Genomic DNA, 72,089 nt, shown 5'->3' with positions numbered 1-72,089 from the left:
ATACCTTAATTCCTAATCCTAAAAGGGCAGAAGAGTACACACTAAGGGCCTCATTACGACCCTGGCGTTAAGGGTTTAACCCTACTTTAACGCCTGCTTTCAGCAGGCGTTAAAGTAGGGTACCACAAAGGGACCTTGGTGCTAAGTACGGTGCCGCAATTTGCGGCACCGTAATTAGCGCCTTCCCCATTCCCATTGAGCCCTATGGGGCAAAAATGGGAATGGGGAAGGGCCCATGGTAAATGGGGAATTACCGCCCCGCCAACCTTGGAATGGGGCGGTAATTCCGCCATTCACCATGGCGGACCCCAGCATGGATCATGGTGCTAATAGCACCATGGTTTAGCACCGGGGTCGTAATGAGGCCCTAAGTTATTTAAAATTCCTGAGGCAAGGCCTGCAGAAGAGTGCATATCAAACTCCAGAACAGAGTGAAATGGAGACAGGATACATTTACTAAGATAGTAAAGGAAGGCGTATGCATTAAACACATTTATTAAAGCGCACATATGAGGGGTTATAAAACTGTTAAAATAAATCTGTTGTGCCTAGAGTGAATATGAAATGATAGTAAAAAATGTATATTGGTGAACATTTTGACCAAGAAATTGTCGTCAATCAGGAAGGGAGAATTCAAAGGAAAATAATATATAAGTAACGAGGAGACTCTTAACATACTAATAATACAAGAACGATATAGAAAAGATTAGTAGAAAGTGTAAACGAACCAGGAAACAAAATATCATTGCATACATTTTTAAAATAAAGTGAGCAGTTAAAACATCTGTAGATTGAGATATCAACAGTGATGTGTGGTGCCTATGCTAATTGATCGGCGTGTTATATTTGATAAAATAAAGAATCAAACAAAACAACAGGTAAGTATCGATGATCGAAACACCACTTTTACATTTATGTAGGACACTAACTAGATACAATGCAAAAATAAGGAAACATCATTCAGAATAGGTTCGAGGCAGGACCAATACGACAGTCATGCTGTGACCTCAAGAGGTTTGTTGTCAAAAGACGTATTACGGCATATGATGACATATTTGCATGCCACATATAAGGGGAAAAGTTGTAGAAGAGGTTGGCCAGTTTAGAACTTTGGAAGACGTATCAGAGTGCGAAAGAACATCCATCTTATAGGGAGTGGATGTGCAATCGGCATAAAGGCCAGGAGGAAATGCCTTAGGCTCCCCTTCACCCTCCTGAACAGACAAGGACAGATACAGAGGAGAAGGGATTGTATCCCTTAAAGGAATTAAATGCAGGCGTGAGGTATGTTAAGCCAACATATGCACCCCCACTTATAGTAGTGAGGATAATGAGGAAGAGAGTAAGAGCAGAGAACGCAAGGATATAGCAGCATGTGATGAAAGTAAACAGCATGATAAGAGGAGGGACAGACAAGATAGACGAATAGAGATAGAGTAAGAAGCAGGAAGCAGAAAGAAATAAAAGTCAAAGCTAAGGAAATAATGATAGTACAGAATTAATGGATGGGAGGACAAATATTGATTAAACTAGATGATTAGGGTATTGATGGGGTTCGAGAAAGAAAGGAGAGAGAAGAGCAGGAAAAGAAAGAGAAAGAAGAAGAAAGAGCGTACAAGGAAGAGAGGGATAAAGAGTGCAAGCAAAGGGAAGAACAGAGGAGGGATGAGGCAAGAAAAGGAGAGACGAGAAGAGAACAAACGAAAAGAGATAGAAGCCCAAAGAATGAAAGTAGGTTGCAACGAAGGCGAGAGGAAGATGAATTGAGGAAGATGAGAAGAAGAAATGAATAAGTGTAGGGGATTAAATGATGATGACTATTTATGCCATTGGAGCATAGTACCGATTGAGGTGCAAGAACGACTGGCGGTAGAGAGAGGGTCACAACAGCCCTGAAGGGAGCTGCAGAGAATGCTGCGATTAGCATGGGCTGGTGGGCAGGATACAGAAAACATCGAGCCAAGGCTTGGGACTCTATATGGACAGCATAAGGTATGAAACCCAAGAGAATGCTGAAAGTTCCCTATTTAAAGGAACTGAAGGTAGATCAGGGGACGTCATAAAAGGTGAGTATGAAACATTGTCTTTGAATAGGTTAGAGCACGATGAGGTGGAAGAGGACAATAGTCACACAAGTTGGGGTATAATGATGTCAGATGAAGGAAGGGAGGAGAATGAGAGGGTGCAGAGAGAGGACACATGCAGGTTTTCAAAAGAATCAAATGTAGACAAAGGGGTAAAATGGTCAAATCTAGAGGACCCTAAAGAGAGGACACCAATACCAATGCCATATACTGAACGACCACCAGCAGGATTGCGCAGTACAGGGGACATATCCCTGCCATATGTAAGTAAGTTAAGACCGATACCAGGAAGGAAACAAATGGGCGAGGTCAGCTCTGCTGTGAATACAAGGAGTGTGGGTAAATATGATTTTCGAATTAGGGTTTTTACAATTCTCATTATTGGCGAAGGGGGATGATAGTCACAATATATACTATGGCCGCAGATGCATAGGGATAATTTAAGGTGTAAATTACTGAGTTTACCTTCGGGTGCACAGAAATGGATTTATGAATTAGAGAGGATGTCATTGGAAATTACCTCAGCTATAGGTGACATAAAAGGGCGGCTAGCTGGCATTCAAGGGGAGAGAGCTGGCGACATTGGGAAATGAGCAGGATGCGCAGGTGTGACTGCACAAAATGACACGCACTGAAGCGCCATTTAATAATTTTAGAGCAGACGTATGGCAATCTCTCAGAGTGCAATATCCCGATACATCAGACGTGGTTGCGATCATGACTAGGAAGATGGAAGAGGATGAGGATCCTATTGTTTATATCCAAGATATTCAAGACAGATGGAGGCAGGAGACATGAGAACCATGGGATAAAATGGTAGCATTATTTTACCCCATATTGTGTGAAGGTCTGCCCCAGCCACTGCAACAGCAATTGAAAAAACAGGTGGGAATGGAAGTGAAGCCATGGCCAGAGATACAATTGACAATCATGCATCACTGCCAATGAATGTAGGAGAAGAATAAGAAGCAAGCTGAGAACAGAAAGCAGGAGGAAGCAAAGTTAGTTCAGAAGAAGTTGTCTAAAATAGTCATTGAAGGAGAGGTATTGACACGTAATGAAGGAGGGGTGACACAGCCAGGGCAGGAGAAAACACAGGAAATCTCGCATCTCAGAGTGGGTACAATTTTTGGCCTAGAAGAGGGAATGGGCCTAGAGGAGGAGGATGCGGTGGATTTCAAACTTCGAAGGAAGGGGTGGATTTACTGGTGGACAGCCACAACAATGTTGGAATTGCGGGAGATTATGTCACATAGCTAGGACATGTAGAAGCAGAGGAGGCATGCAATAGAATTTGCAAGCTCCAAGAGGGAGGATGAGTTATGCTCCACAATATAATGCATAACCACAGGAATATTATGCCCAAGATCACACGTATATGCAGACATATGTGCAGACATATGCACCGCAACCTCAACAAGTATTATTTGTAACGAAATAGCTCCCTTAAAACCAAAGTCCAAGAAGATCTCTCAACCTTGGTTTTCAGCTGATCTACAACATTTATGCAAAGTAACCGATAGGTCCAATCAGATCTGGCTCAAGAGGCCAACCCCGGAGAATAAAATTCTGGCCAAAAATGCTTTGTCAAAATATAAGATGGCCATTTTATTGGCCAAGAAAGACTTCCTGGGAAAAAAATTACAATCTGCTAATAACCAATCGAGAGAACTATTTTCTATTATATCTAATTTTTGTAATCCTATTTGTAAAAACGCAGTGTCTGATTCTTCTGCAGCACGAGCTTATCTTTTTAACTCTTTCTTTATAGATAAGATTGAGCGAATAAGGTCAGAAATCGAGCTAACAGCTCCTGCAAATTCATCAGCACATGCTAAACCACAAGTGGATGAAGTAAACATCTTATCAAATCAGATCTCACCATCTGTTTTTGATTTTCACCCAGACACCGAAGAAGACATTTTCCCAATCATTAGTGCCCTTAAACCTACAATTGATTCTCGCTCTCCTCTACCAGCTTATGCAGCAAAGAAGTTGGCACATGATCTTACCCCATTCATTGCCACCTTTGTTAATAAGTCATTACAGGAAGGGATCGTTCCAGAGAGTTTGAAATTATCAATTGTCTCACCTCTACTGAAGAAACCATCTTTGGATGTCGAGGTGCTGCAAAACTATCGTCCTATTGCAGGCTTACCATGGCCAGCTAAGGTACTTGAAAAAGTTGTTACCAACCAGCTTCAGAAATTTGTCGAACACAAATTATTGTTGGACAAATTTCAGTCTGGTTTTCGTCCAAAATATGGAACTGAGACTGCCTTGTTGGTAGTACAGGACGAACTGTTAAAGGCTGCGGACCAAGAGGAGCTTACCCTCCTGGTCATGCTGGATCTGTCCGCGGCCTTTGATACAGTGAATCATGAAATTCTTCTGGACTGCCTGCAGGAGGTTGGAAGAGTATCTGATTTAGCACTGAGGTGGTTTAGGTCTTTTTTGACCAACCGTCAACAGCGGGTGAGAGTGGGGGAGTTTCTGTCAGACCTTATTTGCTTGAGCTGTGGGGTCCCGCAGGGATCCTCCCTGTCACCACTGTTGTTTATTCTGTATATTCGGCCACTACTTGAGATTCTGAGACGCTATGGGTTGAATTTTCACTCATATGCTGATGACACCCAGATCTTCATACGAATTGGCAACTTTCAGGAAGCTTTTAACAAACTGAGGCTTTGCCTGGAGGAAATAGGCAGCTGGATGTCCAAGAATTACTTGCAACTTAATGCTGCTAAAACTGAATTGATTCTATGTGGACCAAAAAATCAGTTGTTGGCAGCTAAGAAGTTGCCTATTCCATCACTTCTGGGCAAGAGTTTAAAATTTGTATCAAAAGTAAAAAATGTGGGTTGTATGTGGCAAGAAGACCTGGGCTGTGAAGCCCAGGTCGGAGCTAAGACAAAAGCAGTACATTTCATTCTTCGAATGCTACTTCAAGCACTCCCCTACCTACCAACCAAAGATCATGCTTCTGTGGTAGGAGCTCTTACCAGTGCCCACTTGGACTATTGTAATAGTCAATTGTTGGGCATTCCTACTAAACAGCTTCAGCAGCTTCAGAGGGCACAAAATGCGGCCATCAGACTGATATTTAGACTGAAGAAAACTGATCATGTCTCACCTTTTCGCCAAAAGTTGCATTGGCTACCAGTCGAAGATCGCATTAAATTTAAGACAGCCTGTATTGTCTATAAATGTGTCAATGGCCTGGCTCCCCTGTATTTACAAGAGCTAATACAGCCATACCAACCCATGAGACAACTGCGATCTTGTGATAGACATCTTTTAACCATTCCTTACTCGACTTTTAGAACCAGAGGTGACAGAAGATTCTCTGTCTTTGGTCCCAGGCTGTGGAATTCGTTGCCGCAATCCCTAAGAACCACGAGCTCACTTCTTCAATTTCGCCAGGCACTGAAGACTTTCCTTTTTAGGTAGTTGTCCCTATTTCATCTGGGATCCTTTTCAACTTTGTTGCTACCTTTAGCTGTGTCATCTGCGCCGATATACGGTTTATTTCGTCTGGTGCACTTTACAAATGTAAAAAATCAAATCAAATCAAAATCAAATCAAATGCAGCCAGCACAGCTGCAAGTGCAATCGCCGCAAGAGCAACCACAGCAGGCACCCATGCAAACACAACAAGCACAACCGCAGCAAGTACAGACACAGCAGGCACCCATGCAAACACAACAAGCACAACCGCAGCAAGTACAGACACAGCAGGCACCCATGCAAACACAACAAGCACAACCGCAGCAAGTACAGACACAGCAGGCACCCATGCAAACACAACAAGCACAACCGCAGCAAGTACAGACACAGCAGGCACCCATGCAAACACAACAAGCACAACCGCAGCAAGTACAGACACAGCAGGCACCCATGCAAACACAACAAGCACAACCGCAGCAAGTACAGACACAGCAGGCACCCATGCAAACACAACAAGCACAACCGCAGCAAGTACAGACACAGCAGGCACCCATGCAAACACAACAAGCACAACCGCAGCAAGTACAGACACAGCAGGCACCCATGCAAACACAACAAGCACAACCGCAGCAAGTACAGACACAGCAGGCACCCATGCAAACACAACAAGCACAACCGCAGCAAGTACAGACACAGCAGGCACCCATGCAAACACAACAAGCACAACCAAAGCAAGTACAGACACAGCAGGCACCCATGCAAACACAACAAGCACAACCAAAGCAAGTACAGACACAGCAGGCACCCATGCAAACACAACAAGCACAACCAAAGCAAGTACAGACACAGCAGGCACCCATGCAAACACAACAAGCACAACTGCAGCAAGTATAGACACAGCAGGCACCCATGCAAACACAACAAGCACAACCGCAGCAAGTACAGACACAGCAGGCACCCATGCAAACACAACAAGCACAACTGCAGCAAGTATAGACACAGCAGGCACCCATGCAAACACAACAAGCACAACCGCAGCAAGTACAGACACAGCAGGCACCCATGCAAACACAACAAGCACAGCTGCAAGTGCAATCGCCGCAAGAGCAACCACAGCAGGCACCCATGCAAACACAACAAGCACAACCGCAGCAAGTATAGACACAGCAGGCTATGGTTCCACAATGAAGCATGACTTCAGGAACACAACAGGCACCTGCACCCAAAAAGGGGAGTGTGACCGTGTTAGGAGGAAATCCTTTCACAGGTAAAGGGATGAATTTATATCCACAATAGAACAGCCCACAGAGTGACCTGATGTGTTCAGCACTACCAGTGACACGAGACCCCAAGAGGAACCAAAGGTCAAGGTGACGATAGGAGGCAAGACATTTTTCATTTCTTGTAGACACTGGAGCCACTCGTTCCTGTGTCCATGAGGGAAAATACCCAATGTCAGGTACTGCCATGAATGCTCAAGGGTTCTCTGGGGTGACGCATTTAGTTCCTTTTACAGCCAAATTACCAATTTCTATAGGAGAACATGACATGTCAATGCCATTATTCTACTCATACTCTAGGCAAACACCATTTAATATATTGGGACGTGACTTAATGATGAAACTTAACATTACGATGGACCTTATTACAAGGTTGGAGGTAGCATTTCCAAACTTGCAAGAAAGTTCAGCACCCGCGATAGGGCTCAATGGGAATGGGGATGCTTGTAGCACCGGCACGGTTCATAACGGTGCCTGTACTACAGGCATGCTGTGCTTGCGGGTGCCTTTCATTCTGCCAGGTCAGAGCTGGTGGAAAGAAAGGCACCTGCGAGCACAACTCCGAGTTTGCCGGTCCGGATACAATGATACCGGCTGTAATGCTGGAAATGCATTGGAGGGACAGGGCCTCCAGGTCCTTGTCCTGTAGTCCTTTTTCATTTGTGTTATGTATTGTTTTCTGCCCAGGAGTCCATGTGGGACTGCTGGCTGTGCAACTCTTCCTGTTTTTGGTTTGGTGTACGGACCCATGGGATACCCTGATGACACCCATGGGTGGGGTGCAACCCTGTGCCCCTAGTGTATGTTTTTGGGCACCTGTGTGTGGCCGACATAGCAGGGTATGGGCTGGTGGCAGCTCCATGCTGAATTTGACAGGTGCTCTGAGTATCCTCCATTTTGGGATACCCAGGCCCTGCCATTGGAATCAGTTGATTCCTGATAGGGAACAAGATGGCCCCTGTGGCCTCTTGCTTTCTATTGCCTGTTACCTTGTTTTCCTAAAGTCCTGGGAAGCCCTGGCTCTGTCCCTTCCCCATGACTGGCTGTTGGGAGGAAGTTCCATATATGGTGTTGTTGGCAAGTCCAGGCCAGACTGGCTGGAGCCTTCCCAGTGACTGTATGTTGTGGGCACACCTTGTGGGTGGGACCTGGGTGAATGGAGTGTGTGACGAATATGAATTTCTTGTTGTGGATATCTGGTTTCTGGTATGAGAGACAAAGACTGAGACAGCCCTGCCAAAAATTGGTATTAATGCAGTGTGTAGTGTTGAATGGCTGGGTACTTGTCCAATACACATTCCTTGTTGTGAGTGTCTGAAAGGGAGGAGTATGGCCTGAATGCAGTGCATGACTGATTGGCTGACTGACTGCATGAATGCCCTTCTGCATGATTTGCTGCTGAGTGTGACCCAGCAGTGTGGGTGAGAGGCAGAATAGTATATCTGGGGACCTCTCACCACTGGAAATTGTTCAGAAGCTGAGTTAACACTTGAAGAGTAACTGGAACTGGTTACCCTTGACACCCAGCTGGAAGAAGAACTGCTGCTGCATTTGCTTGGACCCAATCCAAAATCTGTCGAGTTTGTCGAGGACTGATCCGAGAGAGGACCTGACTAAGCGCCCTCTTCCCATGCTTCGAGGGACCATCGAGCACTGCCAACCTTCGCCGAAGCTCCCTGGAAGTCAGACCCTTGAAAGGCTGCCGACCGGAGACGGGGCGTGCCGAGGAGAACGAAGTGAAGCACCCGGACATTGACGCCGTCGAAGTCCATTGCCATCGACCAGGGTTCGGAGTATTGCCATAACCACTGGAGGCCTGTCGAAGCTGTGTTGCCCAGAAGAGGGGACCACTTGACGCCGTGCCGCTGACGACCGGAGTGGCCCACTCCTTTGCCTAAGACTGTTGAATCGAAGGACTCCCTTGTCTGCACCATCGACCGCTTTATCCCGCCGGAGAAAGCCGATGATGCAAACGCGCCGAGGAGTTTCCCCCTTGGGTTTTCCCGCCACCCAAAGACCACAAAGTCTTCAACGACTCAACAGCCTTGTTGTTCACAAGTTCTTCAGAAACTCTTCGCGGTCCTGAACTATCCAACGCTGAGGTGCCCGCACACCTCCTCCTCGCAGGACATTGTCGACGAGCACCGCCTGGATCGACGCCATGGTCTCGGCACCCTCAAACTTTTCATTGATGCCGTCGATGCCAAGTTCACCTTCTTCGACGCCTCTAAACGATCTGTGGCTCCTGCTTAAAAGGGAGTCACTCAAGAATGATCCCTCAACGCCTCTTCGAAGATTTCTGCTCTATCAGGTACATTGGGGGGGTAGAAACATTATAGAAGGAAATAAGACTTGTAGAACAATATACAGACTGACTTGTTATAGCTCTTTATTTTACAGGTTGCCCAGGTCGGGGGATCTCCACACAGAACTGTGTTTATTGATAGAGGCCAGTATTCTGCCAATCGTTCTAACCAACTGCTTTCCCTCCTATGTCTATTGTTGGTTCCCTTTATTAATTGATTTGTGTGACATTCTAACCAGAGTACAGTTGATGCACTTTAATGAAATGTGATAATAATTGTGGGACCACTTAGAACTGTATATATTTGCCATTATAGATTTTATGAGCACAAAGTAAGTTATTGTAATAGTGTACATAACCTTGAATATTAATTATATAAAGACTGTGTTTTCAGTAATACAGTGAGTGGACATTCCTTTGTGGGGGCTTAGGGACTACGCTATACTTAAGAACCAGCCTGCATCACCTCCTGAGAAGCTAGGCTTTGATTGCTCAACTACATTACCAATAATAGATAATCTTGGCTGGGGTCCTCTGTGCCTCTCCTCTACCATATAGAGAGCAGGAGTACAGACACCCCTCTCCAGTCTTTACACCGGCAAGCTTAACTGTACTGTTGTATCCGGACCGACAAGCTCGTAATGAGGCCCAATACCTTTTACTGAAGAAGGGATAGTGTGCTCTACTCCAGGGATACACTATATGAATGTGGGAGAGTTTATACTAGCCTTTACAGGTCAGCAGGCATTACGAGCAGTATTTCTGTATGGAGTGACCTTTCTGGTTATCTTGGTTACCAAGGTTGAAATTTAAATATTGAGAATACCTGATGAATTTTTGTTCAGATCAGAAATTCCCATGGACAATGAGGAAGGGCAGATCACTCCCTTAGAGTTGGAAGCAACAGTGGTCAGAGAAGAAAGGGTGATGCTGCATGGAACAGACAATGAGGGAAGGGAATGGAGAACAGTGAAAGCCCTCAGTGAAGGGTACAGTTTGACAGATTTAAGAGACAAAGAACTTTTTAGAGATTACTATTCTGACGATGAACTGGTGTTTTCTATACCTATTACTTATTGGATTAAAGGGAAGATTATAGAAATACAGCAGAGAATGGCATTGGTAAAAAGAAAACTGCAATTCTTTCAGCAATACTTATAGAAAGTGCCAGAGATGTTATGGACTAAAAGCCCATATGCTGTGGGGCTACTAAAAGGGATAGGTGCAGTCAAAATTAAAATTAAAACCAAAGTACCACCTGCCCAGAGAGACAGATTAAGGCATATTTGAGACTGTCTACGCAATAATGAAGCAAAGCATATTAGTGCCATCAGCCTCAACATTAAACACGGCTGCGTACACTGTCAAAAAATCAGAGGAGGGGTCATGAAGAATTATCCAGGACCTTCGCCCTCTAGACAATATACTAGAAGCTGAGTTTCCTTTGGTTCCAAACCCTGCAATGATATTGTGTAATATCCCCTCCATGGCCAAATATTTCATTTCACAATTGTCTGTTTAAAAAATGCCTTTTTATCAAATTCCCCTTCATGAAGACTCATAGGATTTGACTTGCTTTTTCACATAGAAATACTCGTCTGAAACATATTAGGCTGCCTCCAGGGCACTGTGAGTCCCCTTCAATATTTAACAGAGTCCTCCAGGTGGACTTGGGTAATGTCCAACTTGAAAGTGCAATAATTCAGTATGTGGGTGACATTTTGGTGTGCAGTAAGACAGAGGAAAGGTGCAGAGAAGTCTCAGTTAAACTCATGACCATCCCCTCAGAGAAAGGATGTAAGGTAGACAAGGAGAAACTACAATATTGTCAGGAAGAAGTCTTATATATGGGACAGTTGATCCCTCACGAGGGGAAAAAAGTGGCACCTGAAAGAGTAGAGGTGATCATGAAGACTGTAACACCAAAGACAGTGAGGGAAATACAGCAGTTTCTAGGTTTATGCAATTATTGCAGGTCCTGGGTTTTTGATCACTGCAGATATATTCTACCACTTTTAAAAGGGCTTAAAGAAGCACGTGTAGATAAAAGCACAATAACATGGACAGAAGAGATGACTGAAGGGTTTGAAGAATTGAAAAGAGCAATTAGTACAGCCCCTGTGTTGGGAATTCCAGATCACAATGAGAAGTTTAATTTATTCTCCCATTCAAATGGAGAAGTCATGACAGCAGTTCTTACACAGAAGACGACGTTAGGACATGGACATAAACCATTAGCATGTTACAGTGGAATCTGTAATGAATGGACACTATCCCTGTAGGCAATCTTTATCTGCTGCTGCATTTGTAATTGAAAAAGCTTCAAGTATAATGATTGGGTGCCCACTAACGTTATTTGTAGAGCATGCACTATTTACAATTTTAGAGAAGCCTTAAAGTACATTGACAACACAAAGAGCATCGGGGTGCAGCACGTTTATAGCAGACCAAGTAGGAGAGGATAACTATGTGCATGATTGCACAACGTATGTTGATAATTATAATGAAATCCCCCAAGTTAGAGAGAATGCCATTGGGAGGGGGGAAGTTGCTTTTATTGATGGTGCTTCAAGAATTGATCAGACAACTGGAGAAAGACATATGGGATTAGCAGTAGTAAAACTGAATAGAGAAAGTGAATTTGAGATTGTAACAAGCATGAGCTTGCCTTCGAATTATTCAGCACAGGCTGCAGAGTTTGTGGCTCTCATTGAAGCGCTGCAAAGCTTTGATGATGACGAAGTGATGGTGTATCCACACTCCGCCTATGTGATGTCAACTGTGCATGCAGGTTTGTCACGCTGGAAAACGAAGGGATTCCTCCATACAGATGGCACTCCAATGCAACATGTAGCCCTATTGCACAGGCTTATAGAAGCATTGAGTCTCCCATTAACCCTAGCAGACATAAAATGCTCAGCACATTCAAACGAAGCGGAAATGGGGCAGCAGACATAGAGGCCAAAAAAGCAACCTAATACCCATTCATATTCATTTTAGAGAAAGAAGATTTTAAACAGATGACTTGACGATGCATGTTGGTAAAGGAGGGCTGTAACATGTTGTCTGTTGTCCAGTTAATTGAAATACAAGGACAGGCTCCACAAGAAGAACAGGATTTATTGAGAAAGCGGGGGTGTTCTTTATCCCCCAATGAGGTGATTTAGAGGCAGGAAAGCACTGTAAAAGTCAGTTATGCCTCTAGCATTTATTTATTTATTTATTGTGCATTTGTAAGGCGCTTATACCTCAAGTGAATTGTGTTTGAAAGTGCCCACAGGGCAACAGGGAGGCAACATGGGAATGAAAGGCAAATATACTAATGAAAGAGACGTCCTACTAGGCCTTGTGAACATTCAGAATGTGTAAGTGCAGGGAGAGAGAGGGATGAGGGGCAGGAGGGTAAGTGCTAGGAGTAACATAGAAGGAAGTGCTAGGGAGTAAGTTACAAGCAACTGTAAGTGACTGGCAGAGATCACTTGGTAAGAGTGGTTAACTGCCCATAAATAAGTTCAGGTCTGTGATCGCACTGGCCAGTGGGCACCAAAGGAAGTGCTGGGAAGCTGTCGGTGATAGGAGGTGGGAGGCTAGGACCCAGGTGGACACATAAGGGCCCTGGTCACCAATCGAGGTGACTGTGGGGTTTTAGCAAAGGAGGGAGGGGGGAAGGAGGCGGTGAAGAGGAAATTCTTGAAGGGCTTCCGGGGATTTGAGGAGATTTGGCTCAAGATGAAGAGGAAGGGGGAGGCTGTTCCATAGGCGGGAGCCAGCTGAGAAAGAGGTCAGCCACCAGCTTGCTGTTTGGTGAATCGTTCTCACGCATAGAGTTGGAGCCAGAGGAACGTAAATATCTGGAGGGAGTGTATTTAGTGAGAGCCAGTTGTACATGGCATGGCCCCAGTCCCAGAATGCCTTATGGATGATGTAGAGTGACCTGAACTTGATCCTTGAAGCAACCAAGAGCCAGTGGAGAGGTTTTAGTGCTGGAGAGATGCTGTCCCTGGGCTTGAGTCCAAGGATAAGTCTTGCAGCCCTATTCTGGATTAGATGGAGGATACATAGAGAGGGAGAAGGCAGATTAAGGAAGAGGCTGCTGCAGTAGTCAAGCCTAGACAGTACCAGGGCTCTAGAGGAAATGGGCTTCTGGGGGAAATTGGGGAAAGGAAGGATTTCTTTGGGGAGGTGCAGTTGAAAGTCGGCTTTCTTGGCAAGGTCCTGGATGTGAGGGAGAAAGGAAAGAGAGGAGTCAAAGATGAATCCAAGGTTTTTGGCTTCAGTTGAAGGAGAAGGGGGGTCCCCACAGAGGGTGGCCAGAGTGAGGGGAAGAAGGAGGGAGCATGAGTCCCAATGGGAAGGATCTCTGTCTTTCTGGCATTGAGGCAGAGATCATGGGAGGCACACTAGTGTTGGATGGCAGATAGGCTGTCGGGTACGATGGAGGAAGTATGGAGAGGACCAGAGGGAAGTTTGAAGAAGAGGTGTGTGTCATCTGCATAACACTGGAAGTAAGGGGAGTAGGTGGAAATGATATGTCCAAGTGTAGCAAGATATATGTTAAAGAGCCAGGGAGAAGGGTTTGAGCCGTAGGGGATGCCACAGGTGGAGATAGAGGTGTGAGAGGAGAAAGATCCCAGGAGAACCTGGGGGGACAGTCATTGAGGTAGGGGGTCAGCCAGTCCAGTTCCAGTTCCGAGATGCCCAGGGTATTGTAGAGCTGTATTATGAGGATAGAGTGGTTGACCATGTCAAATGTGGATGAGGGATCAAGTAGAATGAGAATGGCAGGAGAGCTAGAATCAAGAGATGCAAGCAGTTCTTCACAGGTGTTCAGAAGAGCAGATTCCGGGGCTACGGAGGCCCAGAATCCAGATTGATGGTCAGGAAGGCAACCAACAAGCTCAGTATGCGGGGTCAGACCAGCTTTTCCAAGAGTTTTCCAAGGAAGGGGGTGCTAGAGATGGGGCGGTGTTTAGTCAGACAAGATGGGACGGCAGAAGGTTTTTTCAGGAGGGGCCACACAAGAGAGTGCTTGAGGGAAGAGGGGAAAAACCTAGTAGCAAAAGAGTGATTGCAGAAATCAGCAAGTGCAGGTGCAAGAGAGCTAACATTGTCCTTATCAGTTCTAGAAGAACACGGGGAGACCTGTTCAGAGGAGACCTTCATAGAGCGGAGAACTCTAGTGACCTCATCAGATGTAATGGGAGAGAAGGAGGAGAGAAAGGCAGAGGGGGGATGGAATGCCATAGGTGGCAGGGGTGTTGGAGAAGGGGAAGAGGAAAGAGAAGCAAGGGTGCTCAGGATGTCCTGAGTTTTTGCAGTTAAGTGTGTGGCCAGTGCATTGCAGAGGGCCTGGGAGGGAAGAGATGAGGTGGAGACTGAGGAAGGGTTGTCTAGTTCCTTGCAGATTTTAAAGAATTTAGCATTGTTGTTGGATGCACCAGAGACGCAAGCCTGGATGTGGGCTCTTTTCTTGGTGCGAATGGAGAGTGGGTATTACATTTGGTGCAGGCAACAGGCCAGTTTGTCACAGGGTGAGCCTGAGGTCTGCTACTTCCATTCCACAGCTCTGCACTTGTGTTTCAGGGCTGCAAGTTCAGAATCGTACCTGGTGTTACACTTTGAGGCATGTTTCAGGCCAATCCTCATGACTGGGGCAAGAATGTCAAGATTATTAGTGATGGCAAGATGGAGGTTGCTGAGAGTGGAGTCAGAGGTAGGGTCTTCAGTGGGGGAGAGTGGGGATGAAGGAAGAGGCAGAGGCAGCAGCTGACCCTCGTTTCATTGGATGGATGTTTGTGAACGAGGTTGGCAGGATTGGGGGAGTTGTGGTCGGACGGCAGAGAGGGCCCAGGTGAGAGGAGAGATGAACATGGTTTGACCAGGAGAGTGGGGATGAAGGTAGATGCAGAGGAAGCATCTGACCCTCGTTTCATCGGATGGATGTTCGTGAACAAGGTTGGCAGGGTTGGGGGAGGTGTGGTCAGGCGGCAGAGAGGACCCAGGTGAGAGCAGAGAGGAACATGGTCTGACCAGGAGAGTGGGGTAGTGAGTGGGGAGGAGAGAAAAAGATCAGTGTGGAAAATGGAATCAAGAGTGTTTCCAGCTGAGAGGGTAGGACCAGAGGGGAGAATGGAGAGGCAGAGTGAGGTGCAGAGGTCACAGAAAAGAGTGGATGCCATGACCGAGGAGTCAAGGTGGATGCTGAAGTTGCCCAGGAAAAGGAGTTTAGAGGTGATGTGAAAAGAGAGGAGGAGAAATCGGCCCATTCAGAGAGGAACAGGGTGATGGAGCCAGCTGGCCTGTAGATAGTGGCAATGGTTAAGGAGGAAGTGGGAGAGATGATCAGGTTGCAAACCAGGCTTTCAAATGAAGAGTAGGGCTGGGTGGGTATGAGCGAAGAAGGTACCCACTCAGGGAAGATCAGGGCAACCCTGCCACCACCACGGTTAGGGCGAGGCGCAGAGATGATCTTATAACCATCGGGGTGTCAAAAGCAGTGACTGAGCTGGCATTGAACGACGTCTCGGTAAGAGCAAGGATGTCGAGGTCAAGGTCTTTAAGTAGGAGGCAGATGTTATCAGAGTATTTTATAGCCGAACAAGCATTAAGGTTGGCTAGATGCAACTGGTCACTGCCTTTTGAAGGTCATGGCGAGAGAGAGAGGAAGAAGTAGTAGTAGGCGAGGGAAGGAAGTTGATGAGGGATGGCAAGTGCCGGTAAAAGAGGAGGAGGTTGGGTTGAGGACCCTGAGTCATGATAGTGCCATTGTGATAGACATTAATGATACACCAGTATGATGAGAAGCCTGCCAAGCGATCTTCCCATCTAATGCTACCATTAATGGGAGAAGATGTGCGAGGAGAGAGAGTAGAGATAAGGTGAGGAGTCCATAGATCTGGAGAGAGGACAGAAAAGAGCATATCAGTGAAAATCTGTCTGGATGTTGCACTAACATAGGCGTTTGCAAAGGTTAGGCCAAGGTTAGAGGCAAGGATGTCTTTTCTAAGCTTTTTTCTTCTAGACTTCATGAGAGAGGGAGGATATGGGATAGTATAGCAGTCATAATAGATAGGGGAGATGGTGAGTACCATATGGGTGGCGAAGGATAGGATGGAAGATATAAGGTGGGACTGCACAGTCTGAGTACAAACTCACCAGGCAGCCTAGCAGCCAAGAGGAGCATACTGAGAGTAGCGCTGGAAGAGCTTCACTACCCAGCACACATGACTCGAGAGAGAGTCTAGATGCCACAATTGCAGAAGAGTGGTACTTACCCAATAGGCTGGAACATGTGGCACAGTTCATTGTGAATTGCATAGTGCGCCAGAAGATTGCTGCAGGACACACTTTGTGAACAGTAAGAGGGAAATTCCATAATAGGCCATTTCAGCATCTACATGTATATTATGTAGATAAGCTACAGATAAGCAAAGACTACAGATATATGCTCGCCATAGTATGTCCTTTTTCTATACGGATCGAGGCTGGTCCATGCACACACCCTGATGCATCATGCACTGCCAAGTTCCTGGTACACTCGGTATTCCCCAGGTGTGGGTTGTGTGAAGTATTGCAGTCTGACAATGGACTTCACTTTGTAAATGAACTTTTTGAACAAATGGCACTTTTATTGGGTATAAAACACACATTTCCATCTGCTTATCATCCAAAGGCCAATGGTATCTGTGATAGACTAAACAGACTTCTTAAAGATAGAATAGCCAAACTTAAGATCACTGTAAATGAGGGGGGGGGGCTGCATTGTCTGCCCCTTGCTTGTTTGTACTAAGAAACCAACCTGGCTCAGATCACCACCTAACTCCTCATGAGTTGGTGACTGGACGTTGTATTAGAACCCCATTGCCAACAGTGTAAGAGGGGCATTAGGTGATGATATACATGGTTGTTTAAGAACAATTATTGCAAGTGTTTATTTCATGTCTCAACAGATCACAAACCGAAAGGAGCGGTCAAAAATAAGCAACTAAGACAATCAATCTCATGAAACGGAAGATCTGCTCAAACCTCTAAAACTGTTTCCAGGAGACCAGGTGTTAGTATGTAAATTCATACACACCTGGAGCACACCCCGTTTTGAGGATCCCCATGAGGTTGAGCAAGCTAGCCCGTCTGCATTGAAATTGAAGGGGCAAAGATCATGGCTACATCTACATGACGTCAAACCATATAAAGGTGAAACAACGGCCCCTCCCGAAAACATCCCAAGAGAAGAAAGAGAAGTAGTTCTGCATGTGCTGATCCACCCAAATGAAGCAAGAGAAGTAGTTCCATGCATGCAGACCCGCCAAATGGCTAGGAACGAGAACAAGGAGAATGTAGTGCAGATAAGCACTATAGATAAGGATTTAGTATCTTTTTGAGTCAATTAAAGATATCTGGTTCTAAAAATTTTATAAGAAGAAAATATGCTTGCAGTGACTTTGAAACACTCCTTTTAAGCACGTTTCAAGGAACAATGAGAGAAGAGCGCGACGTTGAAGAAGAAAGAAAATTGTGAATCATCGTTTATGATACCCATAATCATACGAGCATGCACATTCTTATTTGTTCTTTTTTCGTACATTTTGCAGACTTTTCTAGACTTAATATGAAGAGGAATACATATCACCTTTTTGGAGGACCCTAAAAATAATGTATTGTCTGGAGAGTGATAATTGCAATAATACTGCATTTTTCGATATAGAAGTGGTTAAAAAGGAGCTACCAAGTCTACAAATTAAAGTAAATGTAAAATGGAGAGACCACAACATTTTAGAAACTGTGGCCTGCTGATGAGAGATGATGCACTAATTGGGAAAATGGCGAGTAGTCTGATGGGATTCAAACACCTAAGTTTCGTTTCACGTACATGCTGCTAAGGAGCCAAAGGTCCTAGCTTGGGATAGTATGCCAACCAATCAGTGGGATTGTGGGCCAACCTAACACACAATGTTGCAAGGGACAATCCCCTGATGTTTTGTCCACTATAATCAGCATTGAGAGATAGTTCAAGACGTGCCCTACAGACAAGGGGTAGCCAATGAAGCACTGACCGTTATATATTTTATTAGTAGATATGTTCCCTTAACCAATCTCTCCCCTCGATAGGTTTTGTATTTTGCCACATAGCATGACATCATAGATGATGTACATTGGGGTATAAGACCTCTTCGTCATCAAACCTAGGTGTGAGTCTGCATGCATCAGCCCGATGTGTGGCAGGTCTCCCTGCTTTATTAAACTGAGAATAAAGTAGTATTTTGTCATATTCCTTTAGTCTGCCCGGTTTTGGGATTTTTTTACCATTATTGTAATTCCATCTAGCTCAAGATACGCTCCAGGGTGCTACAGCACACTCCCAGTGGGGCCATTGTTGAAAACTCACCTGTATGAAAAGGTGGCTGCAGTTCCTCACAGCTTTCTGCGTTTTTGTGTGGCCTCTGGAACATGAAAAAGAGTGTGCAATCCCTTTCCCTTGCGCATCATTCAACACTCCCAGGCTCACAACGGCATCCTTTGTTGGTGACGGTTGAAACCTGACCGTTCCTGACCCAAGCACATACATCATATGGCCGCTCTCTCCGTGATGCCTCTGCCGAATACACACTGCATAGCAGACGCAGGGTGTATTACCTCTATAGGTGGGCCTGCATGGCTATACTTTGATAGCCGCTCCCAGGGAATGGGCCAGGCTATCTCATTGTGGACTAAAGGCAAGTCTAGCTGACAGGACACTGAACACACTATTAATAATAAGCTCTTTGACTTTAAGTTCCAGATTTGTTCAATCAAACCATATTAGTTTGATCTCTTCATTCCTCTACCTTCTGTTAACGCTCTTGGCTCAGGCTTGGCAGTCACAGAATTAACATTCGGGAGTTTCCCCCCCAGGTGCAATGTATGGAGATGGCCGGGCAAATAAACCACCAAACTTCAAGGATTGCTCGAGCTCCAGCCCCTCATGCTTCCAACATTACCATTTGAACTTCCTTTTAATCCTCCAAATCTGACTTTAAAACAACCCAATTATCAAAGCCTCTGAGGACACGCCCTCCTCCTGTGTTTTGTAGGAGCATAGTCCACATAATAGGAACGGCACACACGCCGGCTCTCACAAAATATTCTTCTCCCTCTGCGTCCTTCCCTCCACACCTTCCCATCCTCTTATCTTGCCCTCACTCCTTTTCTTAACTCCAGCAGACCCGCTTTCCTCTGGTGGGGGCTACAATGTGTCACTCCAACGACAAACCTAGGCACTCTGGTCCTACCCGGTTGGTGATTTGGTGCAGTATAAAAGCCTATTACAGTCACATGACCTAATTCTGTGTAAACTGTGAACGGCCCCTGAAAAGTAGGGACCACTCCTTTAATCTTCCACCTGACCTCATTCTTCCCAATTGGACTATTTCTTTTGCTGTCTTGTCTTCCTATACAAGGAACATTTTCATCAGCTCTGCTGCCAATCACAAATGTCCAAATGTCCTGATGGCGTCGCTAATCTCGCCTTCCAATGCTTTAGAACATCAGAAATGAAATGCACAAAAATATGGGAAGGACCTCGCCTACCCCAGGAGAAGGGGCCACCTCACCAGTGCTCCAGATGCCAGCCCCAGAAGGAGGCTATGAGTGTGGGGCAGTGCTAGGCTTATCTCACCAGCGCTGAAGGGACCACATGGTGTGGGGTCTGGCTCTACTCCTGTGCCCCCAGCAAACTCTAAAAAGAGAGGGAGACATTTTAATCAAAAGAACACTGCTAGGTTGGCACACCTCCTTCCTCACTGGAGGAACCAAAGCAACTATCATGGCCCCCTGAAAACCCGAACCTCGCCTTCTGACCCTCGACGATATCACCTCTTCTTTTCAACATCTACATGACACCCCAACTGGCCCTCAGCAACCAAGCTGGCATCTTCTGCTACAACTAAGCAGATTATACACAAATAACATACAACAGTCAGAACAATGCATTAACAAACCCATGAGACATCACAATATGCCTTGCACAACAGGACGCATTTATGACATCAAACAGACTCCAACTCAACCCTACGAAAACCCCACTGGTGATTCGCAAATACATAGACTTCTCACACTACCTAAGTCCCACGGCCAGATGACATGGGCCCATGCCCAGTACCGTCCTCTATGTTCAGCAGTCCCGGAAGCACGATCCCGCTGTCACACTTGAGCCACAGCTGAAAGCTCTATGATGCATCTTCCACCACTTAACATTCTCCCCCAGGACCATGGCTGTGACATCACTAGTTCTATCAAGACTGGACTCTGCAAACAGCCTCTCTGTCGGACTTGCAGAACACTGCATGACAAAGCTGCAAAAAGTCCAAAAGGCATCAGCTAGACTCCTACGCAGGATGACGTATTCATTGGCTTCCCGTCAAGGAAAGGAAACCTTTCCTTTCAAAACCCTTTGCCTCGTCCACTGCTCCTACCATGGAAGGTCCGCCAGGCCTTTCAGAAAGAATATTCCAAAATTACAAGCCCTCCCAGGGCACTGAGGTCCAGTAATGCTGCACTAGTCTCAGACCGAACTTCAACAGGAAATGAAATGGCAGACCCTCATTCTCCCTACTGGCCCAGAAACTCTGGAACACCCGACTGAAACATCTCTGCGTGCAAGAAAACCACCAGACAGTTCAAGACATGGCTCTTCAACTATCTGAACCGGGGAAACAGAAATGAACCAGGAGCCACACAACAAGTAACACCTCCTATCCCTCCACCCATACCTCAACACACCTACAGTGCATGCAACCAAATAGACGTCTCAACTTTGCAAACGCTGCTCGTGTGCTTCTCCTCTCACCCAAGAGGTTTATGGTTGTCACATCTCAGAAACGAATCTCATATAAATACCCTCTTCAATCCTCAAATTAAAATCCTACTCAAAATTCGATTCCTACAAGTCACGGAAACAGGAAGAAATCCACACATAAGACATTCACTGAATTGTGAGTCGCCCTGCTGCGCGGCACTGGCGCAGACCAACATTGCGCCACCCAAGGAACAATTCTACAGCCAAGGCATAGGAAGTGACCTAAGTCTAACCGCACCATCTCTCACCCCCTCCTAACTCCTCTCGTCACTCACTTCCCATCAGATGGCCCTTGAGGGCCAGAGACCTAATCATACCCCTTCCCTATGCACGTTTGGTCAAAACCGCAAAACAAACACTGCACGCTCAGGGCTGCATCTGAGGCTACCTTCCCCAGTACAGGCCCCCAGCCCTCAAGAACACAGAGATACTACATCGGCAGTGGGTACTTCCGACCTGCACTCATCAACATGGCACACGGGTAACGGGAACTTCCGACCTGCACTCATCAACATGGCACACGGGTAACGGGTACTTCTGACCTGCCCTCATCAACAAGGCACACAGGTAACGGGTACCTCCAACCTGCACTCATCAACATGGCACACAGGTAACGTGTACTTCCGACCTGCACTCATCAACATGGCACACAGGTAACGGGTACTTCTGACCTGCACTCATCAACACGGCACATAGGTTAACGGGTACTTCTGACCTGTACTCATCAACACGGCACACAGGTTAATGGTTACTTCTGACTTGCACTCATCAACATGACACACAGGTAACGTGTACTTCCGACCTGCACTCATCAGCATGGCACACAGGTAACGGGTACTTCTGACCTGCACTCATCAACACAGCACACAGGTTAATGGGTACTTCTGACCTGCACTCATCAACACGTCACACAGGTTAACGTGTACTTCCGACCTGCACTCATCAGCATGGCACACAGGTAACGGGTACTTCTGACCTGCACTCATCAACACAGCACACAGGTTAACGGGTACTTCCGACCTGCACTCATCAACACGGCACACAGGTTAACGGGTACTTCCGACCTGTACTCATCAACGCAGCACACAGTTTAACGGGTACTTCCGACCTGCACTCATCAACACGGCACACAGGTTAACGGGTACTTCCGACCTGTACTCATCAACACAGCACACAGGTTAACGGGTACTTCCGACCTGCACTCATCAACACGGCACACAGGTTAACGGGTACTTCCGACCTGTACTCATCAACACATCACACAGGTAACAGGTACTTCCGACCTGCACTCATCAACACAGCACACGGGTTAAAGGGTACTTCCGACCTGTACTTATCAACACATCACACAAGTAACAGGTACTTCCGTCCTGCACTCATCAACATGGCACACGGGTTAAAGGGTACTTCCAACGTGCACTCATCAACACCACAGGTTTTCTGCATTTGCTTTTTGGTCAAACCTGGTTTCAGGGGACTTTTCCTTACTTCTCCATGAACAGTAAGTAAAGAATCATACTTCTGATTCTACATAACCTCTCAGGGGTGTTCCATACAGAAGTGTGCCAACTCACGAGGAATGACATTTCCTGGGTTGCACGATATCACTGTACAAAGAACATTCATAGACAAAGAAAACAGACACCTTTCTTTGTCATTGGCTTTTCTTCCTTAAAGTGGCAATGAGTAAAATACGGAATTTCACCTCATCCCTTAAGGACAATGATAGGTGTTGCGTAGTAATACGCGGTTCTGCGCATGCGCGGCCCATAACGAGGCTTGTGCATGCGCGCATTAATAAAGACGGTCCCGGTCGGCAGTTCGCGCCGTAGACCAGGGCAGCAACACGTCTCCGGCGTGTCTCTTGGTGCGAGTGTTGTGTGCGTGCGTGTGTGCCTGCAGGTGGGGCCTGCCATCGCCCCACACCATCACACTGGCGACGAGGACGGCGCAGGAGCAGTCCTCTGCTCCCGTAGCGTCCAGAGAGGAGAGGAGAACGCTGCTCCGTGTTGGCACGGGCCCACACGTGTGGCCGGCGGCCATCTTGGATTGAGCGCAGAACGCATTGTGGCATTCTGTCAAACATAACAGAAAAAAGAAGAAGAGTGTGGCACTGGAGAAGATATTGCGCCAAGGGTGATCCGGGGCCCTGTCTTCAAAGCAGTTCAACGTATTTCTGTGAGTACCACGCAGGGAAATGGGGGAGGAAGAAGAACAGGATGGCGCTCCTGCCCCATCCCTCGCAGGGTGAACAGCACACTAGCCCCCATGTCCGAATTTGATACCACGGGCCCACCTTCCAAGTTGGGGCCTAAATGGCTCCTGTGGGTGAAGAGGTTGGAGATGTTCCTCACGGCCTCGGGGATCACGGAGGACGAAGAAAGAATTGCAATCATGGTGTACTCGGCGGGGCCGAGGTGCACAAGATATATGACTCTCTGAACATTCCGGTTGCAACATATGCTGCAGTGAAGCAGGCGCTCTGAGATCATTTTCTGCCAATGGCGAATGTAGACTTTGATAGGTTCGTCATGAGTGCGGAAAGACAACGAGAGGAAGAGTCATTGGATCAATTTTGTGCACGACTCAGAGTTCTAGCAAGCTCCTGTAGATTGGGAAATGAAGAGGAGATGGTTCGGAACCAGTTGTTGCAGGGCTGCAGCTCTGGTAAACGGAGGAGGCAGGTATTGAGGGAACCTGGTTTGACCCTACAAAAGATTCTGGACACAGGAAGGGCCTATGAGCTGGCTGACGCGATGGGTGCGAAAATGGATGCAGCCACGCATGGGAGGAACGAAGGTGAGGCTTTTGCAATTGGCCGCACTAACCCAGGAAAGTCAAGGTGGACGTCAAGAGGAGGTGATAGCCCAGGGGGGCATAGCAACGCTCCCTCGTGCCAATATTGTGGGTACGACCTGCCACATATAGGTGACTGTCCAGCCAAATCGAGAACCTGTGGCCAGTTCAACACCCCAGGACATTATGCTAGGGTGTGCAGGGCATCAGCACCTGTCGCCGTGTCGAGAGGGCCCGAAAGGGTTGCCAGAGGCAGCACTCGGAGAGTGAGGGGTGTATCATCCATTGAACAAAGCGTACAGGACCTGAACATCGCCAAGGAGGAGGAGGAGGAAGATGAAATCTTCTTCATCTCGAGCATAGCTGAAGGCCCAGGCAGGAGACGACAACCCAAGTGCACAGTTAACATTGGGGAAACACCCACACCGGTCTTGATAGACACTGGGGCGTCCGTCTGTGTGCTGGCAACGGAAAACTACAACGCACTCCCTGGTCCACCAGGCCTAGCAGAGTCCACAGCACGGATATACGCTTTCGGAGGACACGCACCGCTACCCATCCAAGGAGTATTCGTGGCCCCAGTCATTCACGGACAAAATAGAATAAGGGCAAGATTCTTTGTCACAGATGTGAGCCCACATTCCCTTCTGAGTTGTGCTGCGGCTGAGGCATTGGACATTGTACACTTCTCATTTGCGGTCTATCACACTGACTTGGAAAATCTGTTTAGTCGTTTTGAAACAATATTCCGAGGGATAGGGAAACTAAAGACTGACCTAATACGCCTCCACATCGATGGGTCTGTGAGACCAACGGCTCTCAAACACCGCTGCGTCCCTTTCCATCTGAGGACACAGGTGGAACGCGAGCTGCAATCCCTGATAGACAAGGACATCATTGAGAAGGTAGAGGGCACCACCCCATGGGTCTCCCCGATCGTGGTAGCCCCAAAGCCCAAAGAACCGGGTGCGGTACGCATCTGTGTGGACATGAGGCTTCCCAACCTAGCGATCAAAAGAGAGTGCCACATAACACCCGCCCTGGACGACATCATTGGGGAGCTTCAAGGGGCGAAAGTGTTCTCAAAACTGGATTTGAGGTCCGGGTACCATCAGTTAGAGCTCCACCCCGAGTCAAGATACATCACGACATTTACGACTCACGAGGGGTTATACCAATATAAAAGACTCAGTTTTGGAATCTCTTCCGCGGCAGAGGTCTTCCAGAATACCATCAGGGGAGCCCTGTCCCGACTCAAGGGAGTGATAAACATGTCGGATGACATTCTGGCCTTTGCCCGTTCCGAGGCTGAACACCTAAAGCGCCTGGAAAACACACTGGCGAGGCTGCGCGACCTAGGGTTGACACTGCACAAAGAGAAGTGTGAGTTCCTGAGAGACAGGCTGGAATTTTTCGGGTTCGTCTTCCACGCGGGGGGCATATCACCTGATCCTGAAAAAGTGAAGGATATCCAGGAAGCTACCCCGCCAACCTCACCATCTGAAATCAGAAGCTTCCTGGGTATGGTGACATATTGTGGTGGTTTCATCCGCGATCTAGCCTCCCTGTCGGAACCCCTGAGAGCGTAACCAGAAATGACATTGCCTGGAACTGGGGGGAGAAAGAACAGAGGGCTTTCGATAACATCAACAATGCCCTAGTGAAACAAGAAATGATGGCATACTTCAATCCGGATCGGGAGTCCGAAATTGTAGTTGATGCCAGCCCCGTAGGACTGGGTGCTGTCCTCATGCAGGCCGACAATCAAGGAACCATGAGGCCCATCGCATATGCCAGCAAAGCGCTAACAGAGACAGAGAGACGGTACTCTCAGATCGAGCGGGAAGCTCTGGCCATCCTATGGGGTGCAAGCACTTCCGGATATATATTTTGGGAAAACCGGTTGTGGTGGTAACCGACCAAAAGCCTCTCATCCCGATCTTGTCCGGAACATCATCCAAACCACTGCCTAGAATAGAGAGATGGATGCTGTCGTTCATGGAGTACGGGGTCAAACTGCTGTATCGACCAGGCCCTGACAACCCGGCAGACTACCTGTCCCGCCATCCAGGTGCAGGGAGGCCAAAAGACACAGTGGAAGTGGCAGAGGGTGTTGAAGCGATACATCTCGCGGTCGAATCGGCGCTGCCCGTTGCCCTATCCCGCCAGGAGATCGCCGAAGACTCCAACATGGACGAGACATTCACAAGGATCAAGCTTGCTATGGCAAATGGAGAATGGTGAGAGGTCCTCCAGGACAACTCCGAAGGAACGCAGGGGCTCAGAAAGACCTGCAGGCCCTCTGGAAAGCGCGCCATGAGCTCTCGGTAGCCGAGGATGGCCTCCTGCTAAGGGGTCACCAGATTGTCATCCCGAGAACACTGGTTGACAAGGTTCTGCAGCTCGCACACAATGGGCACCAAGGGATGGCCAAGATGAAAGCAAGACTGAGACTCAAGGTCTGGTTCCCCGACCTGGAAAGTAGAGTGGAAGATTTTGTGAGAAGGTGCATCCCCTGCCAAGCAGCCCACCCGGTGGAGAGGGCCCCGCCGATCCAAACCATGGAGAGAATTGACCAGCCATGGGGGACAGTCCATGCCGACTTCGGATCCACCGGCCGAGGGCTCTACTTTCTAGTGGCGACAGACCAATGGTCCCGCTATCCGGAGGTTGAACTGGTGGAGTCGACGGCGAATGACCACACCATCATGGCGCTGGAGAAAATGTTCGCCACGCATGGATTTCCGGTGGAGATATGCTCAGACAATGGGGCACCCTTTCGGGGGCAACGTTTTGCTCAGTACTGTGAGGAGAGGGGAATACGCCATAGGAAAATTCACACCGCTCTGGAAGAAAGTGTTCCGCATATCAGCAGATGGAGGCGCAGACCTCCGACGCAACTTAGTGGACTTCCTTTGAGAGTATTGCTTGACCCCCCATCAGTCAACGGGGTCGCCCCTGCCGAAGCACTCTTTAAGCGTGTACCAAGAGGGCTCCTGCCCGAAATGGAAGGCCGCCAGCCGGGGGAGATTGAAAAGGATCACGTGCGAACGGAGAGGGCGGTGCGGAATGAAAAGGAGATGATCAGGAGGAAGCTCTCGGAGAGGCCGATTGCGGTGGGGGATACCGTATTGGTGCGAAACAGTAGAGCAGAAGGAAAGTTATTGTTAACCTATGAAACCCAGCCCCTGGGGGTGACGTATGTAAAGGGCTCGATGATCACAGCGGCCAACGCACGTGGAACTGTCACCAGGAATGTCTTGTTTTTCAAGCGCGTGGGATCTGCCGAAACGGATGAAGTTGACCCTGCGGCACCTGAGCCAAGCGATGAACCGCCACCGAGACCCGATGGACTGGCCGAGACTCAAGGGACACAAGAGGTGCCTCAGGCCGAGGCACGCAGGTACCCGAGCCGGGCGGGGCGTAAGCCGCCGCAGAGGTTCCAAGACTTTATTATGGACCCTGCCTAGGCATCTAGGTCGTGTTGGAACATTTATGTTTGAAGAATATGTTGTTAAGTTATACTGTTGATCAATGTTCATTGTTTGGGGAAAAAGGAGGGATGTTGCATAGTAATACGCGGTTCTGCGCATGCACGGCCCATAACGAGGCTCGCGCATGCGCGCATTAAGTTTGCGCCAGAGACCAGGGCAGCAACACGTCTCCGGTGTGTCTCTTGGTGCGAGTGTTGTGTGCGTGTGTGCCTGCAGGTGGGGCCTGCCATCGCCCCACACCATCACAATAGGCAAAACCAGATAACGCCCACTTGCCAGGGATATTAAAACTTAGTCTGCGTTGCCTTCACTTTCCAGTGGCCACCCTGAGTGCCCGGCGGTCCTAATACATGGCGCAATGCCCTAGTGATTACCGCCTGACCTCCTTACCGCCAGGGCGGCAGAGTGGCGCCCATCACACAGGGGTGACATCTTGCCCAGTGCTTCAATCCCATTGAAACAAGGTCAGGCCTGTACTTACCAGTGGCTGTGATGTGATGTGAAGTGTGTGTTATCTGAATACAACACACGCCGAGGTAATGATGGTGGGGTGGTTTAAGTCGCCAGTTATTTGCAGAGTTGAGTTCATGTGGGAACCGATGTGCCCTGCTGTGCAGTATGTGCCACAGGGCGCTATTGCCTAATGTTATCAGGGCCCCGATTAGCAGCCAGCAGAGGAGTCATCTCAGCGCAGTGGTATTTTACCACCGGTGGTAATTTAGTTGTCACGATGCCACCTCTGTGTGGCGCCCAGTTTACAGGCAAGGGTCGGTCCCCCGAACCTTTAGATCATGTCCTGCCTGAGAGTAAGGAAGGAAGTATTTTATCGTAAAATAAAGAAAGGGGAAAACGACACAAAGTGTAACTATTATTTCAAGCTAGTTTTGGTGGCAATAAGACGACTAGACGTGTTACACAGACCCCAGAGTAGGGTTTTAATCACCACAATGCGGATTACAAGTGCAACATTAAACTTCTGCACTCAATTACAAGGCCACTTAACTTGACGATTAAAGCAAAACACAACACAATTATATGAAGAGTGAACGCAACGATTCCACCAGCAGAGCCATCATTGCCTGTAGATTTATTATCCAGACAATTCGGCGTGGCTTGCACAAGAATACACCATGTCCCCTACTTTGAAATCAAAAATCAACTCTTTTTAAATTGAGAGTTACATTAAATAGAATAAGAGACCCGCATATAAATGCTTTTTTTTAATGTTATACAATATTCCCTGGCCTCTGAATGCGGCATCCTTGAAAACGCACAAATGCCATTTCAAAGGCTAATCTCCAGTTTAAAAGCATTATTTGAAAATGCATTTGCCGGAGGCAGAGCGAGACCTCCCTCCTTCCCCTGGACATGTCATCCACTCTTGAAGTGCTTAAAATAAAGTGCCCAGATGCAAGCGAAGTTGGAACAGCAAACAGGCAATAGAAATGCGCGTCGCTCTAAGCGCAGAGGCCCGGCTGCGCGCAGAGGCCCGGCCGCCTTTCTGCACGAGGCTCGGCTCTGCGCGGCCCGCCTAATGCAGGTAATGGAAGCCATTGCCCGCTTTGATCCTGAGCGACGGCTCCAGCGCCTCCCAGCCTGGATGCAAACCCAGCAGAAGGGGCAGCGGCAGCTGTTTGTTTATGCCGCATAACTGCGCCAGTGTCAAACGGAACCAATGTCTATGCGTGTCTGGGATGCTGGGCGCTCAGCTCAACACGACCCAGCCAACGCATCAAATCGAGAAACCTGCTGCTCTGCACGTGCACATGTGCCTTTGTTCACGCCGCTCGCATTTGCATGTGCAACGCCTTTTTATTTTCTTTGTCCAGCATAACAGTTGCAATCTGTGCTCATTTTGCGTTCGGCCGACAACAGGGCGGGCATGTTGTGCCTTTGATGCCCGCTTCAGGCCGCTTCCGCTTGGCACATCTTATGCCTCACGACCCTTAATAATGACAAGTGCAATGTGCCATCCAGTCCAAAGACTCTGCCACCTGTGACTGGAATACAATACCCAGGATCCTCCGCCATTCACAATACTGGCTGAGGCTAATGGGACTTGTAGTTGCAAACATCTGATGAGCCAAAGGTTGCCGACCACTAGCTAAAGTAGGCCAGCTGTGACTTACGTCGACCACTCAGGACTTTCAGCCACACATGGGATATGCACACACATCAGGAGCACTGTCTCATCCTTAGAAATACTTCACCACATTGGAAGGAGGATTTGGAGAAAGTGCCAGGCCATTTATGGACCAGCAATCCTCATGACGTGGGTCTCTTATAGAGTGTTGGAACGGTGAGGATAACATTGAAACCTGATGCAATATTGCCACGGGTTAGGCAGGACCCCATGTCTAGAGAGGCGGATGAAGGGATTTATGAGACCATTATGGTGTTGTTAAAGCAACACATAATACAACCTTCTGTGCCTCCATGCAATACGGCTATCTATCCTGTGAAGATGGGTTCCAGTTGAAGGATGATCCAAGATTTGCACCCTCTCAATAATATTATTGAAGAGTAATTCCTGGTTGTACTTTCTCCTGCTACCATTCTCTGTAATATCCCTACTGGGTCGACCCACTTCACAGTGATTGATTTGAACAATGCATTTTTCTCTGTCCTCTTTCACCCTGATTCTCAGTACCTTGGAGGGTTTACGTATCGTGGTCAGAAGTTCGAAGACACATGAGGTTGCCCTAGGGGTACTGTAAATCTCTGAGTGTGTTTAACAGGGTGGTACAAATGGATCTGGAGAGTTTGCATGTGCGCAGTACAGTAATCCAGTACGTGGATGATTTACTAGTCTGTAGCACTTACGAAGCACAGTCTCAGGGAGATTCAATAACACTCCTAACTCTGCTTGTGGAGAAGGGGTACACAGTGGACAAAGAAACATTGCAGTACTGCCAAATAGAGGTAGTATGTTTGGGAGAAGTTATATCAACCGCAGGAATGAAGGTAAGGCCAGAGAGAGCAACCACAGTTCAGAATGCACTTCAACCAGTCACAGTGAAACAGATGCAGCAGTTTTTGGGATACCCTTACTATTGTGGGTCATGGATTTTTGACTACTCTTATTATACAAGGCTCTTACTGCAGGGGCTTAAGGGAGTGCAAAAGGCAAAAGGTCTGATAGAATGTCAGAGGAGATGATGACATGCTTTCGGGAACTCAAGACTGCGATCAGCAATGGTCCAGTCTTGGTGACCCCGAATTACAAAAAAGAATTTGATCGGTTTTCTCACTCAAACAGGCAACTAATGACAGCAATCCTGGCCCAGCAAACATTGTTAGGCCATAAACCTGTAGTATACTATAGTGGCCTGCTAGACCCAGTGATGCAAGGATAGTTCCCTTGTGAACAAGCTTTAGCGGCAGCGGCTTTTCGAATTCAAAAGTCTACAACCATTACTATGGGTTGCCCGGTAACATTGTACGTAGAGCATGTGGTCTTTGCAATCTTGGAAAAATCCAACTTGACTTTGACGAACCAAACAGTCTTGGAGTATGAGGTTATACTATCACATGCATCTATGCATTCCGTACGGTGTCACCTAGTCAATCCTGCGACATTTGTAGCCGAGCCGGTATGAGTGAGAAGAGTGTTATGGAGGATGCCTTGCATGGAGGTGAGGTAGTTTTTGTTGAGGGGTCCTCAATAATCAATCAGGGCACTGGTGAGAGGCATACGTGTGCAGCCATTGTGGGCCTTGTGAATGGGGAATACAAGGCCAGTGTGAGGGGTCAGGAATGTGAGACAAACACACAGTTGTCGTTTTTTCAATGTTTGCCATTTATTAAAAATAGAGAGGGGTGAGAAAAATTACTATCTTTCCCTATCCTAATGGGAATGTTCCTGCCTAGCGAACTAAAACTAAAGAAAGATGACCTAGTGTACAAAGGTATCTGACCCTTACACTAATATATATACCCAACGTGTACAAGGTAAATGTATCTGTCTTAAATTTAACAAAACAGTCCAAAAGTTCAAATGCATAGTTCTTACAAAGTACTCCTTGTGACCAGGTTTTGTCTCCCTTCCCCTGGATCAATTCAGGAAAATCAGTGAAAAAGTTCTGATTCAACAAAGTTCTGTTCAGATCAACACAAAATGTCTTTTCCCTGCAATGCGTCCTTCCACTTGGTAAAGTAAATGTCTCGTACACAAAACACTTGTTCAAAAATCAAAGCAATTGTTTTCCTCCACACAGTATTCTTCCTGGTAAAATAAATATCTCTTTCACAAAACATTAGTTCAAAAACGGAAGCAATTGTTTCCTCTACACAGTATCCTTCTCAAGTTGTGAAGCAGATATTAGAATAGAACAAATATTCTCCCAATAGAATGCTTTTGTCAGGATAGCACAGAAACCAGGCCTCATTACGAGTGTGGCATTCCGGAAACAAGGGTGCCGGTAAGCTTACTGGCACCCTTTTTTCCAGGCTGCCACACTACAGGTCTGACCCTGCTGGGTGCAAAAGCCCATGCAGGCTGACTTGTCACAGTGTTTCGGGGTCAGCCACCGGCTGGTTACCGCCAACCTCGTAATGAGGCCCACTGTATTTTGTGAAACAAGTTTGTCAGGATGATAAAGTTAACAGTTTCTTTCCATAACACTTTTTTACCACAACCACATTTCTTCAAAGCAATTGTTTCTTTCCTTGTATACTCGCCTGCCAGGACTAACTACAACTGGTCACTTTCCCGGTTTACTTGCACACCAGGAAGAAAACTCATACTACTACAATTGGTCTCTTCTGTTAGTATCTATATTTCTTCCAAGGTTCTCTACACCAGTATCCCATGTGAGGAGGGTTGAACAATGGTTGCCTATCTGTAGAGTCTCTTGGCTGTTGGCAATATGGGTTACAGAGTTCCCCAAATTGGTGTCCCAGGACAGGAGAATTGCACCCGTGTTGCCCTTTTGTCTTTTTGTCATAGTCTCTTGGCTGTTGGCAATGTGGGTAAGTTAACATCTCATAAAAGGAGAATTGTGCCTGATTTGCCCTTTTAATTCTACTTGCTCGGTATTCAAACTTGTTTGATATTTGAAAATGTTCAGCTTGGAGTGCCCTGGGGTTACCTTCTCCTGAAGGCCAACTCACTGGTTTCCTTTGGTGGCTCCGTATCACTCCTTGCTGCTGTGGTGAACTCTCTACAGAGCAGCAGTCCTGTTGACAGCTCTCCCGTACTTGCCACTGCCTGTATGGTCCTTCTCTGGAGCTCCACCTGCTCTGTTGGGTATCTGCATCCTCCAGCACCTTCAAGTGACTCGCATCGGGTTGGGAGCATGCCTCCCACACAACTGGACTTCTCTACCCACTACTGATCATGACTCTGCTTCCTCCTGCATGTACTCTGCAAAACCGCACACCTTCTCTTCCCGTGTCGGCTTCTGTTGGTGCTCGCACTCCTGCTTTCACTCCAACTGCTCCGGTCCCTCTCCTGACTGCTTTTGCCTCTGCTACTCTTTCCTGCAGCTGTGGCTCATTCCCATGTTTAAATGTCCCATTCAGGTGCATTGACTTCAAACAACTAGACTGCACAGTTCTTTCTGTAGCACCTTTGATCCTCATTAATTCTCTGTCCCTATTCCTCATCCTAGTACCCACAGGCATTATGGATCTTGACGTCCGTAGGAGTTGTGGCTCTTTCATGCATGTCTCTTTCATTCTGATTGATTTGTGAACTGAATGGAATCAGAGCTTGGAGATGTTATGTGAAAGACGTGATTTAGTATTGCAGTTAGGACTTCAACCTAAGACAGAATCAGAATGAATAGAGGATATCATCTTTGATTCAAGAATTTCTGAAGTATAAAGCATATTCTTTCTAGGTAACCTTTCATGGAAATGTCCTTTGATTTTCACATGGGAGGGGCTTTGGCAGTGACAGTATGCCATTCGATATCTGGCAATTATATGGTCTTCATCCTCAAGAGAAGATGAATACTGCCTCTCTGCCAAGGAAATCCTTACGTCCCCCTGACATCCCTCTCTTCCATGTGATCCTCCCTCATGATGCCACCCCGAGGTCAGGATCAGGTAGCAGCTGCCCTCCACTGACCACATGGAAGGAGATGTTATGCTGTGATTCAGGGATGACCCTGCAGGAGTCAACACAACAGACTGAAGAAACGGCTGCTTTTGCATTACTCAGCGTGAGCGGTGGAACAAGTGGCACTTATAGAGGCGCTAGAAATGAGTGAGGGGAAGACGGTCACTAATTATTCTGGCTCTGTATCTGTAGCCTCCACTGGGCATTCAGGCTTGTCAAGGTGGCATAGAAGAGGGTTTAGGAGATCTGACGGGACCCCTGTCCAGCATGTTGTGCTGCTGTCCAGATTTATCAAAGCGCTAACACTGACCACAGAGGTAGGGATTGTTAAATGCACCGCGCATACTAATCATACAATCCAATAGCACTTGGAAATGATGCCGCAGACAGGGTTGAGAAAGAAGCCACATATTTGCCATTCCCAGATCCCCACAAAATGAAAACTGTGTGCCAGCTAGTACAGTTGCCAGCTCTGCACTCAGCGGTCCCTTTGCTTCAAATTATAGAAATGCATGGAAAAGCAGCAAATGAGGAACATGAGCTCTTGTCAAAGGAGGATGTGTCCTCTCAGCTACACATTTTCTGTGGAGACAGGAGCTTGTGGGGAAGGTAGTAATGCCTGTAGAACTGCTTCTTGTGGCTCTATATTAACTACTTTACCCGTCGCACACTTCTTGTCGACAAAGTGCAGCAGAGCTCGAGGAGGAATGGTTTTTACCAAATCTCCAAGAACAGGTAAGTACATTTTTTGTTATCTGATTGATGTAGGCTGACCATTTTCCCGTTGGCTAGAGGCGGGTCCCTGCATATACCCTGATGCTAAGTCTGCAACAATATTTTTTGCAACAATATTTTTGGTGAGGGGGGTATTTCCACGGTGGCGAATTTGTAAGGTCCTAAAGTTCAACAATAGGGCCAATTTCTTTAATGACTTTTTTGCAGAGATCACTTCACTCTTAGGAATGAAGCACAAGTTGTCTTCGGTTTTCCACCATCTGGCCAATGGGCTAGTAGAAAGGCTAAATGGTGTTCTCAAATCTCGATTATCTAAAATATGTAGTGATGTGTCTCGGGAGGATAGCTCAGCGGCAATTTGCTCACCTTGGAAGCAAGACGACACTGAGCAAAACAGGTTTGATCCCTGCGTCCGTGCTTAGAAACCTCTGGGTATTAAGCGCATTATAAATAACCTAGCATATAATATCATAGAAATTGACACTACTACGTACCGATTGTTCTGCTTTATTTGAGGAATAATGTGCAAAGGACAGGTACCCCGTGGTTGAACGAGGAACAAATAGAGGCACTCACAGTAACCCTAAGGTTATGGTAAATATTCAAATAAATTCACTTCTTAGTGTGCAAAACTGTTTATATGTTTTTTGAAACAATTCACAAAAAAGAAATACATTTTCAAGCGTAATACATTCAATAGTAACAAGAGTTTCAAAATGGACACTTTTCATTAAAAGACCTGATAAATAATCAATCACATTTCATTGACATTTATATCTAAACAATTTAGCGATTCACATCATTAGCATGTGTGGCAGACATATATTTAATTGTCAAATTCTTAAATAATGTGCCCTGATATCTTGATAGGTAGTTTGTAGATCTTCCTATTAGTTTACTACGTGTTTCGAGCAATCTACGATCTTCTTCAGGTAAAGATATCTGGAGGCGTTTAAGTTCTGTAAGTGTAAGTAAAAAAGTAATCAATAATTACTATCATAATTGCTGTGTGGTTCTCTTTAGTTAACTGAAAAGGGAGATGTACTATTCTGCACTAACCTGATTATGGGCTCGTGACTTGACGTCTGCCCTTCACTTGTCGTCGTGTGAATCTAAAATTTAAAACACTCTGATTACTGAGTTGGTTAAATAGTCTGCAACATGGTATCGTGTCCCACTACGAGACCAATTGTAAGTCAATCAAGTCAAATATAATGCGTGTATTCTCAAATAGGACTCACCTTAAAGATGTGAGGTGGTCTGATCTTAGTGGGAGCTGACGCTCCGGAAGGAGAGGAGCCGGCCCTCTCTCTAAAGCACAGGCTCGAAGGCTCAATACCTGTCCCGAGCCTGTTCCAGCCAGCTGCAGCCTTCAGCATCGAAAGGAGCAGGTGCTCCACTGCAGGAGCAGTGTCCTATACCTGGATGGGCCCCACCACCACGGTAAGTCCCTGGGCTTTATGCAGAAGAAACTAGCCAATATACGAACAGCCAAAACATTTCCAGATTCGATTTTTATTTATCCCTGCAATTTCGCAGCATCTACAATCCTGATACCACGAGCACCTGAGCTTGATGAAATGGCTTTTGCCTCTTAATTTGCTGCACTCGTATTTACTAAGCTACGAGGTTTGGTGTTCCAAGATGGCCGCTTTGCACTAGCAAGCCATCTGTATCTGTGTTGCCACACAGCCTCTACAAGGCTGGCTAGGATTGGCTGGAGCCATCCTAATTACACTGCTCCCATTCGCAGGCAGGTGAGAAGCCGGCCCGCCCTCTAAGGCACAAGCGAAGGCTCAATACCTGTCCTGAGCCTGTCACTAGCCTTTCACGCCTTGCGCCAGCACCCCTGCACAACATCTTATCTATGGACTTTGATATCATGCCTATCTGCTGTGCTGCGCATCTTGTGCTCCCTGATGTCGGCTAACGTCATGCCATTTGTCTCGGAAGTTTGCTGATACTCCCGAACGTTACAATCATCAGGCCATAAGTACCAGAGACAGACAGTTAAACAGTTAAATCTTACATGGGCCTTGACTTTCACTGTTAAATGCCATAACTAGTCCTTAGGCTATTTGCACAAACCGACTCAGCTCACTCCCCCTAAGCGACGCACCCGCTGTTAACTGTCTACCATTTTCTTGAACTGCCCTTTGAACATTCAGTGCCTAGACTGCATATCCACATCCCACTACGCTATTGCACATGGTGCCCCCTCGCTAGTGTCCCGTGGATCCTGGTACAACATTTGTAATTCATGGCCGGATTGATCTAATGTGTTCGTACCTTACTGTTCCCAACCTATTTGCACTCACTGTACCTCCGGCTAGTGCGTGTTTTGCACACCTTCCCGTTACGATCACTGCACCAGACGCCCTCCAATGAGAGTATCTCCACGTTGTATGTATTCCAATCTATGTATGGCTGAATTGTTTCTAATGGCACAAATCTATGCTCCGATTGACCATATTCTCTTTTTTGGATGTAGTTTCTGCTCCCACGGACCCACATGGTGCCTATGTTACTCGCGCTAAATGCATGCCTGCTCTGCACACCCTCCTAAGTGCCCATCTGACTATTCTATATAAGGCACATTAACTAACCCCCTGTTCACGTGCCTGTATCCAGTGTTCCAGATCTACTGATGTCCACCTCCCTACGTCCATCTGCTATGCTCACCCTGCACCAATAGGCTGCACACTGCCCTTGGCGCCGATATTGAAATCTTGTATTCAATTTACGACTAGAACCTTCCCTCCCATGGGCCCATGCCGCCTTGACCAGGAACCCTTTCCCATCCCAAACTTAGGTATGTTATGCACTGCTCATAGCTACCTTGGAATCATCATCCTATGCTAGTCTCTCTCCACTATAGCATGCCCTACCCAACTGCCAACCATCATGCCTCTCATAGCGCTCTAACTACGTACGTAGTGTTCAACATGCGCAAATGTAATGACAAAATGCAAGCAATTCATTGATATTATCTTGTGCATGTGTTCTGATGCCCTGGCCGAATGATTTTTATTCCCATGAGTATATGTCTGCAAATTGCATATATTAACTTATTGCCTCTCCACAAAGCTATCTGGCCTCCATGGGCCCTTGCCTTCTGATCATAGACTTTATATAATCACCACCAGGGTCCCTAGAACTTCGATTGTCCAACTTACACGCCACACTTGACCATGAATAAGATGCGTGACTAGACCACACTGAATACTCAGAGACACTAACATCCCTCCAAACATGCTATTCCAAAGCATAGTATACTGTATACTGAAGGTCTCTACCCTCCTCGCTGCCAGCTCTGCAGAACTTGGCAACAGATTAGCCTCACCTCAGGGGGCCATCACCATCTAATCTGACAGCTACAGCTCTTTCCCTACTCAATATCCAAGCGACACAGGACTAGAAGCCTACGCTACCCTCCCCTGCACCCTGAACGACAGAAATCTCAGACTCCGGGCAAGACTTGCTAAAATATACAAACCACTCACCAGATCACTACCACAGCTTCATAAAAAAACAAATTGCCTTGTCAATAATAAAATCAACAATATCAACCAGCTTTCACCTTTAGCTACTCCCCACACCTTTGCCAGCCAGAATATAACCTACAATACCATGCCAACTGTCTCAAATACTTTAAGGCCTCGCCAAATGACAGCCAAAATAGAAGCACACCCCCTTAAAGGGGCACTCCTAAACGTGACATCTCTTGTTGCCTATGCCACAGACATAGGCGACCTAATATTAGAGGGAAACCTTGATTTCCTCGCCATAACGGACTCCTGGCTACATAATTCTGCAGGGCCCTCGCTTATGCTAGCCATCCCAGATGGATACACAATATCCAGGCAGGATAGAGACGGAACCCGAGGTGGTGGAATCGCTATTATTTCCAAAGAGAGCCTATCACTAAGACGATCCCCTCTTCAAACTCTGCCTTCTTGTGAAATCCTCACTGCAAAACTCCCCCTAATGAACTCCCAGTCACTAACTATCCATCTACTTTACAGACCACCTGGCCCCATGGGATCTTTCGAAGAAGATATAAATAGCTTACTAGCTAATAACCTGAAAACAACATCTCAGCTACTACTAATAGGCGACTTTAACCTGGGCTTTAAGGATTCAGCGGATACAAATGCAGCTGTAGCTAACACGCTGTCAGACCTAGGATTCTCACAGAAAGTCAATAAGCCCACCCAGAGCAAAGGCAGAACGCTAAACTGGGTAGCTGATAACAATTGCACAGTTGCCATCACCGCTATCACACACTCGTGTCCTTCACTCTATCTACCAATAAACCTCCCTCGAAGGCCCCACCATTGGCGCCACCCCGCCTAACTAGAAATAAAAAGAACATAATAGAAGATAAAGTGATCCCTGCTATTCTCCCGACTCTTAATTCACTGCCTGATAATTTGGACCCCAGTACACTGGTCCATGAATACAATAAAATCATGCTTTCCACCTTGGACAAAATTACCCCGCTCAAACTGAGAGCTAGCAAACCTAAAGCCCACCCAAATAAGTAGTTCACCCCACAACTAAAAGACCTACACAACCTGAAAAGGAAATGCGAAACTGCCTGGAGACTGTCCCCCTCCATTGAAAATAAAGGTAGAGTAACTACTATCGCAATGCAATACAAAAAAGAAATATGCATGGCAAAAAAGAATTCATACAATGAACACATTGATAAATCCAATTCAAGCATGAAGGAATTGTCTACGATCCTTAAAGAACTGGAGTCACCGACACCCACACCAGACATTTGCATTAAAAACAGGACCTGGTGTTCGGGTATCCAACACGTATTATCCAACAAAATAACTACCCTCCAAAATAAAATCAACTTAAAAAAAGACACACTAAAGATACTGCATCCCTCCTGCACACCTCCTCCTAGAGACACCGCCTCAGCCTTGCTTCCCAGATTCTGTTTCACCAAAACGACTACTCTAGAAGTGGAGAAAACCATTTTATCTCTCAAACCATGCAATTGCAACGGCGACATCTGCCCTGCGCAGATTATAAAAGATGCCGCCAGAGACTTATCGCCATTCATATCAAAATTGATCAATGCCTCCTTTACTTCTGGCACTATTCCCACTCATTTAAAACAATCCTGGGTACTCCCACTTCTGAAAAAGCAAACACTGGATCCACTTATTCCCACCAACTACCGCCCTATTACAACGGTATCATTTCTACTTAAAATTCTTGACAAAGTGGCATACATCCAGATCCAAAAATACCTTGATCTGCACAACCTCCTGGGAGTTAGACAGTCTGGCTTTTGTCGACTACACGGGACAGAAACTGCCTTGATCGACCTAAAAACACAGGTTGATGAGCTGAGAGATAAAAGGAAGACAGCACTTCTCCTATTACTAGATCTCTCAGCTGCATTCGACCTGGTGGATCACAAGGTCCTTTGCAGACATCTGGACTCATCAGCTCACTTTTCTATGGAGGCTACCAGATGGATAGAATCCTCCCTGAGTGAGAGGACAATGAGGGTGTTCTCCCAATCGGCAGCAGCAGACCCATCTCCCATCCAATGTGGTGTACCACAGGGGTCCTGTGTCTCCCCTACCCTTTACAATACATTCACCAAACCACTGTTCAACAATCTGGACCTCTGGGTATCACCTACACAAACCATGCAAATGATACACAGATTCTCCTCCCTCTTTCAGGGGATCACAGCACGGATCTGGCATTGGTGAATAGGGTCTATCGCATCCTCCGGGCATGGAAGGCCACCCTCGGCCTATGCCTTAATGATAAGACCGAATTGATAATCCTGGGTACTCATACTAATATCAATAAACTAGGTCAAGAATATTCCTCATTCATCATCGATAACAACACCATCAGAGTCACTAAAGAGGTAAAAACCTTGGGTTTCTACCTTGACTCAACGAAGTCCTTCGACAAACAAGTAAAATCCTTGGCCCCTTCCACTGCTTATACGTGTAAGCTTATCAGAGCTGGTAAGCCATTGCTTTCCAACGACAGCTGCATGATCCTGGCAAGAGCACTGATACTCTCCAGGTTAGACTATTGCAATGCCCTCTATAGTGGTGCCAACAAAGCTACCATCTATAAACTTCAAATCCTTCGAAATAATGCCTTAACAGCTGCATTAGGTCTAAATAAAACAGTACACATTTCATCAATCAGACGTCAGCATGACTGGCTGCTGACCCATAACAAAATACTGCTAAAAATGGTCTTCCTCACCCATAAAGGACTAACTAATGCGGCCCCTAGCTACCTTACAGACAGACTAACTAGAAGAACCTCCAATAGACCGACAAGACTTAACAATACCAACTGCCTTCAAACCTAGATTTAGACTCTCCAAAATTGGCGGCAACAGCTTCCCAGTACAATCAGCCACAATTTGGAACTCTCTGCCCCATGAGTTCAGAGCAGACCAACCCTATACACACCTCAGAAAGAATTACATCAAGTGGCTCAATTTTACTGACTGCTGACCCTCACGGTAGTATGCACCTAGGCCCCCGCAGACTCCCTCATAGGCCAGTGAACAGAAAACTCAATCTGGCTTGAACTTGTACATTTTCTGCTTTATTATGCTACATGACTTTTGTCTCACCTATTTGTAACATGCTGTAACTTCCCTTTTCACTGTAAATATATTGTATATTGTGCTTGAATGTAACCTATCTGTAACCTTGTAAGCTTTGCACCTTCTTTTTGCTGCACCCTTTTACCTACGGGTCTGGTGCGCATTATAAATAAATAAACAAACAAACAAACAAACAACCTTTCAGGTGGACATTTAGCTCAAAGTGAAATTCAAATTGTATCCCTTTAGTATTTGTGCAACTAGTAACTGTATTTTAAAACTAATCATTTTTTTGCTCAAAGCCTACATACCTGGCTTCAAGGCAAATATAATTGTGTTGTTCTGTTTCATCAGAGTACGTAGTCCGGTGTTATGGACCTTTGATGTCTGCTCGTTTCTTCACTGATTAGTATCTGGTGAAAATGAGAGCTATGCTTAGAAAACATGTTTAAAGGCTTCTATGAAAGTAATTGGCAACCTGAAACTTCTTCTTACCTCTCAGTGATTAACTTGCTAGATCAGCACTTTGTTGTGTAATTTCCTGCATATTCTGACTTTTACAAGTTGTGAAAAAAAACATCCTACTGGCTGGCTAACGCAGGTGCGGACTGGGACGGTAACGTTCAGTACAGTTCTTTACTCAATCTTGCTTTGGAAGCGTAGCCGCGTTATTAAGCAGACATTGCCTCGCATGATACCATCCAGTGGAGAAAGTAGAAGGATAACTTCTCACGGATTTCACTCGTATCCGTTCACTGACTCCCTTCTCTCAAATCGCAGTCGCCGGGTGTGCACAAGGCTATCGCGTCCTGCTGTGTTGCTAGGCGACCATTGCCAGAGGCTCACTAATAGTCTAGTGCATTAGCTGTCTGTCGACCTCTGCCATTTTGGGTGGGTATAAAATGTCACGTTCGCTTTTTTGCGAACAAACAAATTCTAACATATTTCTATTAATGTGATAGGACCATGACAGATCAGTTTCAAAAGTAAAATAAACAGTTCCTCAGTGTGCGTGTGCTTACACGTCTGCACACAGCTGTCAGTTCACAGAGCCTTATACTAACGTATCACTGATCATAGATATCTCTGATAAATACATATTGTCCGTGTTCAAAAATACATACATTTTACTGTACAATTATGTGATGTCAAATACTGTTAATATTCATTGGGAAACTCCGGTATTTATGCCTTTATGCAATTTGTTTTACAGATGGTGTAAATGTCCACATTCAAAGTCACTGTTACAGATATTTGCTGCTTACAAATAACACGTCAGGTCCCAGTCAAGATTCATCCCTCTCGGGTGCATGGAGTCGAGTCGGTCTATCCAATAAAGTCCTCTTTGTTGTAAGAGTTTGGTCAGATTGCCTCCATTTTTCGGAAGGGTCACATGTTCCAAGATGATACATTGGATTTGTGCAATTGAGTAGCAAGTGTATTGCTACTGGGGACTTGGGTGATAACTGTTGAATATTCGATTTATGTGCTCCCCATCTGATTTTCACTTTCCCTCCTGTTAGCCCCACATAGAACAATCCGCATAGACATCTGATTCCATAAATCACATTCATTGTTTCACATGTAGATGCATGTTTGAGTGGAATCCGTAATCCTCTATGTGGATGGGTTACATAGTTGCCTTTGATGATAGCATGGCAACAGTTACAGTTGTTGTATGTAATTGTATTCTTGTATTTCTCAGTTGAAGTACTTCTTTTGTGGCTAATGTCTGATTTAATCAGATAATCACGTATTGATCTGCTCTTGTTTTATGCAAATAATGGAGGGTTTGGAAAGAGTTTTGCCAGCATTGGGTCCATGGCCAACATTTCCCAATTCTTCTTGATTATCTTCTTATCTGATTACTCTGTTGGGAGTAAGTTGTTACAAAGACTAAGGGGGTCATTACAAGGTAGGAGGTAACCATGCCGCTACCCCCTTACTGTGTACCGAGTCCAGGTTGCTTGAATGAGGAATTACCGGGCCATTCCGACCTTGGAGGACCCGGTAATTCCTCATTCAATGAACCCATCCCCATTCCCATTCGAGACTCCATAGGGCTCAATGGGAATGAGAAGGTTGCTAACAACGGGCCTGTTAATAACGGGCCCGTTGTTAGCACCCTGGTCTGCTCGCGGGACCCGCTAAGGGCGCCTGGTAACACCAGGCACCCTTAGCGGGTTCCCACGAGCAGACTCGTAATGAGGCAGTAAGGGGTTGACGGCTCCAGGCACCTTTACCGGCACCATAAACCCCTTACTGCCTCAGTCATAATGACCCCCTAAGTCTGCGTTAGGTTGTTTAGTGCATGGTTTGAAGGCTTCTTCTCTTGAAATGTCTCTCAAATTTTCTACTTGTGATGGTACTTTTTCCACATCGTAACTTCTCGTTAGGAACTTCTTAGTGAGGTCAATTGCTTTGGATTCAATGTTCTCAGAGATAATCATTCTGTGTCTTAGTAACTGACTCAGCGGAATGCTTTCAATTGTTCTCTTTGGATGAAAGCTGGATATACAAATTATAGAGCGTCAGCTCCCACTAAGATCAGACCACCTCACATCTCTAAGGTGAGTCCTATATGAGAATACACACATTGGCCCACATTACAACACTGGCGCTAAACCATGGAGCTATTAGCACCATGGTTGCTGCCGGTATTGTAACGAGTCCGCCATGGTGAAATGGGGAAGTACCACCCCATTCCAAGGTTGGCGGGGTGGTACTTCCCCATTACACCATGGCCCTTCCCCATTCCCATTTTTGCCCCATAGGGCATAATAGGAATGGGGAAGGCGTTAAATACGGTACCGCAAATTGCGGTACCATAATTAGCACCAAGGTCCCTTTACGGGTCCATTCCTTAACGGCTGGTAAAACCAGCCGTCAAGGTGGGAACCCGCAAAGGGACCTCGTAATCAGGCGCTAAGGGATTACCGGTACCGATACCCTTACCAGTACCGGTAGTCCCTTAGCACCAGGGTCGTAATGAGGCCCATTATATTTAACTTGATTGACTTACAATTGGTCTTGTAGTGGGACACAATACCATGTTGCAGCCTATTTAACCAACTCAGTAATCAGTGTTTTAAATTTTAGATTCACACGACGACAAGTGAAGGGCAGGCGTCAAGTCACGAGCCCATAATCTGGTTAGTGCGGAGATGCTACATCTCCCTTTTCAGTTAACTGAAGAGAACCGCAAAGCAATTATGATAGTAATTATTGATTACTTTTTTACTTACACTTACAGAAATAAACACCTCCAGATATCTTTACCTGAAGAAAAGCATAGATTGCTCAAAACGCGGTGTAAACTGATAGGAAGATCTACAAACTACCTATCAAGATATCAGGGCACATTATTTAAGAATTTGACAATTAAATATGTCTACCACACATGCTAATGATGTGAATCACTAAATTGCTTAGATATAAATGTCAAAGAAATGTGATTGATTATTTATCAGGTCTTTCAATGAAAAACGGTCAATTTCGAAATTCTTGTTACTATTGAATGTATTCCTCATTACGAGGTAGGAGGTAGCCATGGTGCTATTAGCACCATGGCTACCCCCTTACCGCATTCCGGGTCCGGGTTCCCAAAATAAAGATTTACCGGGTCATTCCAACCTTGGAGGACCCAGTAAGTCCCCATTCCGGGAACCATTCCCCATTCCCATTCGAGCCCCCATAGGGCTCAATGGGAATGGGGATGGAGCTAATAACGGTACCGCAATTTGCGGTACTGTTATTAGCTCTGAAGTCCCTTAACGGGTCCCTTCCATAATGCCTGGTAAAACCAGTCGTTAAGGAAGGGACCCACTAAGGGATCTCGGAATAGGGTGGTAAGGGATTACCGGCACCAGTGTCCTTACCGGTGCCGGTTATCCATTACCACCTACCTCGCAATGAGGCCCATTGTGTTTGAAAAAGATTTTCTTTTTTTGTGTGAATTGTTTCAAAAACCATATAAACAGTTTTGAACACTAAGAAGTGAATTTAATTGAATATTTACCATAGCCTTAGGGTTACTGTGAGTGCCTCTATGTGTACCTCATTCAACTACGGGGTACCTGTCCTTTGCACATCTAATTTGATCCGGTAGCGCAGATCTAATAGGGAGCACCGGGAAAATTAAGTAATAAGAAAATTGAGTAATTACACTCAAGCCCCGAAAAGTCATATTTATTCGCCATAGATCTGAGTGCCCCTTTACATCTAATTTCTTTTTGGAGGAATCAGCCAGGGAAAGAGCGCCACCTTAGCCCTCATGAGATTGTGACTAGGCATAGGTTAAACACGCTGCTAAACCCTGAACGCACAGCATCAGATGGACGTGGACATAAATCAGTAGAGGTCCTGGGTGAGGAGTTTAGGGAGTACCTTAGGGCCTTATCCCTAAGGTACTTAACCCTTAAGGTCAGAATTATATCTTAACAGGCTGTGTCTTCTCACCAAACATCTACAGGAGGAAGCGGCAAAGAATCCGATGATCTGCACAATCAACAACTGTACCCGGTGCCCAGGTTTTTATCTGCAACGGAATGAGCAGCGTTTCCATGGGCCCCACCGCGTGATATTAGCAACTCGGACTGCTGTGAAGGAGAGGGCAGCAAGATCTGGATTCACACCAGCAACGTACAAAGGAATACTGGCGCCCCTCCACCTGCACAGGTGCTGGAGCAGGCTCACAGTTAAGTATGCCCTAAGGTTTTGCAGTTAATTCCAGTAAAAAGGGGGGAGTGAATAAAAACCAGTAATGTTTATATTTCAATAACAAGAAACTTTGGATTTAAAATGTATATTAGAATGATGGATTATATGTCTTTTTTGTTTCTCTTGTTATCATGTTCAAAGATGTCAAACAGTATGGATGTGAACAGTGTAAACTTATCTAGTATCGTACGATTTGATCAAATATTATTGAGGTCACTGAGAAGTTATGATTCTGTCTTTATGGAGAAAAATGATGTAACGTCAGATTCAATAGTTGATGCACATGGTTTTGCAGCAGATCATGTATGGTATACCATATGAGAAGAGTGGGGAGAGAGCGATCTGTAGGAGTTTTCTACATTTTCTATCTCATCCCCCATACTTCTGGTGTGCCTAGGGTGTTTATCCCGAATGAAATAGAGTTAGCTGATGCACTGTGTCTAGTGCACCTAGCTTTGTGTAGGGTCCGAGCGCAGGTTCAGTTTACCTGTTGACAAAGAACGTTCAGCTAGAGATCGCAAAGAGCAGTAGAATGTGCATTTTTGTACACAAACAGTCCAGTTGAATTTAAAGGGGGTCATTATCATAAACAACCAATGGGAGCAAGGGGTGAAGAGTTGAAGGGCTGGAAGGATGAGGGTATTCTCAGAATAAGGAGTGGCACGTGTAAACCAAGAATGTGGAAATGTGTGGCAAAAGTACTTATGATATCTGACATGGCTCAAGGAGCCACAAACACCTGTTAAGATACAGACACTTACACATTTTTCTCTTTGTTTCAAGGGTGATGGCACAGTACCTGTTGTCACAAATGGGAACTGCAGCTGCAGGCTTAGCGTAGCTGATCTAGCTGGAGGCACAACTGTACTTCTTGATTTGTTTTGGACTTGTGGACAGTTTGCCTACAGACAATTGCCTCCAGTCTGGCGAGGTGTGTGCAGTTTCACCATGTTACATTTGCCTGTCCTTGTTATTACTGAGAAACACTTAATCCTTGCCCACCTGATACTCAAACCCACATATGTGCCCCCTTTGTCCCCTATCCCCCTGTGTTCCTTCTATCATATCATACATGGATAACTCAGTGGCTTTGCCTGGTTGTGGAATGGAGGGACTATCAGGACAGACCAAGAGGTTGAACTATATCTCGGCAGCATCTTCAAAAGCTCTGACAGACATGTTTCTCCTCCCTCCTGGCACCTGTTGTCCAAGATGCTATGATCACAAATTGGCTCAGGTGCCCCGGTACACACACCTGTTATTTGAAAATTCCTCTGAATCAGCTTTCAGTGCCATCAATGAAGAACTACAGGCTCTAATACTCATTGCCTTGAGAATAGATATATTCTCAACCTCCTAACAGCTATGGAGGGAGGGGCCTGTCATAAGGTAGGGAGTACCTGCTGTACATTTGTGCCTCCTAATGATTCGGAGAATGGGACTCTGACACAAACAATTGCTGCTTTGCAAACACTTAGGGTGGTCATGGAGAATGAGGCAGGAATCACAAATGACCTTTGGTTCGACTCTCTTTCTTCTTGAGTGCTGTCTTGGATGAGCCTAGCTGTCAAGATCTTAATCCTTATTTTTGTCTTTTTCCTTGTTATCTTTTGTTCTTGACAAATGCTCTTACTATGTTGCTCCGCCCAGGTACCGAAAGGAGCTGCCATGATGACTGTGACCCTGTCCAAAACTAGAACCACTGAAATTTCATCTCGCATGCGTACTCAGAGTGAAGGTGTCTTGTGTCCTCCACCAAGTTGGAATGATTGTGTGGAGCAGTGGTTAGATTGGGGAAATGATGGGGTCAGGGGTTGGGTTTGTTCAGAAGAGGAGTATGCCAATATTGGGACCAATGTGAAAGATGGTTGTAGGGTTTTTCCCAGAGAAGATGGCTTTAAACAACAAGAACGTGGTATATTACTTAAAGTATTAAATAAACAGGGGAATGTTGGGGCGGTCAGGAAAGGTCCCAATGAGAAAGAGGGGTTCATGTTTCGCGCGCCATATTGGTGACTGGCAGAACAGCGAAGTTGGCGCGATGTTGCAATTTTACATGTATCTAGCTGCGAATGGGATATGTGTTACTTTTAGTGTTACCTTGTGTTTAAGTTGATACATTTAGATTTGCACGTGCGCAGCTCGATAAATGTCAAAACTGCTGATGACATATAAATGCAATATAGGTATGTTGTACCATGAAGTGTCTAGAAATTGGACAACGAGGAGCCTCATAATGTACATACTGCGCATGCGAAAAAGGGGATTTGTCACGAAGAAACCACTGGGAAGAGCACAGAGTGTTTTCGAACATATATGCACCTACATTCACAAAAGAAAGGGATACGTTCCCGGGTGCTTATCAGGACTTTTAGATGTCAATCTGCCTTGAGTAGATACTAGCAAATTCCGAAGGTTGTTACTCTTTGATAGGCAAACACTGGTGGTGGAGGAAATAGGTGTTTTGCTTTCTCATCACTAGTTAAAATGCTCCATCGGTTCATTATGCTTTGCTTAATTTGTCTACATTGTATCAAGTATTTGGTAACAAATACTAGGTCTGGACTCTCTCGTTTAGGTGTATTTAACAAACGTTTGTCACAACCCTTACTGTTGGTTTTGGATAATGAGTAACAGACTCCCATGCACCTAAAAAGATTGCATCTCCTTTCTGCAGTAGTGCCAAGTCATAAAAACCTAGCTGTAACTAACCATCTGATAATGTTGCCTTCCCTTGGCCTCCAACTCTGCAAAACCAGTGTTCCCAGTCATACAGAGTTCACCTCGCAAACCCTGGCTGCAGGGCCTGGCCAAACTATGAAAAGCACATGGCATACAGATGTGTAGATTCCCCATGTGCCTCGAACTGCCCCAAAAGACATTTCCCTCAAGACCCTGATGTGTGAATGTCGGTGCATATATGTTCGAAAATACTCCGTCCTCTTCCCAGTGGTTTCTTCGTGACAAATCCCCTTTTCCGCATGCACACTATGCACATTATGAGGCTCCTCATTGTCCAGTTTCTCTGCACTTTGTGGTACAGCATACCTATATTGCATTTAAATGTCATCAGCAGTTTGGACATTTATCGAGCTGCGCACGTGCAAATCTAAATGTATCAACTTAAACACAAGGTAACACTAAAAGTAACACATATCCCATTCGCAGCTAGATACATGTAAAATTGCAACATCGCACCAACTTCGCTGTTCTGCCAGTCACCAATATGGCGCGCGAAACATGAACTCCTCTTTCTCATTGGGACCTTTCCTGACCACCCCAACATTCCCCTGTTTAATTAATACTTTAAGTAATATACCAAGTTCTTGTTGTTTAAAACCATATTCTCTGGGAAAAACTCTACAACCATCTTTCACATTGGTCCCAATATTGGCATACTCCTCTCCTTCACAACCCTTGACCCGTTATTACACACTCCTCTACACTTACGAGTGAACCATATTTTTGGCAATACCAATTCCTTTTGCTGTTTTGCACAGACTCCGCCTATGGACTTCTTCCCACCCCCGTAGATGACACAACTAACCATTTACAGATCTGCTGTAATATGCATAAAGATTTTGTACATTTTGGTACTTTTTCTTTCACGTGTATGGTTGTTGCTTGTCTTATTATCTGGAACGTAACTACAATGTACAAACCCATTATGTTTCCTTTAAATGTAGTCCTTAATCTTTGTTCTTGAGGTGGTTCTCTTTGACTTTGAGTAGTATCACATGCAGAATTTAGATTTTATTATTCTCTTTTTTTATTACACACACCATTTTTTCACGATTTAGAGTGATTTTTGATAGAGACCTAGCCATTCCAAGATGGCCGGTCACCTTTCCATGTTCTAGTCTTCCCTAGTTTCCATGACAACACTTTGTTGTCTTTAGTAGCTGTTTCTCGCCGCAATGCGTCCCACGGCGTTCAATAACAGACACGCTGTCAAACTTTGGGTAAGAACTTTGTCAGAATGCTTTATCCGAGCATGTACAAGATACCACATATAATATGTGTGCCTTTGATCCTCCTAAATGCAATTTGTTTACACAGCAGCATTTGCTCCTGTGGAAACTTATATCCCACACGAGTAACTCCGCGAGCTGCCAGTGGCTTCCACTGCCACTGTCAGACTTAGACTTATAATATTGGTAAGGCATTATGAGCGCATTAGGGGTTTGCATGTGGACATTTGAGTTATATTTAGGCACTATTCGTAACATTTGAGGAATAAGACTTTGTTTGCTTATTTTCACTGACACCATTGTGCTTAGTAAGCACCAGCAGGTTAGTTACCTTTTACAGCTGTGACGTTTTGTGATATATTGATTTTTTGAACTCTATCAGAGTTAACACATGAATCTTGCTCCTTTTTTCATTTTTTCCTTTTTCCCTCCCAACACACTGCTTTTCAACTTACGTATTGACTATGTCATTATGTTGAGTGATGTCTGTGACGCATAATTTGCACAATTTGAAGATGGTTGTGCTTTCATGTTATTTATCTATGATCGACCTCTATGCATCGATTCTGATGTGCGATATACGTTTGATGTAGAAAACTTCCAATTCATTTACAATTTGCTTACATAGAACATTCTGTATTAGTTGCATACTTACCAGTTTTTGGATAATAATTTGCAATTATCCGACATAATTTAAAAATTGTACTGGCCCTGACGAAGGACATAACTGTCTGAAATGCATTGGCCCTATGACACATCTGCCTCTAATTGATGAAAGATGTATCAACTAAGAAGACGACTATTAGTGAATATACCAAATAAAGAACATTGCAAACCACTAGGTTTGGGAGTGCAGCCCACATCGCTGGCTTTGTAGCCAAGATCGTTCTTCTAGTTAGATAAATGTGACCAATGGGAACGTGGGAATTAGAGAAGATTGGATTTCTTTTGTATAGGTTTGACCAATCTTGTGTGGGAGATGGTTTGTAATAAAATATGTGGGAGTGTTTCAACTGTTGCAAAACGTATAAAATGTGAAGTGTTTGTGCAGTTCAGTGAGACTCAGGTTCGTTTGACTCTACAGCATCATCTAGCCCCTCGCAACCATTTGTGCAATAAACTTGCTTTATGGACAAACGTGCACTTGCTTCTTAAGTGGTGGGCCTATTTTGGGTTAAGGTGATTAGACACCCATCCCCACACAGCCCAATTGTCTCCTCCACAGTGCATCCTGCAAAGTGGTGCTGGCAGCCTTTTAATGACCTGCAATTGCAGTTTGTTAAAGGACTGGCAGCAGCACAATTACTCCTTTATTCTTAGTACTGGCAGGGGTGCTCTTTTCCTTTGCATATGTTTAAGCATTTGGCAATGATGGGTGGGACCTTTCCATTTGAAAGTCCCCTCACAGATTGTTACCAAGCCAATATTGTTCCCGCCAGTGCCAAATGCTAAAACATATGCAAAGGGAAGAAAAGCTCAATTTTAAACTTTGCATTAGTTGATAAATGTTTTTAACGCCACACACAACAGCACTCTGGAAGTTTGTGAGGGAGATAATATGTACCCAAGTAATGTTAGTAAACTTGTTTTCTGAAATTCTCAAACTGATTAAAGTAGTATTGTAAAAAAATGATTTTTCAGACTTGTTTTATTTTGCATTATGAGATTTCTAGTTTTCCATTCAGCATGTAGATTATGAAGCTAAAACAATATCCTTTTGGCTGAACATGTTTCTCTAAGAATGTATACATTGAAAGGTTGCCTTAATTTGAGATGTGTTTTTGCAAGTAAACTGCAAGATTTCTCAAGTTTCCTGTAGCCACACGTGAGGTCATCCAGTCCTGTTTTTCCCCTTTGGATGCTGGCACTTGCAGTCTTTTCTTACCCATTAGCCATTTAGCTACAAAACTACAAGTCAAAGAATTCAGAGTGTAAACAGGACTGGTGGCTTTCTCACGCATGGCCCCGAGAAACCTGAGAGCCCTGCTCTATAAGGCAGTATTATTGTCGGTCTTGAAATCCAAAATGTAAACATTTGGAACAAGCAGAGTTTAGAATGCATGTGTTCAAGTGCCTGAACTGTAGAGTGACTTACAATCCCAGCTTCACTGTTTAACCACAGTGTGTGATCCTGGGCAAGTAATGTTATACCTTGTAGGATAGAGGACTAGCTTCAGTAGAGCCATCATTAAGTTTGTTCACCAACGTGGCATGGATCACGCAGTACTGCCTCACAGGAGAATGAGTGAAACTCTTTGCTAGGCACTGTTATGCTATGTTATTGAATCTTGAATAGCACAGAGTCTACCATAGAATCAGCAAGTGTCTAAGTGTGTGCATTTGGGGAAAGGGGCAGACAGATGATAATGAAGTACCTTTATACTCAGTGTGCCATAAATCAATATGCATGCAGCAATGGTAGCCATTGGGTTAATGTGTCTACTACTGAGCTCTAGTTTAAACTGCTAGCCATGGGTTCCAATTCCAACGTGTTTCATCCATCCAAGGTCAGGTTGGAGTGAAAAAATCACAGGAAGTGACATGACAGGAAGTGACATTATATGAAAATGAAGGAGGCCCCACAATTACTTTGTGGCTCTTGGCCCCACAATTCCTAAGGCCAGCCCTGGACCCTTTGAGATGACTTGTGCTGACTTGGAGTCTGTGGCCTGATTGAGTGCAGTTTTCAAGCCTTACGGATAGGCAGCATTGCTGTACACATGGGAGCATCCCTCACCCCTGGGAGTGTGTGTGCCACAGGATGAATCTAGATCTTGATTACTGCAGCTCGACTGCTAGCATTCTAGTGCTCCTGTGCCACACAGCTCATTGACTACTGTAGGTGAAGACAGACACAAGTGATCACAGTTCAAGGGTGTTTATTGAACTCCAATGAGTTGGTAGAATGCCTATCTAAACCTAAATCTAAAGATGGGAGCAAGCTATGACCATCAAATAATAATAATGCAGTCCTAGTGGGGTCTGTCAAAATAAAAGGGCCTATACTGATAAACCTATTGCCAATTGTCATGACCACTGTGAGAGGGCACAAGTTGTGCCACAAGCAGGCTCACACCAGAACCCTGAGGGCCTTAAAACCACTGCAAAAGGGCTCCTGGAGCCAGTCCTGGTGCCTTTGGCACCAGGCTCATATGTAGGAAGGGTAAACATAAATTAGACCAACGGAACAGGGAATAGCCACTCAAAACATGTATCTAAATACCAATAAATGCTAAATTTTTAGTTCCAAAACTTTTATTTTGATATCAAAAATGTATAAAATACTTTCTAAAACATTTAAGCAAATGATTGTCTACATATTCAACTCAAACTGATTCACTCCTACCATTCATTCCACTTTTTTCTTCTTTTTCTACAAGATCAATGGCATATATTTTTTATGGCCTCCTATTGGTCAGCCTCAGATTTTATTTACACAGTGAAAAAAAGTCCTCCACCCAGTAGTCTGATGGTTCCGTCTATGTGCTCCTAGTCACACAGACATACGTCTACACGTGTTTCGGTTGTCTTTCAGGACGTCAAAACTATTCGCCCCTTTATTCTCGCAACCTTCGTCAGGACACAATATGGGGAGTTTCCTTGTTCCCATTAGCACCAAGTAGGGTGATTAACACCACCTAAAACACAATACAAAATATCAGAATCTAAAATAACTCAATTGTTAAATGTCTAAAAACACATTTTGGCTATTCCCTCTTATTTATTAACACAATCAATGTGTATAAATGATTCTAAATGGTAATCATTATATCAACGTGTCCGAGTGATAATACTTGACACCCATTCCACATTGTTCCATGGATTAATCCTGTTCTCATCCCTGCGTAATGGCTACATCATCCACCCACAACCAGGATGCAAACAAACATGCATTATGCTTATTTTGCGTTGTACTTACTCAAAATAGTCATATCTAGATTTGTTTGATTTTTGGCAGAACGTTCAGGCTGTTTCCCTTCAAGAAAAGTTCTTCATTACACAATCCCAGGGGCTCAGGTGGTTCAGATCAACTCCTATAGAATGGGAAACTTTATTTAGCGAGATGTTATATCGTTGGGGTATTGTTTAGGAAGCTATCAAATACTTATATCTGCATGTGTTCTTTTCAACCTGCAGCCGTTCTATTCGTCAATAGTTGTTTTCACTCTGACAGAGTCTGAAAACAGATTGGGCAAACTAAGACACCATAGCCATATTCTTGTTAGTTGTTCATATATTTATTTCCTGTGTCCTTCCTTTCCAATCTTACAATTGTGGGTCTAACCCTATTTGTCCTAAGGGTCTATGTCCCCACCTATCTACTTCCTCGATACACTGGTATCTCTTTCTAGTTTTAGGCTACCTAAGTATTCAACTCACATCCAGATATTAAAAGTGTGCATCTTTTCCTATTCACATATTATTTTATGCTTAGTACTTGTCCCTGTTCACAGGAAGAAATCCATGCCATTCCTTGCTTTCACGATCCCTCCTATTCCGTGCCGTGATTCCGCCCGCCCAAGCTTACCTTTTTCTTCTTTCTAAAAATCTGCGTCTGCATATCCTCTCGTGTTCGACTTCCGGCACATTTCCTGTTGCCGCGCCGTATCCTTATTTATACTCTAGCTTTCATGGAGAACGAAAGAGGACTATCTCTCGTTCGTTCCAATCCATGGACATAGCAAAAGGACTGTCAGTCCAGTGCCGCTCTCTTTCAAGGGACAGACTTATTGCCTGCATAGCCAAATGGATTGGCAAACGTGGTATGCCCAAATTCCACCATCAAATCCTTGACCCAAAATGACACCACATATATCTATTTCGAGGGGTGGGTTTAAAAAAAGAAAATAACCCATGCCCTAATCTCATCAGTGATGAAAAATCTCCAATAGAAGAATCTATCTAAATATGTTACTGATGTTAATGAAAAAGTATTAGATGGATAATATTATTGCCATTTTTGCCGGTGAATGGGTATTCACACTCATTACCCATCGTTTCACCTCATGGACATGAGGTGGCCCGTGGGTTCACAATCATGTCCATAGTCCAGCTTGGTCTTAAACTTGATAAACATTTATATTACATCGCCTGCCCCCTCAGTGTGTAATTAGGGCTCCCCATTCTGCCGAAATGTTCAAGCCGTTACTTACCGTATCCAGGCGGTATATCCAGCGTTCTTCCAATTTGTGGAGCATGGTCGCTGTATCTCCACCTCTTTTTGGCATTTTCACTGTTTGTAAAACAAACCATCTCAATTTGGTGTCCTTATGTTGCTTTAGGACAAAATCGTCAACCAACGGTTTGTCAGCTATCCTGTTCCGGATACAGATGCAGTGTTCCCCTATATGCTGTCTGACCACTCTTGTCGTCTTGCCCACATATAAAAGATTACAGGTTCATCTACTAATGTAAAGGCCATTTTTAGTGCGACAATTTGTATGTACATTCAATTTCCATTTTATGGCACCTTAATTAAACTCATGTCTTGTTTCCATCAGTAGGCACGAGACACAGTACCCACACATGTGGTGTCCCGTAACAGGGGCTAAGCCTCACTGGTTCAGTACAGTCTGATCGGAATTCAAATCTCTATAAGTGTGTACGAGACGTTGCCTGAGATTCTGGTTTTTTTTTTAAATCAAAAATTGTTTTTTTAGAAAGGCTTCCTGGTTGTTTGATCAAATCCCAGTTCTGGTTTACGATCTTTTTAATTTCATTGCTTACCGGATTAAAAGTGGTCACACACACTAATCTTTCTTGTTTTCTTTTTTCCTTAAGTACGAGGCATTCTTCTCTATTTGTATTGAGTGCCCTTTTTAGATTATCCTTAACTAGTTTTTTTGGATAACCTCTGTCCAGGAGTCTAAATTTCAAATCCTCTGCATGTTTTTTATATTCCTCTTTCACGGTACAGTTTCTACAGATCCGTAGAAACTAACCGTAGGGATGATTCTGACATAATCCCATCGGATGAAAGCTAGAAAAGTGTAATAGTGTATTTTTATCCGTTACATTACGAAAAAGAGTGGTGACCAAACGGTCACGAGATTTCTTGATCCATAAATCTAGAAAGCTTGCCTGAGTTTTATGCCATTCCATTGTGAATTTGATATTTTTATCACATGTATTTAGCCACTGATGGAATTGAATGAGTGTTTCACTTGTCCCCCTCCAAGTCATAAACACATCATCGATGTATCTGTACCAGGCTCGCAGACCCTGGCACAGATCATCTTGTTTTTTTAGCGCACTGTGCTCACCCAGAATATATTTCTCTTCATAGTTGGCCATTAACAGATTTGTAACGTCCGGTGCAAATGTTGCACCCATACTCACTTGCTTGCTTTGTTTAAAGAGAGATTGTTTAAACAAAAAGAAGTTCTCGGTCATTGCAATTCGTGCACATTCTTGTATAAACTCTGTTGGCGGGGCATGTGGTTCTCTTGTTCAGAAAGGTGCCTAGTACCTCCAGACATTCCATCTGGGGGATGGAATTGTAGAGCGAATTGTCAGGATTCGTAAATCAGGGAAGCGTACTGGCAATCTTTCCTCTGATACTCGTTTGCTTTCCACACCTGGGGTTCCTTCGCTTTTGTCACAAAGACGCTGCTTCAGAACACGGAGGTTTGCTCAGCCAGTTTGTTCGGTGTATCTGAAGCAGCGCTGGTCGTTGCCATGGAAACGCAGTCGCTCTGCGTACCTGAGGTCACGTGTCTTTACACATCCTTAGAACCTCACGTGACTTTTTGTTTTGCCTTCTTATACCCCGCCTCCCCGCTACTCGCTGCTTCTGAAATTGTTATTTCTCTTGCCGCTACGTATCCAACCTTTCTCCTGTTGTTTTCTGTGTTTTGACCCGGACCGCCTACTGGATTCCTGTTTCTGTACCCTCTTGTTGTTGTCTCGACCCTCGGAACTGCTTTTTGGATTTGTTACGGATCACGGACGTCTGTTTGATTTTTGCCCGCATGGTTTTCGACACTTGGAACATTTCACAGATTTCTCCTTGTCAAGTCGGTGGCTGGTGCTACCATCTACGTCCTTCATTCTGCTGCTATTGGAACATTTCTATGGACTTCCTCGTTTCCCCTTGGAACTGAAGAAATTATACTAGGCGTCCGCGTGCCGTCGGTTTCAGTGGACATTGCTGTTTGCTGGATTCTTGTTTAGGCGTCCTCGTGCCGGCGGTGGGTAGGTGGATCGCATTGCTTCTGGATCACTCTGGCGCTTCATTGGTTTCTTCAGTTTATTTGGAACTCCCTGGGAAACTCTCATCCGGTAAGACTGTTCCTTTCTTTCTGATTCCCTTTTTGGTCATTGTATGGTTCCAGTTACTTACTGGTTATTCTTGTCCCCTTAGAAATCTGACGCCACCTTCCTTTCTGAATTGCCAGTCAGTCTACTATAGTCTATTTTCAGGTACTTGAGGTGGGCTTGTTTGAGCATTACTATTCAAGTTGTCTTCTGCCACTAATATACGGTTCCTTTACTGGTTGACTGGTTCCCGTGACGTCCTCTCATCGCTTGGTCAATTGATTGGTCAGAGAGTTTATGCTACATCTCTCTTGGGTTCATTGACACTCATCTTTTGGTCAATTGACTGGTCAGAGAGTTTTTTCTACTTCTCTGTTGGGTACATTGACAAAAAGAATTCGTCCTCTACACGACGAGTTCAACGACTTAAAGTCAGGATTCTGGTTACTTGTCAAGGAATATCTCCTGACTTAACATATTCAGAAGCCTTATTATGGACGTCACGGGTGACCCGTTAACCACGTTGGCTCAACTAGTGACTGATTTACGGGCTGACATGACAGCAGCTCTTGAGGACAGGCAACGCAACATTCATGAGTTGCGAGTGGGCCTTCACTCTGCTGGGGCTGGTACCTCAGGTTTCCCTTCTAGTTCTGGTGCCGGTTCGGGATCTGCTCCTATTAACCCCGAGAGCGCACCCGTTGTTCTCGCTGCCCAATTCCCTCTGGCTCCACCGGAACGGTTTCACGGGGATCCAAAAACATTCCGGACCTTTATTAACCAGTGTCGATTGCATTTCCTCTGCCGTCCTACTTCATTCCCTGATTCCACTACCAAGGCAGCGTTCGTACTGTCGTATTTAGGTGGCACAGCGGCAACTTGGGCTAATCCATTGTTGGAGCAGGGAAGCCACCTACTTTATGATTGCGACGCATTGATCAAAGCCCTGTCACGGGTTTTTGATACCAGGTATAAGACCCAGGCCACCGATCTAGAACTTCTCTCTTTGCAACAAGGTGACCCTACGTTATTGAATTATCTGGCTAGGTTTAATCAGTTGGTTGCAGAAGCCGGTTGGCCTGATGAGAAAAAGGCAGCCCTGTTTTATAAAGGTCTTTCTGAATCCCTGAAAGATATACTGGCCACAGTCCCGGTAGTACCCTCCACGTTTCCAGAATTGTTGGATCTAGTCCTCCAGATAGATGCCCGTCGGGCAGAACGGAAGGGTGAAAGAAGGGGCCCCGTTCCTGCTACCGCTTCCGTAAATACCCCTGTGCCAGGCAGCGAGGAACCTATGCAGATAGGCGCAGTACGGGGCCCATTAACCACGGAGGAAAGAGAACATCGCAAAAAGAATAATTTGTGCTTTTATTGCGGTTCTTCCGAACATTTCTTGAGACAGTGCCCTAAAAAACCCAAGAAACAGGGAAACTCCAGGGCCCGGCAATAGATGGAGTCCCATTGCCGAGCAAACTAGGTCAGGACTCCAGACACTCCGTACTATTTTTTGTCCCAGCTACTCTGGCTTTTCAGTCTGCCAGTCCATGGACTGTCCTTGCTGTCTTGGACTCCGGTGCCACGGGGAATTACATTGACGGACAGTATTTACAGGAATGGAAAATCCCTGTAGAACCCAAGGAGTTTCCAGAGGTGGTCAACGCTGTGGACGGTACCTCTCTATTGTCAGGTCTGGTCACGGAGCGTACCATTGAACTTACTATGACATTAGACTCTGGTCATACTGAACAAATCACTTTTGACGTCATTTCCGCACCTCAATATAAGATCATCTTGGGGTTACCTTGGTTGATGTACCACAACCCAATGGTCAATTGGCAGTCTGGTTGTGTTACGTTCTCTTCAGACCATTGCAAAAAGCACTGTCTGTCAGTACCTGGGAAGTGTTCTAGGCCTTGCATCTCCTTGTTGGATACGGTGGTTGGTGGCATTTCCTCAGTCTTGCCTAAAGAATACGACGGGTTCAAGGATGTATTTGATAAGATTGGGGCCGACACCCTTCCACCTCATCGTCCCTACGATTGTCCTATAGACTTACTGGAAGGCGCAAAGATACCTTCAGGACGCCTTTATTCTCTCACTCAAAAGGAGAACCTCGTTTTGAAAGAGTATTTGGATAAAGCCCTAGCCAATGGTTTGATCCGTCCTTCTCGTTCCCCTGCCGCTTCTCTGCTCTTCTTTGTGCCGAAGAAGGAGGGAGATCTGAGACCCTGCATAGACTATCGCGAGCTTAATGCTGTTACCATCAGAAACCAATACCCTATTCCCTTGATTTCTGTGCTCCTAGACCAACTGGGTTCTTCTGAATTATTCACCAAACTTGACTTACGCGGAGCATACAATTTGGTCAGAATGAGGAAAGGAGATGAGTGGAAGACAGCGTTCAAAACTAAATATGGGTTGTTCGAATATTTAGTTATGCCCTTTGGTTTGTGCAACGCTCCGGCTACTTTCCAAAGGTTTATTAATGATGTTTTCAGCGACATGTTGGATCGTCACGTCGTTGTCTATCTTGACGACATTTTGGTATACTCCTCATCCTATGAAGAACATGTAAAACATGTATCTGCAGTTTTGCAGCGTCTTCGTGAAAATCGCTTATATGCCAAATTGGAAAAGTGCTTGTTTCATGTTACCGAGGTAGAGTTCCTTGGTTATGACATAACTAATACTGGCATAAAGATGAGCAATGTCAAGGTTCAGGCGGTGTTGGACTGGCCGATTCCTTCTACTATCAAAGCATTACAGTCTTTCCTTGGCTTTGCTAATTTTTATCGTCGGTTCATTCGTTCGTTCTCTGAAACAGTGGCTCCACTCACTGCATTGACCAGTAATAAACGGCTGTTTGTTTGGAATACTAAGGCTCAACAAGCGTTTGACACCTTGAAGCAAGCCTTTACCACTGCACCCGTGCTTCAACATCCAGATTCGACCCAACCATTTTTTGTGGAGGCAGACGCGTCTGAGGTTGCGGTCGGCGCAGTTCTGTCTCAAATGTGTAGAGACACTGGTTTGCTCCACCCGGTGGCTTATCATTCACGTAAACTCACCCCTTACGAACAGAATTATACTGTTTCTGAATTGGAGCTCTTGGCCGTAAGGGATGCTTTCATTGTTTGGAGACATCACTTACTGGGGGCGGTCTTACCTGTGCAAGTTTACACTGATCACAGGAATCTTTTGGCCTTACAATCTTTACAGTGTACTACGGCCCGTCATTCCAGATGGCATGAGTTCTTCTCCATGTATAACTTTACACTCACATATCGTCCTGGACCTTTGAACTCCAAGGCTGATGCCTTGTCAAGACTGCATGGAAACGCGTTGCGTTCTTGGGGGGGGTACTATACTTCAGAGTCACCAGGTAGTTTGCACCTGTACCTTGCAACCCTCACTAGTCTCTTCTATCCAGGACTGGGTGGTCTCGGAACCAAGTGAGTTGAAAGAACATAACATGGACATCGTCAACTCGTTGCCTTATGTTCAAGGTCGCCTGTACTTACCCGATTTGGCTACACGGCGCAAGGCAATGCAATGGTGCCATGATTCCTTGCTGGCGGCACATCCAGGGAGACGCAAGACCCAAGAATTGTTACGTCGCTGGTGTTGGTGGCCGTCTTTACAGCGAGACGTCGCTGTCTATGTCTCCGCTTGTTCTATCTGTGCCCAGTGCAAGGGATCTACCACGAAACCTATGGGACTTATGCAACCATTACCGGTCCCCGAACGTCCATGGTCAATGAGATCCATGGATTTTATTGTCGAGCTCCCGCCTGTTCAAGGTTTTGATACGGTTTGGGTTATTGTGGACTATTTCACCAAACTTGCTCGTTTTGTCCCTTGCCAAGGTTTACCCACTGCTCCTGCTCTTGCGGATCTGTTTCTGCATCATGTTTTCCGTGATTTCGGTCTCCCTGATATTATTATATCGGATAGAGGGTCTCAATTCACCAAGATTCTGGAGACACCTTACTGGTTCTTTGGGCATCGACGACCGCTTTCCCAGTGCTTACCACCCACAAACTGACGGTCAGACAGAAAGGCTCAATGCCACCCTTGAGCAATATTTGCGCTGTCTTACATTGCAATTCCAGGAATCGTGGTTTTCGGTGCTGATCCATGCCGAGTTTGCATATAACAATTCTGTCCATACTTCCACCGGTACCACACCGTTTTTTGCCATGTATGGACAACATCCCCGGACTCTCCCGCTAGACCTCGTCACGGACATTTCTAACCCGGCCGTACAGGGTTGTCTACGAGACGTTACAACCATTCGTGAGGCCGTACTTCGTCAGTTAAAGTTAGCGAAAGAACATGCTAAACAGTATGCTGACCGGCATAGAGAACCAGCACCTCAGTATACACCGGGGAACAAGGTGTGGTTGTCCACCAAGAATCTTCGTTTACCAGGTCGCAGATGTCTTTTACCTCGTTTTTTGGGTCCTTTTTCTGTGCTTTCATTGGTAAATCCGGTTGCGGTGAAACTGGACCTCCCGTCAACCTGGAAAATCCATCCAGTTTTTCATGTCGCATTGCTCAAACCTTGCTTCTCGCCGGTTGTTGCTCCCCCTCGTCCACCGCCTGTTATGGTTCAGGGTACAGAAGAATATGAGGTGCGGGCTATCCTGGATGTCAAGACAGTTAGGGGCAAGCAGTTGTTTCTAGTGGACTGGAAGGGCTATGGTCCGGAAGACAGGACCTGGGAACCGGCCTCCAATATCCATGCTCCTGATCTCATGTCTCGATTCTTGGCCTCTCGTGGGGATGATGCTTCATTGGGGGAGGATGCTGTCAGGATTCGTAAATCAGGGAAGCGTACTGGCAATCTTTCCTCTGATACTCGTTTGCTTTCCACACCTGGGGTTCCTTCGCTTTTGTCACGAAGACGCTGCTTCAGAACACGGACGTTTGCTCAGCCAGTTTGTTCGGTGTATCTGAAGCAGCGCTGGTCGTTGCCATGGAAACGCAGTCGCTCTGCGTACCTGAGGTCACGTGTCTTTACACATCCTTAGAACCTCACGTGACTTTTTGTTTTGCCTTCTTATACCCCGCCTCCCCGCTACTCGCTGCTTCTGAAATTGTTATTTCTCTTGCCGCTACGTATCCAACCTTTCTCCTGTTGTTTTCTGTGTTTTGACCCGGACCGCCTACTGGATTCCTGTTTCTGTACCCTCTTGTTGTTGTCTCGACCCTCGGAACTGCTTTTTGGATTTGTTACGGATCACGGATGTCTGTTTGATTTTTGCCCGCATGGTTTTCGACACTTGGAACATTTCACGGATTTCTCCTTGTCAAGTCGGTGGCTGGTGCTACCATCTACGTCCTTCATTCTGCTGCTATTGGAACATTTCTATGGACTTCCTCGTTTCCCCTTGGAACTGAAGAAATTATACTAGGCGTCCGCGTGCCGTCGGTTTCAGTGGACATTGCTGTTTGCTGGATTCTTGTTTAGGCGTCCTCGTGCCGGCGGTGGGTAGGTGGATCGCATTGCTTCTGGATCACTCCGGCGCTTCATTGGTTTCTTCAGTTTATTTGGAACTCCCTGGGAAACTCTCATCCGGTAAGACTGTTCCTTTCTTTCTGATTCCCTTTTTGGTCATTGTATGGTTCCAGTTACTTACTGGTTATTCTTGTCCCCTTAGAAATCTGATGCCACCTTCCTTTCTGAATTGCCAGTCAGTCTACTATAGTCTATTTTCAGGTACTTGAGGTGGGCTTGTTTGAGCATTACTATTCAAGTTGTCTTCTGCCACTAATATACGGTTCCTTTACAGGTTGACTGGTTCCCGTGACGTCCTCTCATCGCTTGGTCAATTGATTGGTCAGAGAGTTTATGCTACATCTCTCTTGGGTTCATTGACACTCATCTTTTGGTCAATTGACTGGTCAGAGAGTTTTTTCTATTTCTCTGTTGGGTACATTGACAAAAAGAATTTGTCCTCTACACGACGAGTTCAACGACTTAAAGTCAGGATTCTGGTTACTTGTCAAGGAATATCTCCTGACTTAACACAACTCTACATCCATCGTGACTAAGATATCATTGACATCTATCACCTGATTTTGTGTAATTCTGATCATGGCCCCTGAGTGCTTTACATATGATGGCATAATTGTCACTAAGGGTTTAAGAAAATGTTCCACATATACTGATGAGGGTTCTAGTAAGGAATCTATAGCCGCCACTATTGGTCTTCCCGGCGGGTTGATTAAACTTTTGTGGATTTTCAGGAGAATGTAAAAAGCCGCCTTTATAGGGCGGCTTTTTCTAAGGAACCGGCCTTCTTCACTACTTACCCACAATTCTCTTTCTGCGTGGCTGGTCAACCCTTCATTTCTTCTTCTAGTCTAATTGTCGGATCGTGATGTAACTTTTGGCAAGAGTCTTCGTCACTTAATAGACGCATACATTCCTTTTCATAGTCCCCTGTAGACAAAATTACTATCCCTCCCCTCTTGTCGGCGGGTTTAATCGTGATATCTTTCCAATTACAGAGTTGTTTCAAAACTTCCCTTTCATTTTTGCTCAGGTTATCTGGGGCATGAATCATTTTCTTGATTGCCTTTAAAACTTCTTTAGTAACTCGATTCTCAAACGTTTCGATCTCCGGTGGACATGCATACGGGGGAGGGTTGAACCCCAATTTCATTTTTAATCCTGTCACATTGGGAACACCTTCCGCTATATTAGTTGACTGATTATCCCTCTTTTGTTTAGGCAGAAAGATCTCAAAAGAATGTTTTAAATGTATGTTTCAGAAAAATCTGTGTAGTTCCACTTCTGTGTCGAAGCAGTCTGCTCTTGCAGAAGACACAAAGGACAGACCCTTCGCCAACAGACTAAGTTCCACCACACTCAAATTCTCCGTAGATAGATTGAAAACAGGGATCTGTCCTTGATTTACTGGTTCATGTACCACTGTCTGGTACGCATTCCTGGGCCCTGTCTCGGCCGTCCCCTTTGGGTACCTCTGGGGAAACCCCGTTGGTTGGATGGACCTCCTCACACCCTCAATGTGGGAACCAGTTTGATTATTTAGGGAGTAATCTGAACCACTTGAATATCCCGAGAAAATGGAGAAAGATACATATCTATTGTCCCTTCTGTTATATTGTGCTTTAGCCAGATCAGCAAAGAACCCCTCTCTTAAATATGGATAGGTTTTTTCTTCTTTATAGTTGGACAGGTCTTTTTGTAATTTTACAATTTTACGGTCCAAATTCAATTGCTTAAATTTCTTTATCTCTACTTCTAGGTCTTCTAGCAGTTTTTTTGCATCCTTGATGTTTTTGTTGTCTAGGAACAATTTCTCCAGTTGAGCCAATTCATCACCCTGTTTTTTTGTCTCTTCTTCTGCGGTTTCCATAATCAGGAGAATCCAATCCCGCGAAGATTTGTTGCCAGCCCCACTGAAATCTTTCTGAAATTTAGGGTTGTCAACAAATATCCGCGGGATGTTTTTAGCCTGTAATCCCTCGGGAATAATTCCTGCTTTAAGATATTCAAGCATGAACTTCCCGTGTAGGTTTGTTCATGTTAGTTATTTCATTTTCTGATTGATTTTTTCTAAATCGTCCATCCCACCGCTATTTGAAGTCGTGGGTATCGCGATACCTAGTAATGCGGGAGCACCCAACATTGTTTTGTAGTGCTCGTCTGTAAAGCAGAAGATATTTACTCCCTCCATATTTTTTAATTGATTCAATCAATTAGTACCTTATTGCCCCTACAGCCACGGGCTGTACCACAACACTTTTAAACAAAAGGGGTGCCTGATTCAAGTCCCTGGTCCTCCAGGGGTCATATAATAGCAAACATAAATTGGACCAACGGAACAGGGAATAGCCACTCAACACATTTATCTCTTTATAAATACCAATAAATGCTAAATTTTTAGTTCCAAAACTTTTATTTACATATCAAAAATGTATAAAATACTTCCCATAAGTGGCTAAATACTTGTGATAGAAATATCAAATTCACAATGAATGGCATAAAACTCAGGTAAGCTTTCTAGATTTATGGATCAAGAAATCTCATGACAATTTGGTTACCACTCTTTTTCGTAAAGTAACAGATAAAAATACACTATTACACTTTTCTAGCTTTCATCCGGTGGGATTACGTCAGAATCTACCCTACGGTCAATATCCCTACGGATACGTAGAAACTGTACCGAGAAGGAGGAATATAAAAAACATGCAGAGGATTTGAAATTTTGAAATTTGGACTCCTGGACAGAGGATAATCTAAAAGAGGGCACTCAATACAAATAGAGAAGAATGCCTCGTACCTAAGAAAAAAAGGAAACAAGAAAGATTAGTGTGTGTGACCACTTTTAATCCGGTAAGCAATGAAATTAAATAGATCGCAAACCGGAACTGGGATTTAATCAAACAACCAGGAAGCCTTACTAAAAAAACAATTTTTGCTTTTAAAAAAAACAGAATCTCAGGCAACGTCTGGTACACACTTATAGCGATTTGAATTCTGATCAGACTGTACTGAACCAGTGGGGCTTAGCCCCTGTTATGGGACACCACACATGTGGGAACTGTGTCTCATGCCCACTGATGGAAACAAGACATGAGCTTAATTACGGTACCATAAAATGGAAATTGAATGTGCATACAAATTGTCGCACTAAAAATGCTGTTTACATTATTAGATGTCCCTGTAACCTTTTATATGTGGGCAATACGACAAGAGAGGCCAGACAGCGTATAGGGGAACACCGCAGCTGTATCCGGAACAGGATAGCTGACAAACTGCTGGTTGACCATTTTGTCCTAAAGCAACATAAGGACACCGAATTGAGATGGTTTGTTTTACAAACAGTGAAAGTGCCAAAAAGAGGTGGAGATATAGCGACCATGCTCCACAAATTGGAACAACGCTGGATATACCGCCTGGATGCGGTAAGTAACAGCTTGAACATTTCGGTAGAATGGGGAGCCCTAATTATAAACTGAGGGGGCAGGCGATGTAATATACATTTTTATCAAGTTTAAGTCCAAGCTGGACTATGGACATGATTGTGAACCCACGGGCCTCCTCATGTCCATGAGGTGAAACGATGGGTAATGAGTGTGAATACCCATTCACTGGCAAAAATGGCAATAATATTATCCATCTAATACTTTTTCATTAACACCAGTAACATATATATAGATAGATTCTTCTATTGGAGATTTTTCATCACTGATGAGATTAGGGCATGGGTTATTTTTTTCTTTTTTAAACCACCCCTCGAAATAGATATATGTGGTGTCATTTTGCGTCAAGGATTTGATGGTGGACTTTGGGTATACCACGTTTGCCAATCTGTTTAGCTATGTAGGCAATAAGTTTGTCCCTTGAAAGAGAGCAGCACTGGGCTGACAGTCCTTTTGCTATGTTCATTGATTGGAAAGAACGAGATAGTCCTCTTTCGTTCTCCATGAACTCTACAGTATAAATAAGGATACGGCGCGGCGACAGGAAATGCGCCGGAAGTCGAACACGAGAGGATATGCAGACGCGGCTTTTGAGAAAGAAGAAAAAGGTAAGCTTGGGCGGGCGGAATCACGGCACGGAATAGGAGGGATCGTGAAAGCAAGGAAAGGAATGGATTTATTTATTTACATGGGGTATTCCTGTGAACAGGGACAAGTACTAAGCATAAAATAAAATGTGAATAGGAAAAGATGCACACTTTTAATATCTGGATGTGAGTTGAATACTTAGGTAGCCTAAAACGAGTAAGAGATACCAGTATATACAGGAAGTAGATAGATGGGGACATAGACCTTTAGGACAAATAGGGTTCGACCCACAATTGTAAGATGGGAAAGGAAGGACACAGGAAAGAAATATATGAACAACTACCAAGAATATGGCTATGGTGTCTTAGTTTGCCCAATCTGTTTTCAGACTCTGTCAGAGTGAAAACAACTATTGACGAATAGAACGGCTGCAGGTTAAAAAGAACACATGCAGATGTATTTGATAGCTTCCTTAACAATACCCCCAACGATATAACATCTCGCTAAATAAAGTTTCCCATTCTATAGGAGGTAATCTGAACCACCTGAGCCCCTGGGATTGTGTAATGAAGAACTTTTCTTGAATGGCAACAGCCTGAACTTTATGCCAAAAATCTAACGAATCTATGGCTATATATGACTATTTTAAGTAAGTACAACGCAAAATAAGCATAATGCATGTTTGTTTGTATCCTGGGTGTGGGTGGATGGATGTAGGCATTACGCAGGGATGAGTCCATGGAACAATGTGGAATGGGTGTCAAGTATTATCACTCGGACACGTTGATATAATGATTACTATTTAGAATCATTTATACACATTGATTGTGGTCATAAATAAGAGGGAATAGCCAAAATGTTTTTTAGACATTTAACAATTGAGTTATTTTAGATTCTGATATTTTGTATTATGTTTATGTGGTGTTAATCACCCTACTTGGTGCTAATGGGAACAAGGAAACTCCCCATATTTTGTCCTGACGAAGGTTGTGAGAAGGGGCGAAGAGTTTTGACGTCCTGAAAGACAACCGAAACACGTGTAGACGTATGTCTGTGTGACTAGGAGCACATAGACGGAATCATCAGACTACTGGGTGGAGGACTTTTTTCACAGTGTAAATAAAATCTGAGGCTGACCAATAGGAGGCCATAAAAAATATATGCCATTGATCTGGTAGAAAAAGAAGAAAAAAGTGGAATGAATGGTAGGAGTGATTCAGTTTGAGTTGAATATGTAGACAATCATTTGCTAAAATGTTTTAGAAAGTATTTTATACATTTTTGATATGCAAATAAAAGTTTTGGAACTAAAAAATGTAGCATTTATTGGTATTTATAAAGATAATAAATGTTTTGAGTGGCTATTCCCTGTTCCGTTGGTCCAATTTATGTTTACTATTATATGACGTCTGGACGACCAGGGACTTGAATCAGGCACCCCTTTTGTTTAAAAGTCATATGTAGGAAGGAAGGGCTTTTCAAACTAGGTCCCATTTATGTACATGGGCCTTTAAATCCAACATGGAGGCACCCACACAGTCTAGTTCTAAGAACCAAGCCATGCGGTCTAGTGTTTTGGGTGTGGCAGGCCTGGAACTACTTTCCCTGGTACTACTTAAAAGATAATGTTCAACGTCCATCAGAAAATACCACAGAACCCATGAAGATTGGAGGAGTACGACCTCCTTTAACCAAGGTTGAAAGAGACAAGAGGAGACAACTACAGTTATGCCTATACTGCAGTAAATTGGGTCACTACCTCAAATAATGCCCAGTGAAACCTTCAAGGAAGGTGGTAGGCGCTACAGGGAAAGAAGATGATAGAAAGGAATTGGAAAACTACCAGGCCCGGCAAGCTTAGAGGTCCGCTTGTCGAGCGAGAAGGATGAGTCACAGACCTCACATTTCGCCCTACCAGTAACCTTGATCAATCACCAACGACCGTCACGGATGCATGCCATAGAGGCATATATAGACAGCGGAGCAGTTGGTCATTACATAGATCGAGATCTGGCAACAGAAATGGGACTACCCTTATGCACAGAACCAACAACTGAAAAGGTAACTACTGTTGACGGTACAGAAATTGCTTCGGGAAAAGTAACCCAATGCACAACAGAATTAACCCTTCTGTGTCAGGATGGACATCAAGAAGCAATCACGTTTGACCTCATCAAAGCTCCTCAGTTCCGGTTGATCTTAGGGATGCCATGGTTAGGAACTCACAATCCCCACATAGACAGGCCTGCAAAGAGACTGGCCTTTTCCGACGAATGCACCCACGCTTGCTACCCAAAATCTATACCACAGCCAAACCTGAAATCTGTTCACGGAATAGCATCAGGAATCGCGGAACTAATGGACACCTTACCAAAAGAATATCAGGATTATCAAGATGTTTTTCAGAAGGAACAGGCTAACACATTACCGCCACATAGGCTCTTTGACTGTCAGATCGACCTGATACCTGGCGCACAGGTTCCTTGTGGTCGAATTTATGCACTTACGGAAACAGAAAATCTCCACTTGAAGTCCTATCTGGATCAATACCTGGCTAATGGGTTTATCTGCCCGTCAAAGTCACCGGCAGCCTCTCCCTTATTCTTCGTACCCAACAAGGAAGGAGATTTGAGAACTTCCATCGATTACCGCGCACTTAATCAAATCACAGTAAAAAAACGCTACCCTTTGCCCCTTGTCCCAGAACTGTTGGACCAGGTCACGGATGCCCGAATCTACACCAAACTAGACCTCAGAGGAGCATACCACCTTGTACGTGTTAAGAAAGGGGAGGAATGGAAAACCGCATTTCGCACCAAGTATGGCCTGTACGAATATCAGTTAATGCCTTTCGGGCTATGCAACGCTCCCACAGCGTTCCAATACTTCATGAATGATGTATTATGGGAATTAATCGATGTCTGTGCCTGGTCTATATTGACGACATCCTGGTGTATTCCCCCTCTGAAAGGGATCATGTGGAACATGTTCGCTCAGTCCTTACAAAACTTCGCCAGCACAAACTGTACGCTAAACTCGAGAAATGCTCCTTCCATGTCACCGAAGTTGAGTTCCTCGGTTTTGTTCTCTCGCCAAAAGGAGTCAAGATGGATTTAGATGCCATCCTTAATTCGCCGTCACCGTCTTCATTTAAAGGAACCGAAAGCATGCTCGGGTTTGCACATTTTTATCGCTGATTTATTCCAGATTTCTCACGGATAGTCCACCCAATTACATTGTTACTGAAAAAAAACAACAAAAAATTCCAATGGACTGAAGAGGCAGAACAGGCCTTTCAAGAACTCAAGAAAAGATTCACCCCTGCGCCAATTGTACGATATCCTCACCCTGATCTCCCCTATGTAGTGGAAACTGATGCTTCCGGCATAGCTATGGAAGCAGTTCTGTCTCAAAGAGATCCGGAGGCAGGCCAATTACACCCCGTGGCCTTTTGGTCATGTACATTCTCACCACCAGAACTTAACTATGCAATTACAGACAAAGAATTGTTGGCAATAAAATCAGCCTTCAAAGCCTGACGGCGGTATCTATTAGGTGCCAGACATACCATCACAATAATCACAGATCACCGAAACCTTCAATAACTAAAGTCAGCAAAAGCCCAATCATCACGACAGTTGCAGTGGGGTCTATTCTTCGCAGAATACGATTACGTAATAACATACCGACTGGGAGTTCAGAATGGGAAGGCTGATGCCTTGTCTCGTATGGGTGTTGAAGAGATAACGAACAGTACCCTGGGCCCCGTTGCCATCATCCCAAGTGATAAACTACTGGGACTCACCAACACATTGACTCTGAGTGAACTTCAAGATAAGATTCAAACCTTAATGAACCATGAGATCTTGCAGAAATGGAATTCCCAAAATGAACATCACACGGTTCTGGATGGATTACCCTACTTCAGGGAACGACTATATCTACTAAGTAAAGATCTGCAAGAATTGGTCATGGAAGCACCCACACAGTCTAGTTTTAAGAACCAAGCCATGCGGTCTAGTGTTTTGGGTGTGGCAGGCCTGGAACTACTTTCCCTGGTACTACTTTACCTGGGCTATATAAACCACACCCTGACTGCAGAACACGCTTCGTGTTATTCTGCAACCAGCAGCGTGACGCTCACCGTGTCCAGCTCCAGGTCTTCAGCATCTTCCTGTAATCCTGCAAGAACAAGAACAAGATTATTCTGTCTTACCTGAGAAAACACCATTCAGCACTCAGCATCTAAACTGGGCTGCAATCTGTGGAAACCGAGAGAAAAAGAAACATTACTCACCTGTGAGTACTATCTTAAGGACTTCCGGCGAACCGCTACCACAGCTGCTGTTCGAACATTGCGACCTGCAACAACGAGAAAGGGAAAAACAATATTAGAACGCGCACTTCCAAAACATCTAATTCCATCAGTCTTACCTGAATTCCATCGTGCTACGCCACGCTTCCATCCAGAGCACCACAGCAACATCTGCAAAGGAAAAGAGACATATTCAGGTTTGCTTTCAATATTAAACAACCGCACAGCGCTGCACTTACCTTAACGGATTCTAAGGGCCTGTTTTTCATTGCGCTCTCGTCCACTTGCAGCACCACAGCAGCCTGTGAGGAGAAGAAGAAGAAAACACAGGTTAGCTTTAAAAGACAATAAAGGCGCTGCACTTCGTGCTTTCTCTTACCTAATAACGTGCCTCTCCATCCGGCACGCCAGCATCAAGACCTTTGCACCTGAAAAGAAGGAGATAAAGACATTAACGAATTCCCACCATAAACAGAACAAAGACCTACAATTAACAAACCTACCTGCCTACCAGCAGATTCGGGGTCACAGCAGGCCTGTGCCCAAGGAAGGCGTACTGCACCAGTGAAGCAACTCGGGCAGCTCGCCAACAAACGTCAAGCGCCCCTGCACAAGAAACGCAGGACGGATAGCTCACCCTACAAATAACTAAGATTCATTCTTCAGCACTAGGCAACTACGCATCCAGGGTTCCAGATCTCAGAGCCTTCCAGACGCCCCCGGGGATATCAGGTGAGCGTAACATAATCCTTACTTCTAAATACAAAATAGTGTGGGATAGCAATGTATGCAAAAGAAACATGTTCAAGAAATGATATGTCAGGATAGTTGAGCAGTTGGCTTCCCTTCCCCATGTTTTCAGCACGGGGCAAGACAGGACGTGCAGGCTTTGCACACACTCTAACTTCTTGGCCATGAGGTAACAGTTGAACACATAGGCATTAGGGCCTTCCACCAAAGTCTCTCTCATAATGACAGTCTCTTACTGCAGAGGGCTTGATGTAACAAACAAAACACAAACGTTCTGTTCCTTTGTCAGGGTTTTCATGTTCACAAATTCAAGACTGGTCTCCCTCCTTTCAGCTTGGACCATGGGTCCCCATCGTCCAGGCTTGAACCCCCTTTCTACAATGTTCACAATTTGGTCTCCCTCATTCGGGCTCGGACCTTGGATGCCCTCGCCTTGGCTAGGATCCCTTTTGATACCAGGATCAAAGAATTTCAAATGTGCAATGTGTTTTGCTTAAACCATAGCAGGACACTTTGATTCACTTCACACAATTTACACTTCATATCAATCTTCTACTTTTGTTTCTCTTGTCGGGGTATCGTATAGCGACCTTTGACTGAGCAGATTCATAGTGCTGGACTACTCTGTCAACAGTATCATATCTTTCCTTTCAATGTTGAAATATTCACCAGCAATTTAGCCTCCCTCGCTTCTTCCATCACACGTGTTTAACAATGTTCGTTTCAGCGCTTTTTTACAATGTTGCCACTTGCAACCTTGACTTCAACACAGGCCCGTCTGGCATCTGTCTCCCCAACTCACTGGCTGTGTTGTTGTCTGTCTTTTCTTTGTTCTTGGAGTCAAGGACGATACCACGGAATCTGCTGCTCCTCCTCGCAT

At 45.1% G+C, this 72,089-nt stretch overlaps 1 long non-coding RNA gene across 1 annotated transcript; it reads right to left on the bottom strand.

Moving 5' to 3' along the window:
* Window positions 1-34,549: 34,549 nt before the first annotated feature.
* LOC138489565 (uncharacterized) lies at window positions 34,550-35,675 on the bottom strand. The gene is made up of 3 exons (XR_011274810.1): window positions 35,280-35,675; window positions 35,098-35,150; window positions 34,550-34,997 (listed from the first exon to the last, which is right to left on the bottom strand). It is a non-coding gene; the product is annotated as an uncharacterized lncRNA (long non-coding RNA).
* Between the last annotated feature and the right edge of the window lie 36,414 nt (window positions 35,676-72,089).

This window comes from Ambystoma mexicanum, chromosome 9, assembly GCF_040938575.1.
Source record: "Ambystoma mexicanum isolate Mex_15411 chromosome 9, UKY_AmexF1_1, whole genome shotgun sequence".
Taxonomy (NCBI): Eukaryota; Metazoa; Chordata; class Amphibia; order Caudata; family Ambystomatidae; genus Ambystoma; species Ambystoma mexicanum.
This window is presented reverse-complemented; position numbering and strand designations above follow the sequence as displayed.